General features: G+C 34.6%; 1 protein-coding gene across 5 annotated transcripts; it reads left to right on the plus strand.

Annotated features, from left to right (window-relative positions):
- Positions 1 to 6,351: 6,351 nt before the first annotated feature.
- LOC103502816 (ABC transporter C family member 13) lies at positions 6,352 to 60,260 on the plus strand. 5 transcript variants are annotated; one of them, XM_008466920.3, is made up of 37 exons: positions 6,365 to 6,634; positions 7,866 to 7,906; positions 7,994 to 8,081; positions 8,638 to 8,802; positions 8,908 to 9,039; positions 9,375 to 9,469; positions 13,285 to 13,348; positions 13,721 to 13,975; positions 14,269 to 14,338; positions 14,854 to 14,914; positions 24,084 to 24,171; positions 25,057 to 25,175; positions 26,306 to 26,403; positions 26,526 to 26,592; positions 31,481 to 31,598; positions 31,695 to 31,811; positions 32,002 to 32,082; positions 32,169 to 32,414; positions 34,482 to 34,583; positions 34,653 to 34,720; positions 35,551 to 35,682; positions 35,783 to 35,930; positions 36,801 to 37,084; positions 37,233 to 37,252; positions 37,352 to 37,389; positions 38,143 to 38,318; positions 38,391 to 38,502; positions 38,606 to 38,659; positions 47,128 to 47,250; positions 48,033 to 48,131; positions 48,608 to 48,700; positions 55,609 to 55,719; positions 55,805 to 55,966; positions 56,087 to 56,274; positions 56,462 to 56,651; positions 58,001 to 58,168; positions 59,981 to 60,260. In XM_008466920.3, exons 1-37 carry the CDS (start codon positions 6,590 to 6,592, stop codon positions 60,059 to 60,061), a joined length of 4,299 nt encoding a protein of 1,432 aa, XP_008465142.2. In that variant the 5' UTR covers positions 6,365 to 6,589; the 3' UTR covers positions 60,062 to 60,260. The 5 variants fall into 5 exon arrangements, with proteins under 5 accessions (XP_050939732.1, XP_008465142.2, XP_008465141.2 ...); XM_008466916.3 differs by having other exon boundaries at positions 6,367 to 6,634; positions 37,233 to 37,389; XM_017047852.2 differs by having other exon boundaries at positions 6,367 to 6,634; positions 13,724 to 13,975; positions 37,233 to 37,389.
- Positions 60,261 to 64,982: the final 4,722 nt, after the last annotated feature.

Below are 64,982 nucleotides of genomic sequence, written 5' to 3' on the forward strand. Positions count from 1 at the left end.
ATACGCTCGATGTTAAAAAATATCCATATAGTTATTAAAGAAACACACATATAACCTAAGTGTCCCACAAACAAACATATTTTAAAATGAAACAAATTTGTAACAAATACATTTGATGATAAAACTGCATTAGAAACAGAGATAATAAATAATAGAGGAAATAGGTTATGATGTGTTACATTGCCAAATCTTGAAAAGAAAAAATATTATATATATATATATAATGAAATCCATTTTTTTAGTTTTGAGATTCCATAAATAAAAACGACACATACTAAGTCATGAGATTTATAACCAAATTAAGTTAAAGAAATTGATAAAGAACATAGAACTTTATAGAGGGAATGAACAACTTTTTCAATTTTTATAGCATTCAAGAAAGATCCTGAAAATCATTTGAAAGATTGTAACAATAATGAGCCATTATATAATACCACCACGAAATTTTGATACTCTAATAAAAGAAGCACATGTTTTATATATAATTCTTAAGTTGTCACAAATAATTAGACCAACGTCAAAAGAAAAAAGAAGTTCATGAAAAAAAAAACATCAATATATCAATAGCTCTTTTAAGTGAGATAAGTTTGTATTTTTTATGTAGGCACATTGGTATAGTCTTTTCAAATTTTATGTTTCTTTTTTAATTTTCATACCTTTTAAACAAGTTTACTCATGGAATGTATCCATTTGTGAATGGAATTGGATACATATTTTTGGATGTGTATGTAACCACTCCCACCCAAACAAGTACATTCCACCCACATCAACCGTTTCTCCTTATCAATGAAGTGCGAAATGACTCAAAAGACATACATTCAAACAAATGGTCTATCCTATCAACAAAAGGCAAAATACACATTAATTAATATTATTGCACCAAAAAAAGGAAACAAACTATTCTTCCTTTAGACTATTTTATTTATAGAATAAATTTCCATATTTTTGCTCTTTCATATAATTGCCCTAAGAAAATTTTAAAAAATACAACCTTTGATAAAATATTTATATTTTATAGAAAAATTATGTAGTTTTGTTGTATGTCGTGTAAATAGTTTGTTAATTTTTTTTTTCATTTTTAAAAATCCTAATAAATAATTTATAAATAAGAAAAATTAAAAATTTTGAGCTTATCATCGTTGATGTCCACGGTGATTAAAATTTATCACTAACACTACTAAATTATTTATTAGGATTTTTTAAAAAATAAAAAAAAATTAACAAACTACATAATTTTTCTATAAAATTAGTTAGAATCTCCTTAATTTGTGGGCTATTTGAATACGACTAATTGTGCAGTATTTAAGAAGAAATTGTGTATGGAAAAGGTGTGCTTACCATGAACAAGAATTTAACCTATTTGAAAAGAGAGTTAAGAAAAGTTTAGTGGCGTTCAATAATCTTTCATTTTCAGTTTGAAATCAGAAGATCTCACGAATCGAAAAAGATAGAAGGGGTCTGAAACCAATGATTCAGGGGGAGTACTTCCTCTCATGTTATGTTACGTCATTATTATCTAATTCATTATATCAATTCAAGTTAGACGCAGGGCAACTTGAAGAGTGTCATAACTTAAATCATAATATTTTAACCATTATGTGTTACTAAAGTAATACAAACTCTTCTCATGGGTTCCATACCCCCAGATGTAGATGGTGCTTCATCGAACTGGGTTACCAAAGCTAATTGTGTTGTTTCTTTATACATACTAAGTCTCCGTAGTTAAATCATCAATTTTAACTCGTGGTTCAACAAATTATACACTCAAAACTGTCTGGTGGCACAATGAAATCTTGGCCAAGTGAAGGTCAATTACCAGTTGCTTGTCTCAGCATGAAGTTTGCCATTCTGCACAAGATTGGAATTGCTAACTAGATTCCCTCTACACATGCCTCTGTAGTATTTGCAGCACTTGGTCACTTTATCTACTTGGTTGGCATAGGGGCTCGGTTGAATGTTAGTGAGTTTATTTTTCTGTCATCTACTTCGACATGTTGCACATTTGGGATAAATATTCCCATATGCTTTCTACGGTTGTTGTCTGCCTTTCTTTTATCACAACATGTCTCCCTTCTCACCCCTATGGATGCACCTAGTCACACCCCAAAGACTCACCTTAAGTCCTTCCAAGGTGGTCATGTACCTGACTTGCCTCTGAGTTTTGTCCTACTTCTGGTAGTGGTCCTATACCATCAGTTTCTGCAACTTCAGTTTCGTCTGATGATTTACCTCTTCCACACTCCACTACAGTTCGTTTGCTTCAGGCTTTAACTAAGGAATCACAAGCCATTACGAACACTCTTCATAATCTGAATGCTCGAAAAAATGTTGTTGACTCTGTGTTGCGTGCACTTCTACGCCTATTGCCCTCTTCTTCAACTGCGGGTTCCTCTTCTTAGGATCATTTGACAGCTAGCAAGGGGGAGGATATTGGAAGTTTTGGTTAGGTATTGCTTTAGTCTGAACTTTTTTTTTTCCGGGAATTTTGTTGTTGCTATTTGGGTTTGTTTATTTTTTTTAAGCTTAATCTGCTTTGTTGATAGTTGGTTGGTCTGGTTCTGTTTTGATTAATGGTGCATATGATATGGACTTATGTGTTTTTCTGCTTGAATTTAATGAAGGTTGTTTTGTGATCAGCTGTGTTTGGGATATGATGGATATTTCTCGCTTGCAGTATGTTTCAAATTTAGTATGTTTATATATCATGATTAAACCATGTCTATAAAAAATCTGGTGTTGGAATTTTGGAAATGCTGGTGTGCGCAAATAAAGGAAGATGGTTCCAAGGAGGAGCTTGTTAGTAAAGATATTGTGGCTCCACTTCCTTTAGTTTATTACCATACTTTTAGCATTTGTTAGCAGGGTAAAATTGGTTAGAATCTTCTTAATTTGTGGACTGTTTAGATACGACTAATTGTGCACTATTTAAGGAGATGTTATGTATGGAAAAGGTGTGCTTACCGTGAACAAGAATTCAACCTATTTGAAAAGAGAGGTAAGAAAAGTTTAATGGTGTTCAATAATCTGTCATTTCCAATTTGAAATCATAAGAAGATCTCACAGACTGAAAAAGATAGAAGGGGTTCGAAACCAGTGATACAGGGGAAGTACTTACTCTCATGTTATATTACATTATTATTTGATTCATTATATCAGTTCAAGTTAGACATAGAACAATTTGTAAAGTGTCATAACTTAAGTCATAACATTATAATCATTATGTGTTACTAAAGTAATACAAACTCTTCTCATAGGTTCCATACCCTCCAGATGTAGAGGGTGCTTCATCGAACTGGGTTACCAAAGCTGATTGTGTTGTTTCTTTATACATGCTAAGTTTCCATAGTTAAATCATCTGTTTTAACTCGTGGTTCAACAAATTATACACTCAAAACTGAACATTCATTTCCTCAAGTTTGAAATGTTATGAAATATACTTACAGATGTCATCCGTCAACAAATATAATAAATGAAACTAATTCTTTGAAACCTTATACCATTTGTGTATATGTTGGAAAGAGAACAATATACACTTAGATTAAAACATTTATGGGCATTTATTAATCATTTTCAAGCTCATCTATTGGCATATATATCTTTTGTCTTTCTCTAAATTAATTGCTCGTCTATTTGCCTTGTGATTTAGGCGTAATTGTTACTTTGGATAGCCTCACAGGGAGGTGTGTTATGGTATCCTCTTTCATATTTTATCCTCTTATGGTATTGTTGTTTGAGATATTAAGTAGAATTAGGTCTGTTGCTTAAGTCGAAAGAAGTAGCCTTGCTTGATTATATTTTTTGTACAATTGATAGACTTTTTGGACAAGTAAATTTTGCTATATTTACTAATTATTTGAGAATTTTACTTTTCATGTCTAAAAGGTTGAGTTTATTCATTATAAATCATGCTTTATGAAGTATATTGAAAGAGTTTCTCTCTTACTTTATGCTATGATACAATGAAATGTCTCTCTAAAAAAATCACTTGTAAAATTAGTAATTGATAACAAATATTCTTGACACCAACTACACTCAAGTTAGCGTTACATTGACATAAATGTACTTTTTGTTCTAACATCTTACAACAAAACGTCTATCTCAATAAGCGGCCTTACATGTATATATATATGAATCCATATATGAATGAAATGAGTATATTCATTCTATATGTAACCACCTACTCACAAGAGAATAATCAACGGATATTTAAATTTGAAGAATCATGTTCCAAATATTGAAGTACCATACATCGTAGCTTATCCCATCAACATAAATATAGTAACTAGAGACATAGAGAAATACATAAAAAGTAGTTCAATTAATGTATTAGTAATGGAATTACACGTATGGAATCCACTACTAAGCATTTTCCATGCGCTCCACCAGCACTTTAGGAAAAGCACTAAATTAAAAGCCTCAATTTTTCCTTTGCATGCGTGCCAAACCCAAACCATCCATCTTTTACTTTTCCCATTCCCAGGAATCGCTTTTAATGGATAACTCTCATTACTCAACAAACTTAGATTAGGACACATTGCAAATTCTACCTTTTAAATTATTGCATCTTATTTCTTTAAAAGAAATTTCATTTTAAATAACAAAATCATCTTAAAAATATTTATAAATTATAGTATTCTATCGATGGAATGAATTACAATTTTGTTACAATTAAAATCTTTATTGTTTTGTTATCATTTTAAAAATTAAAATTCTTTGGAAAAAAAAAATACTATAAGTTAATTGTTTTAAATATTTTGATGTAAAAATATATAATAGTGTGAATACGTTATCAAAACTTATAGTAAAAAAGTTAACAAATAACTGGGAGTTTTTTTTTTTCAAAAAATCAACCAACAAATAAAACAATTAAATCTAAATTCAAAATTTGCTATTATAATTGGAACCAAAATAACATTTAAAGAAAATAATGAAAAAAAAACCTATCAACAAATATGATGAAAAATTTAGTAGTGTTAGTGATAAATTTTAATCACTATAGACATCAACGATGATAAGTTCAAAATTTTCACGACCAATCTGTTTACTAAATTTAATGCACTCTCATTTTTAACATATGCTTACAAATGATATTATTATTATTTTTAAATTAAGATGTGTTAGACATGTTTGTTAATGGCACAAAATCACTATAAACATTGAATCTAAATTTCCAAAAGAAAAAGATGAAATTGTCAAAATTTATAAATTTGACAAAATATTTACAACCTATAACAAAATTTTAAATTCTATCAATAATAGATAATGATAGATACTGATATACTTTGATCAATGACATTAATAGCTAGTGATTGAATGATAGAATCCAAAATTTTGCTATAACTTATAAATATTTTAATTTATTTTGCTATTTTAAAAAATATTCCTAATAAAATATAAATAAGACCAATTTTATTACTGTATATATATGGGATGATTTATCATATACTTTCTTTTACTATATAATGTTTTAAAAAATAAAATTAAAATTTTAAAAATTATAAAGACTGCACCTCATTCAATGCTTTTCTCCTTTTAAACATACGAAAAAAAATCAATAACTTTTTAAAAATTTTCACGTGCAATTTTTAATTGGTTGTAGCCTTTTTTTTCTTTTCTAATTAGCTAAGAATTGGTAAAATATGCAAACCAGTGGAAAAAAATGAAAGAAAAATATATTTTTGAAAAAAAAAAGAAAAGAAAAACCACACATTTAAGTAATTTGATAATATTAATATATTCATAACGTCATTGTCAATTTATATGTAACTTTATTTATTACCTAAATATATTTGTACTGGATATTTTACTAAATTGAGATATCAATAGACATGACATTCAAAACTGTTATCAAATACCAACGGAAAGTATTGATAACGTTCTAAATAGATGCACTGTACTCCTAAATATAGGTTTATTTTGAAAGAAGAAAAACAAAACACAAACCAATCTTACCCTACGTTCATCTTTTTTAAATCAAAAAAAGTTTCACAAGTTTAAAAGGAGAGGTTTGGTGTGAGTTCACGTAACTAGTCCTCACTCTCACACACATATTGTTGTCAAGATTCAAATGCTTTTGCCTTTCATTTACCTTTTCTAGGACTACGACCATCGACTTTAATTTTTAGGGATCAATTTTGATGGTTTGGGAGTTTATTTTTTTACTGTTATAATCTGGAGAGCCAAAATTTAAACACTTTTAAAAATGTAAAAGGCCTAAAATAATAATTTCTCTTAAAAAAGAAAAATAAAATAAAATAAAATAAAAGGTCTAATATTAAATGAAAATATCATCAAATGGAATATTTGTTTCCAAGAGGGTGGCAGAGTGCAACTGTCAAGTGCCAAGTGGTGGATGTCAAAGCTTCCTTTTGATCGAAATTCTTTTTTTTGAATGCTTTTCAGTTTCCCGAATCTTTTCGTCAGCGTTGCATTTCCCATTTCCCAATTCAATTCTAACGGAGTTTAATTCCAAACGAACGAAGATTTTGGTTTCAGTAGCGCCAACATCTTGATTCCCTCGCTTGCTTTCCTTTTTTGTTATGGTGATAAACCACTGCAAAATTTGAACTCAGCTGCAACAACGACGACAATGGCGGATTGGTTCTTCCACCATGTTTGCCCCCATTCTCCTTATGTAATTTCAATGACCTTTTCTTTCTCACTATCAATTTTGTTGCCAATAAATGCATTCCTGTTGTCTCTCATTGCATGTCTTTCTATACTTCTGTTTTTTATGGGTCAATTTTTTTTAGTATAAGTTAGGATAGTTATTTGAACCACAAACTTCTTCTCCAATTAAATTAAGTTTTTGTTGGCTTTCGTGAATTGATCAGGTGACCTTGTCCACGTGTTCGGAACATCATTATGCGTTTTCTTTTCTGGTAGAAGTTCTTGTAATGGGACTGTTCTGTTAAGAACGTATATCAAAGTTTAAGGGTTCATTTCTAAGTTCGGTTTAGATACGTGTCTATTTAGTCTGTCTGGTAGGTTTTTAACAAGTTCTTGAATTTTTAATCTAGTGTCTAATAGGTTCTTATTGTTAACTTTATCATCTCAAATGCATCGAAATAATACAAACTAATATGTAGGCATTTAAATGAAAAAGATGAAAGCAAAACTCTATGAGAATTTGAATGAGACTAAATAGACACCAATCTGAAGTTCATAAATTTATTTGAAACCTTGTAAAGTTTAGAATCAATCATACGTGGAGGTAAAACTTCTAATTTAACTAGTAGTTAAGTTGACTTGGGTTTGAATGTCCTATTGATATTAACTGTAGTTGTGTTTTGCAAATCCATAAAGGATTGAATAAGGATTTTCTTTTCGTATCCCTCCACCCATTTAACACCTATGAAGCATGGGATATGAATATGGATGGGAAAGACGGACATGCATGACATCATACATCATTTTTTTTAAAGTGAGAACACGAACATGACAAGGATATATTTACAAAAATATATAATTTTTGTACTAGAAGAAAATTCAAGGTAAATGGGTCGATGCATTTATATGCTTCAAAAATTAGTTTGATGTATTATTTTCGAAATTATTAATATCGTATATGTGTTCTTACCAGTGTTCTATGAATGTAAACATATTTATTGCACTAACAAGTGTGATAAGCAACACTTATCCAACAAGTGTTGGAATATCCAAATATAGTGTCGGACATGGATACGCTAGCCACGCACTAACAAAGTGTCGATGCTTCCTAGGTTAACACATCTGCATGACTAGTTAGCTAATTGACATTTGATTTCTTCCTGTGATTTTGAACTACAACACTTGGATAATATAGTTGACTGAAATCAAGGATATGAAGTTTCTGGTGGCTAAATATCGTTCTTCTCTGTTTGCAGGTTTGGAATGGACATCGGTTTTCTGGGTGTTTTATAAATATATATCCTTTCACGTTTGGTTTTTTGGCGCTCGTTTGTAGTCTTTGGCTCTGTTTGGCCTTGAATTGTTTTGTCTTAACAATCCTTACAACATTTGCTTTTGGAGTAAATGTCTTGACCATCATTGTTACTGCATTGCTTGGACTTACTAGGAAAATTGGTGGAAGAAGACGAAGGGTATGTTTCACTTATCATAGGTTGCCCCTAGTTTTCTACATTCTAAGAAACAAAGGAAAAACAGTGGCCAAATTCTTAATTTCCATAATAACTAATCAAGATATCTTTAATAGTCCTTTTCATCTTAAGATTTTGTGGTTGGTTTTCTTTGTTCGTCATTATTCAATGTCTAATATCTCTAAACTTTAAAGACTTGTAGATTTAAATTTCTATGTTGATGAGTTAGAATCACCCTGTTGTTACACAAATATCCCTAACCTTGGAAAATTGAGCTTCATGCTAGTTTCCATAGTTTGTTTGCCATTTGATGATTTGGACTTCTGTTAAGTATCCGAAACACAAGAAAAACACTAAAATAACTATATTGCAATATCAATGAAGTTGTTAAAATATCAATAGCCTTTCGATTGGACTCTCTCTCTCTGAAAGTTCCATTATGAAGAACCCCACCAAAATGATCGCCTAAGGATTGTTGTAAGTGATGGTATGTTCATATTAATTTCTTGCATTGTTTCCATACTGCATTTATCAGTTTTTCCACACTTTTTTTTTGTAGAATTTTCAGAGAAGTCTTCTAGAGAAAATTTTCTTGCATTTCCTTCCAGCCATTGGACTATGCTTATCACTCTTTGACATGGTGTTTCTTCTGAGGAAATTATTCACTGGTGATGTTGTTGAATACCATGAGTGGTTATCAACAAGTTCACTACTTGCAGTCTGGGTAAGCTATCTAACCTTAGGTTACTTTCATTAGTTGCTTTTCATGATCTATACAACTTTTTTCTTTATTGTTTGTTTTATTAGTTTTTTTTTTGTAAATATGTAGATTTTCACTACAATCTTTGCAAACTGTTCCAACTCTGAACACATATTTAACAACAAAATGCTCTGTTTATGGTGGATTGTGAGAGCAATATTTGGGATTTTCATTTTCGTGTCGACATATGCAGACTTTGAGGTACTAACATTGTCTCCTAACTGTATCATTATATTCTATTATCATCAGGTTTCTTCCTACTTTTTAATATTAACTTAATTTCATCTTGTGATCTCATCCAGATATCTAGGATATTGATCCTCATTTAGTTACTTTTAAATGAACTTACATGTCTCAGCTCTGAAGTTTGATTCTTTTATTTGTTTAATTCTTATTTTGGACTGCTGTAACTTTGTAAGTCTTCAAGAATTTTTCTAGTCATAACTTGTAAAATATTTTCTACATATTGCTGGACTATGAATACTTATTGAATTATGTAAAGTGTGCACTAATGATAATAAGTTTTTCTTGTATAGATATTCAGAACAGTGAACAACAGTTTTGTTGTTTTGTTGGATATTATGTTTTGCACATCAGCATTCATCATCAGTTCAGAGCATGCAAAAAGCAGGTATGTTAAGTTTAATATCAATGGATACATTTCTTTCTTTATGAATTGAGTAACCTCATTCTTTGTCCTCAAACAACTTAGAATTATAAAATGTGTCTTGTGTGGTCAATAAAGAATGATTACATCAACCGTAGCATTGTCCCTCGGCCTGACGACTTTAAGATGATGTTCTCCTCAATTTTCCTCTCCTAAATACAATCTTCTAGTCACTAACAGAATCTTTTGTTTGTATATATATTTTTTTTTATTTTTTTGAGAAACTAAAGCTCATTGAGAAAGAAATGAAAGGATACAAAAAGACAACTCACCAAAAGAAGCCAAAAAACCAAGTGTACAAATAAGGTCTCTAGTTTAATTATAAAAACTCTTGGAAGCTGATGGTTTTAGATTACTGGTTAGTTTAGGAACCTCCTTTTCCTTAGAAGTTGGAACTTGCTTCCACCATGATACTAAACTCCTTGCTTCCAATTATTTCTTCTCTCACATGTCTCTACTTTATCACCTTACCCTTGCCCTCAAACTCTAGAATTACTTTATGACTCCTTTCTCAGTCCAGCCTACGTCTTAAGGCAGTGGTTGACAACCTCAGATTGCACATTCGAAATCCATACAGTACGACATTGTGTCGTGCTTACACAAAACTTCTCCATCTCAATTGAAGAAGCTTTTTCCAAAATAAAGAAACTCAAAACTGCTTATCTGTATCAAATACAATTCGACTTGTACAGTATCCTTTTTCTTGAAACTAATGTTAGTCACTCTCTCCAAGCCAAAACTTGATGCTCCTTCAGTTGAGTCGTGATTTTTGGACAGTTTTTTTGTGGGCGGTATTCAACTCTCAGTCCTCTTTTGTAATTCCTATGGCATCACTCGCGAGTTCTTCCAATTGGTCTCACCATGTTCTCCATCGAGTCTTTTTCTAGTCCCCATGATGAAGTAATATATATTGGAATCTTCAAGTTTATTATTCAGCCTAAACGCTGGGTATTGATTGTACAATTTATGGACATAAAACAACAACAATAATAAAAAAATTACTTCAAATCTAGCATTGACGAATAATGAATACCAACCAAAATGAGCTAGATTCGATGATACTGGTATGATCTTCATTCTAGAGTTTGACAATTCAATCATATACTGCACTTGTTGTACTAAAAAACAAATAATGAATACCTAAATCGAGAATAAAAAAAATATACTGTAAAATTAGAAAAATTTCAAGATAAAAGAGAACCACCGTTAACTAATCCAAACAAATATCTGGCTCTATCTTAAATAGGTGACATGATTTGGATCCATTTTTTCTAGTCATTTCCTTTCACTAATTTGAATGACCACTTGGTCAACCTATAGTAGGTAGTGACATGGAGACATTATAACTTAGAATGAGAACAAATTTCATCATAGTCACTTTCACTTGTGGAATATTGAAATCTCATATGTTTCATTAGGAAAAAGTCCTACATTATTGTAAAGGCAATCAACTATTTTACAAGATGAATTGAAATATGCATTAGTTTACGTTATACAATAGCGATAACAATAGTTATAAAATAAAAACAGTAACAAGAAAGAAGTCTAGGACACTATACATACACTCTGTTCCATGTTCGCTTGATAAAGTTATTGAATAAATATTGTTAATTCAACCTTAGAATATGAGATGTTGATCTATTTAGGACATCAATTGTAAAGATGGAGAACCGAATCTTCGATCTCAAGTAAAAGAGTCAACGTCAACTGTCGTTGAGCTAAACTCGCTTTTGGATGAAATATTGACTTTACAGGCTAATCTTTAAAGATATTGAATGTAGCATGAAAATGTGAGATAATGTGAAGATTGAAGAGGTTTTGAGAGACAAAATTAGAGAATATAGGGAAATGATGAAGCTCCAAATGATGTTGAAAAGGCGGTGAAAAAGTCTATTTTATAGTAGTTGAATGAAAGTCACAAACTCTTTTTTTTTTTTTTTTTTTTAATAAGTTAATTGGAGAAACTTTTTACATTCCAACATTTAAGATTTCTCCACATTAACTATTAATAAATATTAATTAATAAATATAATATATAATTCATGGTTGATGAAATTGTTAGAAAAAGTTGTAACATAGAATGGAAGTATATATATAGATATGGATATAGGTAAAACATGATAACATATTGTGTTTTCTTAAAACAAAAAGTTATTTAATAAATTTCAATACATAAACATGATTTTTATAAATTTAGTTAAGATTTTTAAAGTATATTTAATTTAATATATTAATATTTTTAGACAATTTAACATACTGTTTTAATTTAAAGAAAGTTAGTTGAATGAATAACCACAAGTCTTTAAATATCTTCTAGGCTCTAACTATCCCAAAAGAGACGAAGATAGAAATGTATTGGGCCATATAGTAATGGGTGGTTAGTATGTGGGCTTGGGTGTTGTATTCGGTCCAATCCTACACAGCTCAATTGTTACCTTCAACTTCGTAGCCCGACCCAGTAGAAGTCAGTACCTTCAACACCACTTCGTCTTCCTCCTTCAGGCCGCTGACGAATTTCCTTTCTTTGCATACTCGAAGAACTTCCGTTAACAGTTGTAAAGCCGCAAAGTTTGAGCTTCTTACGACTGCGGGAGCTGAAATGGGTGAAGAATTGTTCTTCTCCTCGCTACTCAGCGCTACAAGCGCATGCTGTTTTTTACTTCAGCTGTCCCGTCATTGGTGTTCTCTTCCCTTGAAAAAATGGTCATCTCTATGATTGTCGGGAGCTCGAGCCTACGTTAAGCATTTTCTTGCTCGGATTGGCTCTCCATTTTCTTCATTCGAAGCTTGTTTCATTCCGTAGACCTCTCATGAAGAATTTCAAAAATATTTGCTGAAGCTTTAGACTTCTCAATAGGAATCCCATTCTGTGCCAGCCATGAGTCCTGGATTATTGAAATGCTATAATACCGAACTTCTTTGCTTTGTGGTCAATGGTTACGTTATTCGCAAGAGGATAATGTTAAACTTCTTATATGATCATAAGGTTGTTTGAGAGTCATGGGCCTCTCTGAACCAAAACGATCAAAACTTTATGATGATATTCTCCAAGATTCTATAATAAGATGGTGTCAAGGGAAAAGAACAACCGGGGAATCCATACAAAGGCGAAACAAGTCGAGACTAAACATTCTCCAGTATTCTTTTTTGTTGAGTTGTCTTAAACAAGCTTCTATTACAAATCGACTTAAAAACAATTACTTCACTAAATAAAAATATAACCTGATATATTATTCTTCCCGAGCATTAAATAATATGTGTGTGTGAAATTATCTCATTTTATGTCAAACTTCTAATTTAATGAAATAGATCATCTTCTGATTAGGAAATTAGTGATATAGATCTTAGTAGTCTTCCATGTGTCTATGACTTTGAACATGTTTATGAAGTTTTCCATCTTCATTGATTTGGTCTGTCAGATTCCAGTTAGGCTATAAGAATTTGATGCAACTTTGGATTAAATCCATATAAAATTTGATGCACAATCACGCTCAACTTTACATCTATGTGCTTGTCCATATGTGAACGTGTTTATCTGCATGCTCTTTTTACACATAAGGATCCCGTTCACTACCTTTGTAATCCATTCTCACTTTTCTTGCTTATTCACGTACAATAATTTCGGATTAAATCGTGGTTTCATATTTTTACAAACATATGGTGATAATAAAACCACCGTTATTATGAGGTTAGAGTGTGCTTAGAAGCTCTTTCATCCTTGCACTTTACGCATCAATTCTTTACTCAGGAAATCTTTGGATTATTTTCACGTTTTGTAGTTCAATGGAAGATTCACTTCTATATGTGAATGTGGACCTAGAGGATTGTCATGTGGGGAATGATGTAAGAAAGACCCGTTATCCTTTTCATTTTCCTGTCAGTTGAAATTGTTCGAGAAAATTTGTTAGAACTAGAAGATTTCTTTAGCCTCAGTTGCTTTTCCGTGTTGTTTGTTTTATGATCATTGATCGACCTTTACCAAAGATATTTGCTAATTATGCTTATCTTTCCTTTTATTAATTCTCTAACTAATTATTTCTTAAATGAGACACTACGAAGTTACTTTTTCTTCTTTCCTTTGTGGCCTTAGTTCAGGAACCATATTATTGTTTAGTAAGTTTGTCTACCATTTGATAAGCATGTCTTTCAATGATTTATACCCTTATTTGTTTGAATGTGAGTTATGATAATTGATTATTATAAGTTTTGGTTCAGAAGGAAGATAAACAAAGCTGTTGGAATCTTTTGACATTCAATTCTGTTACATCAGTTATGGATGATGGTGTCAAAAAGCAGTTGAATTTTGAAGATTTATTGCAGCTTCCATCTGAGATGGATCCTTCTTTCTGCCACAACAAGTTGTTATTCTGCTGGAAAGATCAATATTCCAGAAATTGCTTAAACCCATCATTTTTTTGGGCAATCTGTTGTGCATATGGTTGGTCATATGTTTCTCTTGGTTTATTGAAGGTATTTCCAGATCTTAAAAGTGCCATGTTTTCTCATTTGCTAGATAGTAAAGAGAAAAAGAAAAAGGAATTTTATATTTCAAGGTTTTCATTTCACGGAGATGTAGACGTGATTGAAGCTTCTAATTCCTGCTTCTTTTCTTACATATTATGATATTCTTTGTACCCCAATTTTAGTCCTAACCACCTTGGCATTAGCAACCTGCAATAACATCCTATTTTACCAAGGGGAAAACCATTACTTTGTCCATAGCCCGATCTCATTCATTGACTAGATATATTTACCTTGTCCAGGTGCTTAACGACTGTATTAGTTTTGTTGGACCGATGCTTCTCAATCGGTTGATTCATTATCTTCAGCAAGGTTTTTACATTACATCCGTGATCTTTTCTTTGTCATCAGTTTATGAATATTGATCATATCATATTTCTCTTTATTATTTCTTTCCCCCCTGCTTATTCATGTTATGCGTTCTTCCATTTTCCTTTAGTTGAAACTTTATATTTTGTTTACGCAGATAGTTTTTGTACACTTCTATAAGTCTTTCTATTGTTCCTCTGACAGAGTGTTGCTTTGTATTTTGTTTCCACGTTTTAGTGTTTGCTTCATTAGCAAAGTAGGAAGAGAAATATGGGGGCACTTAAAACAACAAACTCTTTATTACTCAGAAAGACCTTTGGCTTGTGGTGCTTATCTTCATCGTCACTACATAGATAATCACTGGTCTGCGAAAGAGATTTCTAGAAAAGAATAGATGTCATACATAAAACATTGATTTGTTCTAATTTTATGTTCTCAGAACTTAACCACCATTGCATAATCTATATATTGGCAAGATGATATAATGACATTTATCTTTTTTACTTTTATTTAATCAGGCAGTGGCACAACAGATGGCTATGTTCTCGCAATTTCTTTGGGACTCACCTCTATCTTCAAGTAACTTTAAAATTATGGTTGTCATATGCTGTCATTTTCATGATCTCTCATTTGTGATTTAGGTTGTCATTATTTTATTAGTCTGCGACATTTATTTATTACTTATAGAAAAGAAACCAAACTGCTTTTAGGAAGATGAGAAGCTGTGCCATGTTTTGGAAAGTGTCAAGGAAAACATTTAAATTGAAGCATATCCCACTTATTATATCAGGAGAAAAAACAATGCCTACTGCCAACTCTCGTGCTATATATATGTATTGGAAATGGAAACAAGCCTTGTCCCTAAAATGAAATGAGACTAATGTTCAAAGTACAATAGAATTATACAAAAAGCAAATAGGCTTAAGGATCAGGAGGTGCACCTGGACATCTCAACACCCTTTTAGCACTCTTATCGTTTCCAATATCTCTCTCTCTCTCTATATATATATATATATATTTTCGTGATCTTTGTTGGTCGCCCCTTTTTGAGCCGTTGGCTGCCTATGACGAGTTTGGTTGGTGTTTTTAGATCTATTGTGAGACCCGTGCCTAAGAAAGAAGCGTCATTTTGGGAAATAAGAAGCTAAGTGTCTTGGAAAGGGAATCCCAAGCCATCCTTGAGTAATCTCAGGTGAAATGGAAAACAGAGAGCAAGTCTCAGTGCTAAGATAGGAGCATCTCAGTGCTTGTTGACTAAGTTGAAAGACGGTAAGGTTTAAAGAAGTGCTCTTAGACCATCTCGAGGCTGGGGCATACCGAGATGAAAAACAGAAAAGGAAACTATTAAGGATCTCGGGCAATCGTGTGGATTCCATGGCAAGATTGAAGATAGAAGTGTAATCTCGGGGCTATCTCGGTGCTAGTTCGACCGAGATTGGAAGCACAAAGAGCACTCGGGCCATCTCGGGGTAGTGATTAGCTGGGACTGGAAGCAAAAAAAAAAGGGAATTATTAGGGTTCTTGGGCATGTTTGACTGAGAAAAGTGAAAATCTTGAAGGATCTCGAGCCGATCTCGGCTGCGAATTCAGGTGTCTTAAGCATATTCCATGCATTTTGTGGCTAAGTAGGAGCTGGCGAGCTTTGGGAATTTAAGAGATGACTAATCCAACTTAAAATTAGTATAAATAGAGGAAAAAGGATAGTGAAGGAATGTTATACTGAGATTTTACTAAGAGGAGTTAAGTGTTGTGCTGCCGAGAAGATTTTTAGATGAGAAGAAGAATTTGGGTTGCTATGCGTTCTGAGCAAAAAGGAGTACTTCGTACATTGAGTGATTTTTCTAAAGTAAAATAGATTTTAAAGCTTTCTTTCTAATGTTTAAGCATGTGTAACTTTGTTAATGTGAAGAAAGCATGAATGATTTCTATAGAAAGTTTTTTAAGATGAATTCTATGTGTGATGATTGTATTGTATGCTATGATTGAGAGTAAACTATCAACCTTATTCCTATCAAAGTGCTAGCTAATTATGTGCTTATAATGAGTCAAGGCAACCATGAGGTGAGCAAACCACATGGGTAAGAGGTTAATCAATGTGGTGCTAGCGGGTCTGAGCAACGGAAAATGAATTAGTGAAATCTCGGGAGATGTTGATGATGATGCGATCATCACAGTAATTTATGCGTGGGAATGATTCTTGTTCCTGACGGAAAGGAATGTGTAGAGACTGTTAGATTTTTGTATGTATGGAAAACTTACCATAAATATTTATTTTTCTTTTTTCTTTGCCCTATGTATTCTATTTAAGTTCCTCAATTGTACCTTTGTAATTACAAGAAAATAATAAAACCAAATATCGTGGTTTTTCTCCCAGTCTCGGGTTTTCACGTAAACCGGTGTGCTCTTTGTCTTACTTTCAATATGGTATTAGAGAGGGACATTGAACACACCTTAGGAACCCAAGAAAACACAACCAATGATGGAAATCAAAAAAAGGAGACAATCGACAGTTTTATTGCTGCCATTGCTGCCACCGTCGATGCTCGTATGAGTGCTGCCATGGATGAATGGTTCCGCCGCCTTCAGAAAACGTCGAAAAATTCATTCCCGTCAAATCTGCAGTTGTCTGCACGACTGACAACCCCTCATGCGCCGCCACACGCCACCTATGCGTCGGTCCTTCCTACCGCATATCATTTTTCAGGGGACAAGTTGAATGACAATAACTATTTTTCATGGTCTCAGTCAGTGAAGATGGTCCTTAAAGGACGATGTAAATTTGGCTTTCTGACAGAGGAAATACCTCGCCCTCCACCGGTCGACCCATAAGAGTGATACTGGAAGGCAGAGGACTCTACTCTTCAATCCAATTGATCAACAATATGGAACCCTAAATTGACAAGCCTTTACTGTTTGCTGCCAAAGATATTTGGGACACAACCTAGACACTTTACTCCAAACGTCAGAATGCCTCTCGCCTATACACGTTGAGGAAGCAGATTCATGAATGCAAACAAGGAGCCATGGATGTAACATCCTTTTTTAATAAACTTTCTCTTCTTTGGCAAGAGATGGATTTATGCAGAGAACTAGTCTGGAGAGATCCCACTGATGGTTTGCAGGTTTGCAGTATTCTAGAATTGAAGAGGTTGACAAGGTTTATGACTTTCTTGTTGGTCTTAATCCTAAGTTTGATGTAGTTTTAGGGGTATACTAGGCCAGAGACCAATTCCCTCCCTGATGGAAGTATGTTTTGAAATCCGCTTCGAGAAAGATCGTACAAGTGCTATGAATATCTTTGCAACTCCTTTTGTTGACTCAGTTGCTTTTAGTGCGAGGCCCTTTACCAGTGGCAATGACAAGCACAATGGAAAACCAATTTCTGTCTGTGAGCATTGCAAAAAACAATGGCATACCAAAGAACAATGTTGGAAGTTACATGGTCGTCCCCCAGAAGGTAAGAAACACCCTCCCAACGACAAATAGAACATAGGGCGTGCATATGTGAGTGAGTTTGCTAGACCTTCTCAACCACCCGAGTCACACGGGAACCAGATCGATCACGGTCTTGCTACTTTAGGTGCCATTGTCCAATCAGGTATACCTTAGTCCTTCGGTCTTATTAGCGTTGATGGGAATAACCCTTGGATTTTGGATTCTGGTGCCACAAATCATTTGACTAGGTCCTCTGAACATTTTGTGTCTTATATTCCTTATACTGACAACGAAACAATTAGAATTGCAGATGACTCCTTGAGCCCCATTACTGGAAAGGGGAAGATTTCTCTATGTGCAGGACTTTTCTTAAATAATGTTTTGCATATGCCCAGACTGTCTTATAATTTTCTTTCTTAAGCAAGATTACTTATGAGTTAAACTGCAAAGCAATATTCTTACCTAGTTCTGTCTCTTTTTAGGACTTGAGCTCGGGGAAGATGATTGGTACTGCCTGGTATAGTAGGGGACTCTACCTCCTTGATGATGATACCTCTTCTAGTAGCATTTCGAGGACTAGTCTTTTATCTTCTTATTTTACTACTTCTGAGCAAGATTGTATGTTGTGGCATTTTCGTTTACGCCACCCTAATTTCCAATATATGAAACATTTATTTCCTCACCTCTTCTCTAAAATTGATGTCTCTACCTTATCTTATGATGTATGTATTCGGGCCAAACAACATCAGGTTTCTTTTCCATCACAACCATACGAACCAACCCATCCTTTCACTCTTGTTCATAGTGATGTCTGGGGACCATCCAAGATAACAACCTCATCTAGAAAACGGTGGTTCAACACCTTTATTGATGACCATACCCGTCTTACCTGGGTCTTCTTGTCTCCGACAAATCTGAGTTCACTTCTATCTTCCGAGACTTCTATAACAACGTAGAAATGCCTTCCAAAGGTCGAGAGTTCCAAAACCACACCCTTAATGAGTTTTTGTCTTCCAAAGGCATTGTACACCCCCAACAAAATAGCCGAGTGTAAAAGCTGTCACCTTTTGGAAGTCACTCGTTCCCATATGTTGTCTACTTCCCTTCTTTCTTATTTCTAGGGCGATGTTGTTCTAACTGTAGTCCATCTTATCAATCGAATGCCTTCTCGTGTCCTACACCTCCAGACTCCCTTAAAGTGTGTTAAAGAACTATATCCCTATACTCGTCTCATCTTTGATGTTCCTCTTCGGGTTTTCGGGTGCACAACCTATGTTCATAATCATGGCCCTAACCCATCTAAGTTTACTCCTCGGACTCAGACATGTGTTTTTGTTGGTTACCCTCTACATCAACGAAGCTCTAAATGCTTTCACCCGTCTTCTCGTAAATACTTTGTCTCCATGGATGTTACCTTTCTCGAAGATCGTCCTTTCTTTCTCGTTAGCTATCTTCAGGGAAGAGTGAGAGTGAAGAGTCTAACTCTAACTGGGTGATATCCTTAGAGTCTATTAGTCCTACTCTTGTTACCATACCAAGCCTAGATCTTCATTACACAGTCCTACCTACGAATCAAGTTTCTTGGAAAACCTACTATAGAGGGAATCTTAGAAAGGAAGTTGGGTCTCTTGCTAAGCCGACGACTCCAGTCCAAGACTCCGAACCTCCTCAAGATCAAGGTATGGAAAATCCTACTGAATCTTGTACTAATAATATGATGAGTGAGAATGACAGGTCTGATGTTACTATTCTTGAAAATGTGGAAGAAAATAATAGTGGTAATGAGACTGAGAACAGAAACTAGTAACAATGAAGCTAAACAAGGTCATACAGGGAAACTTGATGAGTATGATCCCTCTCTCGACATTCCCATTGCTCTGAGAAAAGTTACCAGGTCCTGTATTAACATCCCATTTGCGACTATGTTTCCTATGATAATCTCTCTCCATAGTTCAGAGCTTTTACAACAATCCTTGACTCTACCATGATACCGAAAAATATCTACATTGCTTTAGAGTGTCTTGAATGGAAGAATGCTGTCATGGAAGAGATGAAAGCTCTTGAAAAAAATAGAACTTGGGAGATTTGTGCTCTACCCAAAGGACACAAAAGTGTGGGATGCAAATGAGTGTTCTCTCTTAAATACAAAGCAGATGGTACTCTTGATAGACACAAGGCAAGGTTAGTTGCAAAGGGATTTACTCAAACCTATGGTATTAACTATTCAGAAACTTTTTCTCCAGTTGCTAAGTTGAATACTGTTAGAGTTCTGCTATTTGTTGCGGTGAATAAAGATTGGCCTCTATACCAGCTGGATGTTAAGAATGCCTTTATGAATGGAGATCGTGTGGAGGAAGTCTACATGAGCCCCCCGCCTGGATTTGAAGCCCAGTTTGGTCAGCATGTGTGAACTCCAAAAATCCCTGTATGGTCTGAAACAGTCTCCCAGAGCTTGGTTTGACAGATTCACTACCTTTGTCAAGTCCCAAGGGTACAGTTAGGGGCATTTTGATCGTACTTTATTTACAAAGGTTTCGAAGACAGGGATGATTGCAGTTCCGATAGTTTACGTGGATGGCATCGTTTTTTCTGGAGATGATTAGACAAAAATCAGTCAACTTAAGTAGAGAATGGGTAATGAATTTGAAATCAAGGATTTGGGAAATCTGAAATATTTCCTTGGAATGTAGGTGGCCATATCTAAAGAAGGCACCTCCGCGTCTCAGAGAAAATACACCCTTGATTTGCTAACCAAGACAGGTATGTTGGATGTCGTCTTGTCGACACTACTATTGAATTCAACTGTAAACTAGAAAACTCTGATGATCAAGTTCCACTTGATAAAGAACAATATCAACGCCTTGTGGGTAAATTGATTTACTTATCCTATACTTGTCCTGATATTTCCTTTGCTTTGAGTGTTGTCAGCTAGTTTATGCAGGCTCCTTATGAGAAACACATGGAAGCTGTCGACAGAATTCTAAGATACTTGAAAACAACACCTGGTAAAGGGCTGATGTTTAGAAAAACAAATAGAAAGACCATTGAGGTATATACTGACTCAGATTGGGCGGGATTTGTTGTTGATAGAAAGTCTACCTCTGGTTATTGTACCTTGTTTGGGGCAATCTTGTAACTTGGAGGAGTAAAAAGCAAAGTGTTGTGGCCAGGAGCAGTGTTGAGACGGAATACAGAGCTATGAATTTGGGAATATGTGAGGAAATTTGGCTCCAGAAAGTTTTGTCTGATCTTCATCAGAAATGTGAGACTCCATTGAAGCTCTTTTGTGATAATAAAGCTGCTATTGGCATTACTAACAACCCAGTTCAACATGATAGAACTAAACATGTTGAGATTTATCGGCATTTCATCAAAGAAAGACTTGACAGTGGGAGCCATTCCTTTTAGCCTACAGGTTACTGATATTCTCATCAAGGGGCTTCTCAGACCAAACTTTGATTTTTGTGTTAGCAAGTTGGGTCTAATTGATATTTACATCCCAACTTAAGGGAGAGTGTTAGATTTTTGTATTTATGGAAAAAATATTTATTGAAAACTTACCATAAATATTTCTTTTCCTTTTTTCTTTGCCTTTTGTATTCTATTTAAGTTCCTCAATTGTACCTCTGTAATTACAAGAAAATAATAAAACAAAATATCGTGGTTTTTCTCTCGGTTTTCGGGTTTCCATGTCATTCAATGTGCTCTTTGTCTTACTTTCAATAGAGACTAATGTGTGTTTTGTGTGATTTTATGAAATGATGCGTTGAAGCCTATTTATGTTATGAAAATGAATTTGATGGTTGAATTGTATTCCCCAAAAGGTTTTCTAAAATCTATCACTCACTAAGTCTTTGACTTACGTTTTAAGTTTTCCTTCCCCAAGTGATCAGGCCTTACGGCCAAGTAAGGAATGGTGAGATAGGTTGCTATGCGAGGAAGCTAAACAAGACGTTCAAGTTTTATTGTTATAGTTCTTGTTTTAAGGATGTAAAGTATAACATGTAGAATGCATGGTTTAAGAAATAAGAAGTGATTTGTGTTATTGAAGTTGTGGTTCCGCCACTCATGTTAGGTTTTTGAATCGCATATTTATTTAAGTTTTAAGTATAAGGACTTAAGTGAGTGTTCTGGCGTTTCAACTTGAGGCGTCAGGGCTGCTTAAGTCGCATCGCGTACCACATAACTAAGTAAAAGACGTGTGTGGGGCAGGGTGTGACATTTGTTCTCTTTGTTTCTGACCTAGGTTGCTTCTGCCATGTCCGGATACTAATTTACCTATAGCTAAAGTCGACAATCATATCCATTCCAATGGCCCCACAAATCACCACGATCCGACTTAATGGAAACTACTTTGTTTGTTGGTAAGTGTTAGGCTGTATATTCGTGGACAAGGAAAAACAAAAAGAAAACACGTATGTAATCCATTGTTCAACCGAATGAGAAAAATGTTAGCCATGAACTGAATCCACATATGTGAACTAATGCTCTATGTGATTGTAGACCACAATAAACTTTTGCGTGGGATTATGAGCTATGGATAGACTAGGGTGGTGACAAGAAATACAAAAAGAACCAAAAGTTGATCAAGATCTTCCTCCGCTTCCAACAAAGCATGCAACAAAAAGGCCCAACAAGCGAAGTTCTCCTCCTAACAAGCCTATCAACGGTATTAATCCAACCAAGAAAGACTTGTCCGATAAAGAACCTAACTTTTTGGGAACCTTAGTCTTTTAGACAACGTCAAAAGCTGCTCCTGGGGTGGGATCCAACAAAAGACTAAACAAGGATTTACATGTATAACTCTGACTAGGATTAGGGTTCCAAACCCTAACCTCCCTTCTCCCCTCCCTAAAATTGCACCCCTTAAGCAAAGAAAGAAGAAAGGTCACCTCTGTCGTTTCCTTATTGGTCTAATTATGAAAGAATACGAAAGAAAAGACAAAACTTTAAGATCCAACCGAAAGATCAAAAATCATATAATTTTTGGAAGAGAATAAATAATAATGATGCGAAAATAATAAACAAAGGGAATTCTCCCCCACCCATTGAAAGTGTTTTTACCATTCCCCGCAAAGCAACGAGTACACTGAGAAAAAGTAGGGAGCTTGAAGGAGATATTCTTCTAAGTACTTCGGTGTGTGCCTTTAACCCCTTTCGTCGTCCAATCAAAGGCATGAGAGTCGCGCTTACACACAATAATTCTATGCCATAAAGAATCAGGTTCAAGAGAAAAGCGCCAGAGCCACTTGGCCAACAAAGCTCTGTTGTAGATTTTAAGATTACCAATCTCTAAATCCCCTTACTATGGGTGCCCCCCACCTCCCAACTTGCCAGATGGGAACCGTGACCCTCGCCCACCCCCTCCCACAAAAAATCTCTTATGTACTTTTCAATGCTTTTAGACATCAAACTAGGGTCCTTGAAAAGCGGTAGGCAATACACCTGTACCTCTAGGCACGAATTTGATAAGAATTAATCTACCATCTTTTGAGAAAAACCCTTTCTTTCACACTACCAACCTCTTGCGGATTTTCTCACAGATAGGATCCCAAAAGGACGAGATTAATCCACAAGGTTGTACACTTTCTCAAATTCAAGTTTTAACAAAACACCCTCCTTTTTCTTCGACCTGTACTCCTCAACTGCTTCAGTAGCTATAAAAGCCTGATCCAAAATCTGCCTTCCAATCAAAAAAGCACCTCGAGCTTTAGATATTGTTGATGGAAGCACTTTCCTTAACCAATTAGCAAGAGCCTTAGCCAAAATCTTATAGACACTAGTAATGAGACTGATAAGCCGAAACTCCTCCACCCTGTTTGCATTTTCCTTTTTAGGAATCAAGCAGATGAAGGTTTCCACTAAGGAGTTGTTCAAAATCCCTCTTTCAAAGAATTCCTTAAAATCCGCCTCTGGATCCCCTTTAATAAGATTCCAATTCTCTTGAAAGAAAGCCATAGAGAACCCATCAATACCTGGAGACTTGTTACCATCACAACTGAAGACAACCTTTTTAATCTCTTCTAAAGTAAACCTGATGCTACATAAGATTCCTATTCACTTGATGCTTCATAATTGTATCTTCTTGTCCAATATTGTGTTTTTTATATACTTCTTCAAATAAAATACTTCTAAAAGCGGTTGCTTTCCCTAAGGTTATCCTTACTCTTTTTGAAGTTTGTACTTTTAGGGCCTCGTCAGTATTGCCTGCATATTACTTGCTAGTTGTAAAGATGTACATTCGTTTTCCGTTCATTGCAGTATACGTATTGCCAGAAGTTGTGAATTAGTAATTGTTAATTCCATTGTGCAGATCGTTTCTTGATACCCAGTACACTTTCCATCTGTCCAAACTGAAGCTGAAGCTACGTTCTAGTATCATGACCATCATCTACCAGAAGGTGAGCATTCTACCTCCTATCATTCAGAATTCTACATTGGCAGTGCACTAAATTAGTAGGATGATCGTATTGTTGAAAACCCAATGCCTTTATTTGATTGGAAAATACTCAAGGTGTAATTTTTTAGGTCCTTATATTCTTAACAGGGTTTCATGTTATTAAATGCAGTTTGTTTGACTTGCTTTGAATTAAAAGCTTGGGGTCCATTTGGTCTCGATTTTTACTATTGTTATTTACTTTTTATTTTTACTTTTCTTAAAATTTTAAAAGAGGAAATAACATCAATGAGATAAATTTATGTTTAAAAAGATTGTTTCCCATAAGACGATTTCTAAAAATAGTATCTGCTTTGTTAGTCAATATTTCAAAACGTCTTTTTCATGTTTTAGTTGGCTTGACAATATGTTCTCTCTCTTTTTCTCTCTAACAAGAAACTATTTATCATAGATGGGATGATTCTTTTAAAATGAACTCTTGGATTTTAGCTAAAAACCTGCCTATGATTTTTCCAAAGGAAGACTACTTTTACAGTTGGATCTATTTGAATTGTTCGAAACTTTTTACTGATGAATCTTGTTAAGTATAAAGCATTTATGGCTCTCTTCCTGTAAAAGGCAATGCTACTTAAGTCTCGTATTCTAATTAGATTAGCTTTATGACTTGTGTGTAAGACCAAGATTCTGATTTACGGGCTTAAGTAATTTCTTGTTAGATACTATTTCTCAATACCAATTCTCCTTCATCACTAGTAGAGATAAAAGTTATTCATCACTTATATTTCTTGTCAGGACCGCGTATTGATTTTTAAAACAATACACAATTTGTGACTGAATATATTTATATCTTATCAAATTTGGCTTGAAGCTTGAAATATTTTTGCTACAGTGTCTATCCATTAGCATTGCAGAGCGATCACAATTTTCATCAGGAGAGATCCAGACCTTTATGTCTGTTGATACTGATAGAACTGTCAACTTGTGCAACAGTTTCCATGATATGTGGAGGTAGTGACACTAAGATTTTCCAATCTGTGACAAATTGGTAGAGCACATTCATCAAAAAGTAGAAAAATTAATTCGATCCCAAAGATCTTCAACTAGTGTTTCATTCTAGTCAGTGTTTTTACTAATGGCTCAAATAATAACCCCACATAACGGAAAACACAAATCTATTGGAAAGTGTTACTATCTGAAGCAAATGGGGATGTTAGTTTAAATTGAATTGGTGTGCTTTATCATTTATAAGTCATTGTTTACCTATAGCTTAATTTTAATTATGAAATTGATTAAAAGTTTATAGCCGGCCCAGTGATTCGATTTTTATTTCCTGTGCTTATCTTTTCTTTTGAACTAGCGCTTTTCTAATAAATATTGTTGAAGAAGATTTGTTTCTATTCATGGTAACATTTGGATAAGCTTATGCACGACTTTTTTCATAGATTATTGAAGATACTTTTGATTTTCTTATACTTCTAGCCTTTTGATTTTTCTTTTATCTATAAAAGCTAAGGAGCAAGCTATCCTTCTCTTCCTTCTAGATGATTTGGCTGGTTTGAACTTTAGAAGTTTCTGTTTGGTTGGTTTGATTTCTAGTGAAGGCTTTTGACTAAGCATCATGCAAGTTAGTCCTGTTTTGGTTTCATTCTCAAGCCTCTTTTGCAATCAAAGCTCTAGTTTATTCGAGTTTCAAGTTTTACCCTATGTCAGATGACTCTTCGGTTGGAAAGATATTTTGTTCTATGGATTTTTGTGGTAAAGTTAGTCTCATTTAGTTTTTCAAGGTGCGATCTCTCTTTTCTATTTTGTATTGTTCTTGTTCTCTTTATTGTCCTTTGTATTTTTATTTTTTTAAAACTTTTGTTTCCTTGTAATTAGAGCATTAGTCTCTTTTTCATTGAATTCATTTCTTCGAAAAGTTTCATTTTTGTTTCAAGAAAAGGTAACATTTGGATAATTTCAGCCTGCCTTTGTTGTTTCATTTTTCTACTGTTTTGATTAGGGTTTCGTTTGTGTTGTCCAATTCGTCTGTACTTTTGTTTGTGATCACTCTTTTTGCTCTTAGTATAATTCTCAGCATTAGTCTTTTTTATTAATACATTTAATAAAGAGGCTCTTATCCGTTAAAAAAATTTCAGCCTGCCTTTGCAAATAGGAGTCGCATTGTATTTGTTATACACTCAAGTCAAGTTTGCCTTTCTTTCTGGAATTGCCATAACCATACTACTCATTCCAGGTATAGCTCCACCTTGCTTCTGTAGTATACCATCTGAACTCATTTTAATCTTTCCTTTCCTTTCTAGTCTGTCAATGTTTTTTCTGTATATCTATACTGACCAGTTCATATATATTGACTAGTGAATAAATGGATATCTGAATTGATTGCAAGGGCTACCGAGGAAATGATGAAGCAAAAAGATGAAAGGTATATAACTTATCCTGTGTTGGCCAAGTTCGGAGAAAATTTTGTTGAATAAAAAGATGATCAAAATACAGAAGCTGGCCTTACTAACAAAACTAACTAATCCTAACAATCATTGTACATATATGTATGCATATGTATATATATTATACATATGTAGACGTGTGTATATATTATACATATGTAGACATGTGTGTATATATTATACATATGTAGACATGTGTGTATATATATACGTTATACATGTGTGTATGCATATACATATACATACATGGGAGAGAAAACAGCCAATTGGATGAAGAGGAAGTGTTATAGTATAGTGAGTGCCCAAGATCAAACGAAAATGTGAACATTGAGCAAATGAATCAAAAAACACGCATGGGTGGCCCAACGCATCGCCAATCCACATCAAGCTGACATTGACCACTCTGTATGCCGAGAGTTGGCATCTTTCTCAAGAGGTTTAGAGCACTCTAGGTTCCGTCTTTCTCTAATGCATGTTTTTTTGTTTCACCATATACTTGTTGCTCTTTTTATGGATAACCGTTGTGAAGGGATAAAAGTCCTTTGCAGCATAAGAATTTAAACAGAACCATTAACTTAAAATTAACTCAAATTTAATTAGGAACTTAAAAATACCCATACATTGAAAAAAAATATAACTAATTTATTATGGCTAAGCATGCTTTTACCAAAAAAAAAAAAAAAATATTATAGAAAAAAACTTACTTTTGTTGAAGTCTTTGTATCTACTAAAATACAAAAAGGTTGGGGCATCATCACTTGAAAACCTCTTTAATCTCTGAGCTTGAGATTTTAGTTTCTGGGTACCAAAATTGGAACGTGAATATTGCAGAGAGAAATTTTTTTTTTGTAAGAGAATACGTAGAGTTTTAGAGAGAATTTAAGCATCTAACTCTCATCTAGCGCACCCTTACGTCTCTAATCTTCAGACCGAAGAGGAGGGAGTTAGAAGAATTTGGGATAGGTGGGAAAACAATCCACGTTCCCTAAATAACCCCCTTCCTTAAGGGAGTTATTAATTTAATTTAATTTAAAATAAAATAAAAGAAAAGAAAATAAATTTAATTAAATTGATATTACGATAATTAATTAATCTAAATTAAATTAAAATTGATTAAATCATATTTAATCAATATTCATTTAAATCATATTTAATCAATATTCATTTAAATCTTATTTAAATTAATATCTCTTACGTAGCTTATAGTTTTAATTTAATTAATTCAATCAAGTCAAATTTAATTAAATAAAATTAAACTAGTCTATGAATTAATTCTCCAATTAATCAATTGCTAAATTAAATATCTTATATTTAATTTAATCCAAATTTAAGTCATATTCAAATATAAATTTATCTGATATCCTATAGTTTTAATGTGAATCTAATTCACATTAAATCAATATTTGAACTCATTCTAATATTTTATTCTCACATAGATTAATTTTGAATCATATCCAAAATTAAATTTATATAATAAAGTTAATTAAAATATAACTTTATATTATAATGTATCACCATACATTATATTAATTCCCAAAGTAAATTTGAACATTTCAAATCATAACAAATATATATAAACCTTTACGAATTAGGAAAGAGACCCAATGGACCAACATATTGGAAGCTACAACGATATAAGATTAACTTGCTAAACTCATTAACCACATTAATCAATATTCATTAACTATGTGTACATTCTACTAAAGACTCACAACTGAACTATTCTCGCTGTAGATAAATTTCTATGTCCATGGATATAGACCAATAACAGTAAGTTAGCCCTTCACAAGTATTCGTAAATCAGCTGAGTCAAATTACTGTTTTACCCCTTGGTTACTTCTATTCCTTAAATATCAGTGCTCCTCTAATGAACAACCTGTTTATAGTCTAACCAATAAACAAAAACGCGTGTCGTGCCGTGGAGAGGGTAGGGCATTTGTTCAAGTATTGAAATGCTCAACTACTTACCCTTAAGTTGGAAACGAGTGAATTCCATCTTGTGTGATTATGTTCTCAGCTCCCCACTCGGTTTTGTCCCTAAAATGATAAGCATATTGAGTCGGAATCTGGCCACTCTTATCCGTACAAATCAAAGGACAATCCCTCGTGAACAGAAGCTCATAAGACACTCAGGATTAATACTAAGTTACCTAGGTCATCTTATTGAAATAGAAACCTAAGTAGTTAACGGAGTTACATCTAGTGATTACTATTTCATAGTCCGGTCTTATGCAAACTCATTGCATAGAATACTCTCACTCGCATATCACCTACACGAATGCGTTGGATCATTACATTTGTATCAAATACAAAGTGAGCTATATTCATAGTGTTACTAGGACAAGGTATCCAACCTTATCCCTATACTATAGTCCCTTTAAGCTGTATCTCGAACATTGATCTCTATATGTCTCTACATACAATTTAGAACTCACAAACAACTTAGGATGTTAGTTTGTTGAATTTAGGTTATTTTGACAAAACTAATAATATAATAAATAACACTTTATTGAAATTATAATAAGCATTTTATTAATAACGGTCAACATATTACATTTACTATCTACGAGTTTTAAGGCCTACAACTCAACATGTTATACAAAGCTTGTTGTCTCTTGACCAAAGAGCCAATATAAACAGATGTGGCATTAGATGACCATTATACAAAAGCTTATAAGTCGGTGGAGGAATGAAATCAATCTGTTGAGCTTTAAAAGGATCATAAATAACTGGAATGCACTTAATGCTTCTTTGAATATTTAAATCTTCGCTTAGTTTTATGGTTCTAGTCTTTATTGGCAAGTTCTATTTTTGTTTGCTCTCATGTACTTTAAACATTAAACAGCAGACTCATTTTAATTCAATGAAAAGTCTTGTTTTTGTTTTTTATCCACTAGGTAGTATCTTAGTTGGAAATTCTTTCTTTAGAGGAGTTTTGTGGGCATACTTTTTGTTGCTCTTGTATTCTTTTACTTTTCTCCATGAATGCAGTTGTTTCTAAAAAAAACTTCAGTCTATGACCAAACACCTTACCAAGGATTTTGTGAATGGAAGAAGTAAGAGTGATGGCCTAAAAATTCTTAATAAGCATATAAAATTCCCTTTAATACAAAGTCTTTCCCGTTTTAATCCAAAAATTGACTTTCACATTTAGGCGCTCACTCTTTTTTTTTTTTTTTTTTTTTTTTTTTATTTATTTAAGTGGAGACGAACTTCTTTATTACCCTACCCAAATAACCCAATCCAAATTTTATTATTGTTTTTTAAATTACTATAATCATAACCTTTTCCCCAAACACATATTACTATAACACTACTATCATAATCCCTCTCCCAAACACATACCATCATAACATTATCTTTTATATTCCTTCCCCCAAACACAACCATAATACTACCAATAATAACCTTTCTCCCAAACACATATTATTATAACACTAGGATTATCATAATCCTTTTTCCCATAACTCTTTCCCTCCCCCAAACGCAACCTCAAGTACAAGAGAGATACAATGAGTGTAATAAAGAAGCCTAAAGAGCAAAAAGTACGTGGGATCAGGAGGTGCACTCAGGCATCTCAACTAGGTTGACACCCCCTTAGCACCAAAGCATCATATCCCAATTAAAACACGAAGCAAACAAACGAAGTACTAGATAATAATCAACAGCGTCCAGCTTAAATACTGAGGGCCGAGAGAGAGGAAAAAATGGAGAGAAATAGAGACAAAACAGAACCAAAACCAGTACTGAAAAACTGAGCCTAACAAAACAGCTACTGTGAAAACAAAACCAAATGAAAAAACTAAGCTCCAAAGAAGGCCTGTCGTAGAGGAGGGAACCCTGACCGAGAGATGCAGGTGACGACACCAAAACGAAGGCTAAAGGATTGGTTGGGAGAGGAAGACAGCCCAATTGAAACATATGTCTTGAATGGATTAATTCACAAACTCTTGTTTAAAGAACACCAAGCTGCCGCATTAAACGCTCCTTGGAAAGCAAAATTTCTGGTCTTGGTCTTTCCTTATCGTGAAAAAATCTGCTGGTTTCTCTCAACCACAATTCAGCAAGAAGAGGTTAGGACAGATTTGACCATCTTAGTCGAGACTTCTTTGGTAGCGATGGACCCTCTAGAAGCTGAAGAACCGAGGAACAAAGGGATCCATAAAAAACCCAAGCAATATTGAGAATGGAAAAGAGTCTATTCCAGCAAAAGGATGAAAAGGGACATAGCAAAAAGAGATGGAGTAGTCTCATTGGCCTTCAAACAAAGAGGGCAAACCGAAGGCAGTAGGCACTTGTTAGGGGAATTCTTTTGCAGAATATCAGCATTGTTAAGAGACCCAAAAACATGACGTGAATCAGAATATTATCAAGTATATATGTTTCAATCTAAGCCCATTCTCACTATTTTCTCATGGGTTGATGCTTCCAACTGACCAGTAACCTACTATTCTCCAATCCCCTTCCTCACACCACTTGTGCACATGCTGAATTGGTGGTCAATCACTTCACTATTTCTGTCACTTACCAACATCAGAAACTTGGAAAAGATATCTCTTATTCTAAATGAATAACTTTCAAATGAGAAGAAATATCAACGACAAAATATTTGCAAAGGTCTGCACACCAAGAAGTTGCAGAGAATTTAAATGATCTAGTCTTTCATCCTCTGATGTCTTTTTGCCTAAAAAAATAGAAAATTTCTTTCACATACTGTAACTGACAATATATGTTTATACCTACACATTATGGATAATAATCTAGCTAAATAATGAGAAGCTATTTAAGCGAAGAATTATGAGAGAGCTTCAAGTTTTATACGTTGTATAGAGTTTACTTTTAATGATTTATGTTACTCTTTAATAGAATAAGGAGGACGGGAGAAATTTTGACTCACATTTACACTTTGAAGACACATGGGTGGGAGGTGCTTTTTTGTGATTGGTTGAAGAAGACAAGATCTCAAGAAGTCAGCTATTTGAGTGTATGACTAGATAAATTTTTCATTGTTGACCTGGGTTCAAGATTTATGCACAATGCCTGTATATCATATGACAGACATTTTAATTTACATTGCCAGACGCGAAAGTACTTAGATGCATGGTGCGTATTCTTTTGGGCTACTACTCCAACCCTGTTTTCTTTGTTCACATTTGGACTCTTCACATTGATGGGATATCAACTTGATGCTGCAACGGTATCTCTTCTTCTTTTTATTAATATTTTATATCTTCTTTTTCGAGTAAATGATATCCTATGTATTTGTTGAATATTTTTTGTATTTCATAGAATAATTCCTGATTACTCTTTTTATGCACTCTCCCTAATAGTTGATTTTTCCAGGAATATGCATTTATTGTCTTTTTTTTACCAACCTTAATGTGCAGGTTTTCACCTGTCTTGCCCTATTTAACACTTTAATTTCTCCTCTAAATTCCTTTCCTTGGGTCATTAATGGAATGATTGATGTAAGTTTTAGTGCTCCTTGATTTTAATTTTGAGTTGATGAGTTCTTATTATATGTATCTAATTGGGGTTTCAAATATATGGCCAGGCTGTTATTTCTCTCAGACGATTGACGAGATTTCTATCTTGCATTGAGAACAACATTGAACCAGATAGAGCAAATATTTCTCCTTCCCCAACCATAAATAATGACCAGGAAGTTCAAGATACCGCAGTTTTCATGTCTAATGCATGTTGTTCTTGGTCCAGCAGCAAGGAGGTAGAACCCAATATTTTATTAAATAATCTGACTCTGGAGATTTACAAAGGTTCCTTTGTTGCCGTGATTGGAGAGGTAAGCTTTATGAAAAGTTCATGATAAGTTTGGTGTAGGGTTCTTTTTGTAACTATTTTTATTGTTTGTTTATTTAGTCTTTGAGTGTAGTTAGAAAGTTTTTTGCTATCTTTTTCTCTTGCCCGTTTAAAGACTCCGCTAAAGAAATTCTACTGATCAAGTATTTTGATGTCTTCTTTACCCATGTAGTCTAGCCTATATCTAAAGGCAAGGACTCCCCTTTGGTAGACATTGTTTCGAAGGCCAGTAGAATCACCCAACTTTCCCTTGCCTCAGTCACCAAGATTTGTCTTAGAGCCTTGAAGTTTTTGCCTCTTGATAAAATGACAACATCCAAGATTTTGGCAGTTGAAAACTAAGGGGCGTACACCAGTGAGCCTCATGTGGTGGCACAGGCACTCAACACCAGACAGTCGCCCATGAGAATCCTTATCCACTCAAATAACTAATGTTTTTGTCGAATCCTAACTAACCTTAAAGCTTAAGTTGATAGGTCAAGAACGTACGTCGTATGATACATCAATACTTTAACATTCTCCCTTGACTGTAAACGTGGAAAATTGTATAAGGCTGAATGAAGAAGCGAAAAATATTATTAATTGAGGAGGAAACGACATTACAAGGTTTTTAACACGTGAACTCTTGCTCTAAAATGATATAAAATTTTGATCAACTAAAAAATAAGCGGATAGGTTGCGATTACTTTTTTTAATTTTGTTTTTTTTTTCCTTTTTGTAAAGGAAATAAAACTTTAATTGAATAGATGAAAAGAGACTAGTGCTCAAAGTATAATGTAAACGAAAGAGACAACAGCCAAAACTTTTCATTGATAAAATTCTGATCTCTTTGTTTTCTTGGAAGTAATCATAATAAATCTCTTTATTTTCTCTAAATAGGAACCCTCCCCGAAGTGCTCTCTCCTCTCTCCTATCACCTACTTATTCTCAAGCACTTCCTTTTCTCCTCCTTCTTTGTTCACCTTTTGTACCTCTTGCTATCATCTCCTTCATTGTTCTTTCTGTCCACCTCTTCCTCTATTGCCAAGTTCAATTTAAATCAAAAGTTGTAGAATCAACACCCTACGTGGAGGACATGAACAAGAATAAAAAAGTCCTCTTTTCTTGTCAAATGATGATATGGATAGAGGATAGTTTGAACAAACTATGTGAAAGTCAGATTCACAGATTTTTCTTGGAAGAAGTGAAAGTTGAGCATGGAGACATTTGTTTGTTAAAGTTTCGTTCCTTGGTAGGGTTATTTGTCGTTGAATGTACGTTTTGGCCAGCTTCCGGAGGAAGAAAGAACATCACATTCCAGTTTGGGAGAATAAATATGGTTGGAAACCCCTCAATGTTATGACTAGTGAAAGTTTGAAGTTTCCAGACCTCCCTCAGAATACGCCAGCATTCAATTTTGTCGCCAATGGGATCTGAGATAATCTGTGCTGAAAATGACGCTGAATGGGCAGGGCATTACTGGACGTGGTTGACGGATAGATTTGAGTTGTGTGGATCTGGGCACATAGACTTGGGAGCACGTGGACGTTCGACTCTAGTGTGGTTGACGACGACGGCAACTAGGGTTCGGATTTTTGAATTTCTAGGGTTTTATTTTGTATGCTCTGGTACCATGTTGACTTTGAAAAAATATTCAATTTTCTCTAATTTTTCAAAAAAGACCCGATAAATATAATACAAAAGAAATTTTGACTAAGAACCATCATGGGTCGGCTTAGTAGTAAAAAAAGAGACATAGTCTCAATAAATAACAGAGAGGTCATTGGTTCAATCCATGGTGACCACCTATCTAGTAATTAATTTCCTATGAGTTACCTTGATACCCAAATGTTGTAGGGTTAGGTGGGTTGTCCCGTGAGATAAGTCGAGGTGCGTGTAAGTTGGCCCGGACACTCACAAAAATTAAAAAGAAAAGGAGAAATTCTAACTAAGGGAAATATACTATACACAAATCTACACATCAGTTTAGTTATTTGTTTATCAAATCTACGATGTTATGTGTACTGCATGGCTTGCATCACACAATCTATTCTAAAGGTATGTGATTCAGGTTGGTTCAGGAAAAACATCCTTATTGAGTGCAATCTTGGGAGAAATGCAGCTTCTACATGGTTCTGTACATGCAAACAGATCGATTGCATATGTGTCCCAGGTTTTTTTCTGACCTACTATGCCTATGTTTTGTAACAGGATTCTTATTAATTCCATTTTGTCTCTGTAGGTCCCATGGATACTTTCTGGAACAATTCGTGATAACATTTTATTCGGGAAGGGTTATGATTCTCAAAGGTGAATCTGTGCAGGAATTTAGAAAATTGTCTGCTTCTATTCTCTTGTGAAGCCTGCTTTTTTTCTTCTTCTTCTTCTTATTAATGGCTCTCTCTCTTCTGTTATCTTGAAAGTTATGCTATTTCTTTCATTCCATAAGCACCACAAGAGGGAGAGAGTAGCACATTTCCATAAGATTCTGCCTTTACCACCATAGATAGGACAATCTAAGCCTTCCAACCAGTCATCAATCTTGTTAGGAAGGCAGCGAGTCAACCCTAAAATCTCAAAAAAAAAAAAAAAAAAAAAAAAAGAAAAGAAGAGACCATCCCCTTCTGATGGCTTTGGCATTGCATCCCCTACAACGTGGTTACGTTGTCCTTATTTGTCTTGAATGCTTCTAAGAGTGAGTTATCCCCACAAACCAACATGGGTCCTTTTATGATACTTTGTTCTCACTCACATGTTTCCTAGGAAATTATTGAGAATGTCACCCAACATAGAATTGCTCCAAGCTAAGCATGCTTAACGTTGGAGTTTGTTTAATTGAACGACCAAAAAGGAAGGTGGACCTTGTTGGTATAGGTAGTAACTTTTAATTCTTTTAACCCATTCTTAACTATACTTTCATATTCTCAGGATCTCTCTCATTTGGATGTGATCTCAATTCATTTATGTCCCCGTCTTAAACTCGGGGCGTTACACAAATTTTCTTTTCTAATAGCAAATTAGAAACATCTTTTGAATTCCCTTTGAATGAGATCATTTTGGATATCTTTAGTTATTTCATTCAATTGAAAACATATCTATAAGCTTTTGATTCATAAACTTGTTGAACTCATTTTGAGCAGATATCAAGATACTTTATGGGCTTGTGCGCTAGATATTGATATTTCATTAATGCCTGGAGGGGACATGGCTCATATTGGGGAAAGAGGGGTCAACTTATCTGGGGGCCAGAGGGCCCGATTAGCGATGGCAAGGTTCTGGCGTGTCTACATGCTCCAATTTAAAGTTTATCTGTAATAAAGTGACTTTTTTATTACTATTATAAAACGTTATTTACACATTTGCAATTCACAGGGCCCTTTATCATGGATTGGATATTATTATGCTCGATGATGTTCTTAGTGCCGTGGATGCACAAGTTGCAGATTGGATACTGCACCATGCCATTTTGGGTTCTTTGGCACAGAAAAGAACGCGCATACTTAGCACCCATAATCATCAGGTTGTTCCCTTAATTGTTCACTGTTTACTTGAAAACCAGCTCATATAATTTATTTTGGACAAGGATAAGCTATAAGTAAATGAAATACACTTGAAATTGGGGAAAATTCTTGTCATATTATTATTCTATATTATGAATCAAATACAAAGTCTTCTAAGACCAACTACCAATAAGGAAAAATCTATTATTCTTATTCAAATTAAGTTTAAAAGTTGAAAGTGGTATGCTTTAAATTAAATGAAATATCTGTAAGACCTCCCATATTGCATACATATAAGAGGAGGGACAGAAAGGTAATTCAGCTGGACAAGAATGAGGAAAAAGAGAAAATGTGAGGGATCGTGCGTGTGGGGCCCAGGGAGAGAGAATGTGGGAAAAAGCCTATATATATAGCACCTTTTGGGATGGGGTAGGTAGGTTTTATTTTGGATAAGAAAACTTGGTGAGGGCGGCTGCTGCAGCCGAGGGTACCCTAGAGCAGGCTACTGTTGGTATGTTATTTGTTTGTTATTTCCTATCTTTGAATGTTCTTTCATATTTAAAGCTTATGACTGTATTTTGGCAATATAAATAAATAAACATATAGAGAACACTCTGTTTTTCTTGCCATTTAAGTTGGGTTCTTAGTGTTATTTGTGGGCAACCTAACAATATCCTCGCTCATGGTGCTGGATAAGAGGCATGTTTCGATTTCAATTTTTGCTGGCATAAAACCAAAAAGGTTGTATAATTTCATCATAAAAGTTGCTACAACTATTTGAAAATTTTAATCTGGAACGTGTAGAACACAACACATTCTCAGGATTGCACATCAACACATACAAATCTATTGCCTAGATTACCTCAGGAACTTTTCCCCATCTTCCACAGGCAATCTATTCTGCTGATATGGTTATTGTAATGGATAGAGGAAAGGTTAAGTGGATTGGAAATCCAGCCAACTTGTCAGGTTCATCTTATGTTACATTTACCCCGTTGAATGAACTTGATAGTACCCAATGTATTCAAAGACAAGACTGCCAAGTAATTGAGAGAACTGAAACTTGTAAACCTTTCCTTGACGAAAAAGAGGACACAAATGCTCCAAATGAAGTAACTGAGACTGTTGATGGTGAGATGCGGAATGAGGGCAGAGTTCAACTTAGTGTATACAAGTGAGTAAGCATTGACAGCATATTCAACTTCAGTGAACAGAAAGCAATTGTTAAAGTTGTTTTTTAGGATAACTTTTTTATTAATCATTAATTAATTAATTATTGTTAGTCTCAGTAGTTTTTGAAATATTTGGTGGAATAATTCCAGGAATTATGCAGCATTTTGTGGTTGGTTCATTGCAATCATTATATGCATTTCTGCATTTTTAATGCAAGCTTCACGCAATGGGAATGATCTTTGGCTTTCTTTTTGGGTTGATACTACAGGAAGAAGTCAGATGGACAGTTCAACAACCTTTTACCTAGTAATCCACTTATATTTCTCTGTTATTGCTCGTACATCACTTTATGTGGATGTCATAGATTATATATTTTAATTTGATCAAATAATATTCTAACGTAGAATTGTTGTTAATTACTGAAATTGAAGAAATGTCAAGCTGTAGTTCCTCCACAATTGATATAAGGGCGCATTTGCTTTCCAGTAATCGTAATCAAGGAATGGGCATCCATAATTGTGGGGCCCACCTCATTACTTATGACTGATGTTTGCCAAAATATATGGTGGGAATGAGCAAATCAATAGCCGACTTCTGCCCCGTGACAGAATGCATTGTGGGTCCCACCATATTTTATTACTTCAAACTCTATATCCAATCCTCCCAAATTAGGTGGTCTTTGATTACAATTACTTGATTATGTGCCCTATTTTTCGTATAAATATGTGGAACTTCACACAAACTCACATTTAAATATGATTTACATATAAGGCTACCCTGTTAACACATGGTTAAGGCTACCCACCTCTTCAAGGTGGATCTAACCCAATTTTTAAGTTGATTAGATTGTATATAATTGAACCAACCATTATATTATATAAATATTTGGAATGTCACACAAACTCACATTAAAGTACGCTTACATATAAGTTGATTAGAATGTACTTCTGTCTCATTATTAATATATTAATAAAGAGGCTGTTTCCTTTTTTTTAAAAAAAAAAAGTTTGGTCCTTTGACATTTAATTTTTCTTTTTGATGCCTTGCAAATTTTTGCAGGTTACACTTTGCATCTTTTGCATCATAAATTCATTCTTTACTTTGCTGAGGGCATTCTCATTTGCATTTGGTGGCTTACAAGCTGCAGTTAAGGTGCATGATACTTTATTGAATAAGCTTATTCACGCACGTATCCAGTTTTTTTATCAAACACCCGGTGGGCGAATCCTGAATAGGTTAGTTGAGGAAATTGAGAAACATAGAACTCCTTTCTTCTCCCCATCCCTTACATAATTTTCTTATTGCAGGCTGTCTTCTGATCTCTATACCATTGACGATTCTCTTCCATTCATCCTCAACATCCTCCTTGCAAATTTTGTTGGCTTGTTGGGAATTGCAGTAGTCCTATCATATGTACAGGTGCCTTTCAAATTTGTTTAGATTCCTTATAACTTGCTATTTTGACCTTTTCGCTAAAAATTTATTATTAGGTAAAAATTGTTTGAACACTATATTTGTTCAGGTATTCTTCCTGTTGTTGTTACTGCCATTCTGGTATGTCTACAGTAAGCTTCAGGTATGCATGAAATACTATTGCAGCTTCATATTTACTGTGTACACCAGGATTCAGATACTAATTTTGATGGCTGTCTTTAATTTTTTAAAATGCCTTATTCTAATAGAAGTGTCTGCATTGACTAGTAAAACAGATAGTGCTATTTTTTGGGATACAGAAATAGCTATAGTACGGACAAGTGAAAAATAAACAGCCAAAGCACAGTAGCCTCAGTTGAAATTTAGAATAGGGGCCGACTCCAATTGTTAAGAATAAATAAAATAAATGATAGCTGTGAAGAAATGGAAGTGGTCATATAGCCACACTTACTCTCTCAACATCCTTCTGCTGCTTTGAAATTCTTCTTTTTCTCTAATTAGATTCTTCAAATAATAGCAAAGCAAGGTACTTACTAGCCAAAGAAAGAGTACTGAGTGCACCTGGTGTAAACTACCAAAGGGATTTTTTTGAAATGCGTATGGATAGCTCATGGAAAGGAAGGGCTAAGGACACATCGTCCATTATTTCTCAACAATTTCAATTTGATGTTGGACTATTGCCCATTGGAGAAACTACCCAAATTTTCATGTCAAGTTGAATCTTCCCGCCCACTTTCTTACAAGACAACACACTCATGGGGACCTAAAACTATGGACAAGGGTCTTTGGACAATGTGATGGAACTCCACCCTTGGTATGAAATTGACCATATTTTAGTATAGAATTGTTACAATCTCTGTTGTTCTTCTCTAGAATCAACAGTCATTTCTTAGAACTTCCCAATCCCCCTTACTATTTTTTTGGCATTTCACAGCCTCTTCGGCTGAGCTTGCCATTCCAAATTCTCATTGATAAATTGAATAGTTGGATGTACCCCAGCTTTGTCTCCCACAAATTTCTTTAGTTGCGAAACATGAAAAACAGGGTGTATCGAAGTAGTAGCTGGTAAGTTCAACTTGTATGCCACTGTTCCCACCCTATCGACAATCTCAAAGGGGCCAAAGAACTTGGGGGATAACTTTTCATTTCGTTTCTTTCTCAAAGAAAGTTGTCTATATGGCCTTATCTTCAAAAAGACCCAATCACCTATATCGTATTCCACCTGTCTTCTTTTCATATCAGCATACTGTTTCATTTTTTGCTGTGCCAACAACAAATGATCTCGAAGGGTAGCTAAAACAGTATCTCTTTCACTTAGTTGTTTGGCCAAAGTTGAATTAGATGTAGCTCCGATCCCATATGATATCAATGATGGAGGTTTCCGACCATATAACGCTTGAAAAGGTGACACACCTAACGAGCGTTGAAAGGTAGTATTGTACCAATAATTAGTCCACGGTAACCACCATACCCATTCCTTTGGCTTCTCATTACAAAAACAGTGCAAATGGGTCTCAAGCCCTCTGTTTACCACTTCCGTTTGGCCATCCGAGGATGGTATGCGGTACTCTTATTCAACTTTGTTCCTGCTAGTCTAAACATCTCCTTCCAAAAATTGCTGAGAAAAACTCTATCTCTATCTCTATCTGAGACAATTAATGAGGGGAATCCATGCAGCCAAACAATTTCTTTAACAAATGCTTCTGCCACTGTTTTGGCTGTATAGGGGTGTTTGAGCGGTACAAAGTGATTGTATTTACTTAGCCGATCAACCACTACTAACACCACTTCAAATCCCTTAGTCTTAGGTAATCCTTCAACAAAGTCCATAGAGATGTCGCTCCAAACTTGCTGGGGAATTTCTAGAGGAGTTAGGAGGCCAGCTGGAGATAAAGCCACGGTTTTGTTTCGTTGACAAACTACACATTGTTCACAGTATTTCTGAACATCTTTCTTCATCCCCGGCCAATATAATTCACTTGCTAATCTCTTGTAAGTTCGTAAAAATCCTAAATGTCCTCTCACTACTAAGTCGTGAAAGGTATGTAGCATAGTTGGGATTAATTTCGAAGTCTTCGACAAAACCAAGCGATCCTTATAATGCCACATACCTTTTTTTTTTTAGAATTTAATACTCTTCTTAGTTGTATCGGTTTGCTCCGTTGTAATAGTCTTCTGTAACATTTCATCCTTTTGTACTTCTTTTTTGATAGTAGTCAGATCCACCAGGGTAGGGGCCGACATTCCACAATTCATTATCTCCATAGGTTTCCTTGACAATGCGTCAGCTGCCTTGTTTTCTAAACCGGCTTTATATACCACTTCAAACGAATATCCGAGCAACTTAGCTACCCATTTCTGATATTGTGGCTGAATTGTTCTCTGTTCTAAGAGGAACTTCAATGATTTCTTATCAGTTTTAACCACAAATTTCGTTCCCAAGAGATTTGGATGCCAACGTTGGACTGCAAGCACTACAGCCATGAGCTCTCTTTCATAAACTGGTTTTGCCCTATCCCTCATAGCCAATGTATGACTATAAAATGCAATAGGCTTGTTCATCTGTGTCAACACCGCGCCTATTCTAACTCCCGAAGCATCTGTTTCTATTTCAAATGGTTGTTCAAAGTTTGGGAGAGCTAATATCGGCAATGAGATCATGGCACCCTTTAATTGTTCAAATGCCTCCTCGGCCTCTTTATTCCATGCAAAACCTCCTTTCTTGAGCAACTGGGTCAATGGTGCCGGTATAGAACCATAATGTTTAACAAAGCGCCTATAATAGCCGATTAATCCAAGAAACCCTCGGGTTTCTCTAACATTCGTCGGTGTTGGCCAATCAGCAATAGAACGAATCTTTTTAGGATCTACCTCAACTCCTTTTCCTGATATGATATGTCCGAGATACTCAACCTTCAGTTGTGCAAAGCTGCACTTCTTCTTATTGGCATGTAATGAATGTTCCCTTAAGGAAGAAAGGACTTTCCCCAAATGAACTACATGATCATCTTCGTTCTTGCTGTAGACTAATATGTCATCGAAAAACACCAAAACAAACTTCCTCAAATAAGGTTTGAAAACAGTATTCATTAAAGCTTGGAAGGTGGCTGGTGCATTAGTCAACCCAAACGGCATGACAAGGAACTCATAGTGTCCCTCATGAGTTCTAAATGCTATTTTCGGAATATCCTTCTCCACCATTCTTATTTGATGATACCCTGATTTAAGGTCTATTTTGGAGAATAAGCTAGCTCCATTCAATTCATCAAAAAGTTCTTCCACAATTGGTATTGGAAATTTGTCCGGAATTGTGACATTATTGATTGCTCTGTAGTCTACACAAAATCTCCAACTACCATCCTTTTTTTTAACAAGCAATACCGGGCTGGAGAATGGACTTTTACTTGGGCGGATTACCCCTAACATCAGCATTTCTTTCACTAATTTCTCCATTTCTGTCTTTTGGTGGAAACTATATCTGTACGGTCTAACATTAATGGGGTCAGTACCCTTTTTGAGGTGAATTTGATGCTCAATTTCCCTCCTTGGTGGCAGTTTTTCCGGCCAAGTAAACACATCATCAAACCCTTTGAGTACGTTTTGTATTGAGTTAGTTGCCCAGGGTGATTCTTGTTTCTCAACAATCTGTTGTTTTCTGTCTCTTTTTACCTCAATGGCTCTACATTCGATCAAATACCCTTCATCTTGATTATCCCAAGTTTTGAACATGCTTTTGAGACTAATCCGGGTTTTGGTTAAGCTGGGATCACCCTTGATACAAACACTTTTACCATTGCAAGTGAAAGAAAAAAATTCTTCCAATCTACAGTAGTCACTCCTAGGGAGTGCAACCATTACATTCCCAAAATGACATCTACTCCTAATTCAAGAGGCAAAAAGTCTTCCCATACCTTCAAATCAGCCAGTTGAATTTCCACTGATTCGCAAACACCCTTCCCTTGTATTGTTGTACCGGAACCAAGGATTACCCCATAGTGAGCCGTTTTCTTGATGGTTATTGGGAGAGATTTAACCAGTTTTTTTGAGATGAAGTTATGCGTCGCTCCACAATCGATCATCACTATTATCTCCTTATTATTGATTCTTCCTTTTACCTTCATTGTGTCCGGATCGTTTAACCCAACCACTGAATTGATTGACAGTTCTATTACAGTTTGATTACTCTCCTTCACCTCCAATGATGTTAACTCTTTTACAGCTGGTTCCTTTTCTTCGATTATTTCATATTCCTCATTTTCTCCAGCCACTACAAACATCCTCAATTCACGTAATTCTTTCATCTTTCACTTATAATTTGCTAAGTACTTTTCGTTACAACGGAAACAGAGTCCTTTTTCTTTTCTCGCCTGGAATTCCGCATCGGGAAGTCTTCGATAATTCGTCTCTTTTTTAACTTCATTAGCGTTAGAGCTTTGTAGAGTTACTGTTCGAATGGGAAAGGTAGTATTCTCTTTGTTTCCTGTTCGAGTGTTTGCTACCGCATTTTTATTTACGGCTGGATATTGAGAAGAATTTTTCACGCCAAAAGTATTATTCAATTTCGCTTCGTTTTGAATGATCTCTCTGTTCTCGACTAATTGAGCTACTTGCATCATTTCTGATAATCCTTTCGGACGACAGAATGCAACCTCTGCTCTAATCCAAGGCAGCAGCCCATTCATGAAGGTGTCTTCAACTACGTCTTTTTGTACCTCAGATAGCGACGCCACCAGCTTATCAAATAGATTTCGGTATTCTTCGACAATTGTTTCTTGCTTAATTCGGAGAAATTTACCTAACAGAGTTCCATCTCTGCTCGATCTGAAGCGGATTTTCAACCTTTCCTCCAAATTAGCCCAACTAAGAAACTTATCCCTTTCTTCTTGCGATTGGTACCAATTTAGGGCCGGGCCATCGAAACTTATAGTAGAAACGAGCATTTTTTCGGATTCAGTGAGTTTGTGAATTTGAAAGTACCTCTCAACTCGGAATAGCCATGAATCGGGATCTTCGCCTGAGAAAACCGACATTTCAACTTTTTAAAATTTTCTCCGGTATGTCGTAATGTCATCGTTCTCGAATTTTCTTTCATTTCGGCCATTTTCGGCGATTCCTTCAGTATCGGTCGATTTGCTGGTCGACGCTTCTTTCTCTTTTCCTTTCGTAGATACGGATTCGTGCGTCACCGATTCCATAACTAATAACAACATCTGTTGTTGTTTATCGGATTGCAGTCGCATCAACTCCAAATTTCTTGATATTTCGTTTAGGCTTGATTCGATCGCCGACAACAGATTAATTTTGAGCTTCTTTCATTATCGTTAATGAGTTCACGCAATATTCTTTGCGCCTTTCTTTCTCCTAATTTGTAAACTCGAAATCTTCTTTTTTGTCAATCAAATTCTTTGATACCTGTCCCCTTATAATTACCGTATTAACCTACATTCAAACTCTATATTTTGAGGGTCCAGGGGACCAGGGAAGAAGAACGAAAATCAGCAGTGACTGGTCGAGAACGAGAAGCAAGGGTCTGGGAAGAGGCCGTTCCTGCTTAAAGGGATCGATATTCAGCGAGAAAGAGTCCACTAGACCTGATCAAGAGTGGAAGGTATGAAGAATGAAGGAGAAGCGAAGAAGGACTGTCCCCACGGAATCGGAGAGAGAGACATCCCGGGAAGCCGGAATGAGGCCAAGGCTGGATTCAAGCCTTTTTATCTTTTATCAAGCCTCGAAAATTTTGATCTTTTAGAAAAACTATCACGGGCGGAGGGAGATTTGACGGAATAGAAGAAGAGCAAGAAACTTCTCGTTCACTCGCTTCATACCACTCTTGGGAACTCTTCTCTTGTGCTGAATGAAAGCGCTCAAGCGGACATTATTTCTTTCTTCATTGCGAGAATTTCTTGATCGATCTGCTCCAGCCTCTATTCAATCCTTGTTTGCACCATTTTGCTTCCCAGATTTCGAAGGCTCTGATACCAAAACGATGGAACTCCACCCTTGGTATGAAATTGACTATATTTCAGTATAGAATTGTTACAATCTCTGTCGTTCTTCTCTAGAATCAACAGTCATTTCTTACTCAATTTTCTCGTCCTCATTCCCACCTTTCTAACCGTATTTATACTAACCCCATTATCGATTGATTCTAACAAACTCCTAACTGCCTAACCTACTAACAGTATTTTATTTTTTATTTCTTCTCTTACATACAAACTTAATAGGAGGAGGTCTAACACAATGTCCATGTTGTCCAACCTACCTCGGATGACTAATTAAGAGAAATCTAATCCTCTTGGAGATTTGGCCTTCTAAAGCTTGCAAAGGAGAAAAAAGTAGGATGGGCAATATGGTTAATAAAAAGAGACTTACAAGGGTCTAGCCTCCAAAGGATCTAGGGTCCACATACTAATTCATTCAAATTTGGGAAAAGCATCAAGGAGGAAAGATATGATAAATCTACGTTTTATTTATTTATATTATGATTTTTAATTTTAATTTTTTTATTTAGGGAATCTTCAGAAATGCGAATTGTGAGAGGGAAGAGTTTTTTTTATTTTATTTTTATTTTAAATGGAGACGAACTTTTCATTCATAAAATGAAAAGAAAAAATGTTCAAATTAACAGAAACAGAACGGACAACCCCAAAAGTAACCACACCATTTCCAGAAGAAGCATACAAGACCAAACAACGAAGTAATCAGAAAAGTAAGAACAATACAGCTTCAAACTGTTCCCAAAGCACTTTGTTAGAAGAAAGAGAGCAAAGGAAATTTCAAAAAAGAAAATCTCCAAGGCCAAGTTAATTTCAGATTTGAACCCCGACTTCTTGGAAGTTAGTTGTGCCCAAATACAAGTTCCAGCCCTTTCTTCCAAGTCAGATTCACATTCTTATCAACCTGCACAGTTTAAGCACTCGTTTTTTCTTGAGGGGTTCTCCGAGCAATACCCCAATCATTCCCTCTAGAAAGAAGGGCGAGTCTACATTCGATTCTCCTTTCAGCGTAAGTAGTGAGGAAGCGGAGCATTTTGGTACTGAGCTTGATAGGTAGAGACAATTTGAGCCTCTAGAGATCTTAATGGCCTGCTTCATTGTGAGGAAGAACTGAAAGTTGAAAATTTGACCTCTGCTACTCACCCTCGAGTCTTGCAAAATTCCAGATCATCTAAGGTCAATAGTTGCTGATTGTGAAATTATTCTAGTTTGATTCTTCAGCTGCTGAATGCAATCTTCCCTAGCTGGCGAAACAAATTTTACTTTTCCAAGAATTTTCTTCACGTGAGTGAGGGAGCAAAGTGTCACCAATTGCTGTCACTAGTTTAAAAGTTAATTTTGTGTATTTGGTCCTCGACTTCATGCCTGCAAATCAAGAGCAACTGCTGGGGTTACCTTTTGGGGATGGGCAAATTTTTTGCTGATTATTGGGTCCTATGGCTATTTCTTCCCTGAACCATTGCTGCCGAAGCTTTGTTATCAAAACTGTGGATTGGAAGACTTCATCGCGATCCTTCGGGCAAAGGTTTGCATTGGCAAGATAATCTTGAAGCAGCTCGTTGCTCTTCTTGGTGTTGGCTTTCTCCTTTCATTTTGAAGATTTTGGTGTGCAAGACTTCAGCTTCAAGTGGGCTCTTTTTGAGAAAGCATTTGAGTTTGGTTATGTAACTAGCATTCTTCGAATTTCATTTTCTTTGATCAGCTCGTTGTTTTTATGTTTGTGGTTGTTTTAGGTTGTCATCATTTTATGTTGCCTGGGTATACCTTGTTTTTATGTTTGTGGTTGTTTCAGTTTTAGCCTGTATTTTCCCTTCGTCCTTTTGCTCTTAGTATAATACTTTTGTACTTTAGCATTCTCTTTTATTATTATTAATAAAGGCGCTCGTTTCTGTTTCAAAAAATATAGATAACAATACAATACAGATTACAGTTGAAAACAAAACTATGAACTTAAGACAGCATCCCAAAGCATCCAACGTTAATCTTCCAAGATGGACTTGATCAAGCTTTTGAGGACAGCAGCCCGGAAGAAAATCACCAACCAACAAGACCTTTGAACTTAAACTCAAGATGAAATAAGAGAGCTTGGATAACCGGACCAAACCAATCCACAAACTTGAACTTTCCATGAGTTCTCGGACTGCTTCAAGCCAAAATAAAATAAACTTCTAACCAACAAAATTGTGGAGCATAGTAAGGAGCACGATAGAATTAAACCACAATCTTTGACAATCAATCTCAAATTTACTGTTAAATTACAATATCGAGTTAAGAAAGGCATATTGCAAAAGAGAGAGGTTAAAGAGGTTAGATAATTAATTACACAAGAAATCAGAATAAATTGATTGACACAGATTTTATTTTTGTTAAGTACAATGCTTTAATGGAAAAAAAATCAATTGGAATGCTCATTGGAATTTATGTTCTCTATACTTTCAAAGGCACTTGCAAAAGTGGCAAAACATCAGTAGAAATTTGCAAATGAATGTTGATATCATTGGTATATTGGATGTTCGTTATTAATATATCAACAGTAGTAGAAATTGCAAGTTTATGTTCTCTATATTCTTAAAGCTATATTTCTACTAATGTTTTGCTATTAATATCTTTGCAGTTCTTTTACAGGGCCACAGCTCGGGAGTTGAGGCGGCTCGATAGTGTTTCACGATCTCCCATATATTCCTCTTTCACTGAGACTCTTGATGGGTCTGCAACTATTAGAGCGTTCAAGTGTGAGGTGGTATTTTGTATCCTATATTTGTTATAAAGTTTCTTAGAACCATTGTTCAAATTGTTAGATAATATAATATTAAATCTATCTCCACTCATAAGTATAAGCTAAATTTTTTGTATCAATCAATGATTTAACATGGTATCAAAGTAGGTGGTCCAAGAGATTTTGTGTTCATACCCCTACGATGTCATTTTATCCCTAATTAACATTGATTTCCACTTGTTTGGTTTTAGACATATTTCAAACCCAAAGTGAAAGGGAGTGTTAGATGATATAATTTTACAGATGATATAAGTTTACATTTACCTTCGCCCATAAACTTAAACTTTTTAGACAAGTGGTGATTTGATACAAATGAAATATAGTATAGCATTGGTAGGGGTCTCAAGTCTCCTATGCATTCAGAGCTTTTTGGCCGTCAAGTTTCGATGTCTTGCTCTAATCTTGTTTTTTGAGCATTATTTGTATTAGATTGGTCTATTTTATCGTTCTTTTTGGTTGTATTTTGTTCTTGCTGTTCCGTTTTCTATGTTGTTTTCTTCCGTTGCTTGTTTCTTTGTTCTTTGAGCATTAGACTCATTTCATTAATTCAATGAGATAGTCTTGTTTCTGTTTTGAAAAGAAAAAAGAGTTGAAGATGTGTAAAATAAGCAGTTTTAGGTGGGAAGTTAGTTGCAATCTCATTATTCTATAAAGAAATGGAGCTCCTCTGTTCAAGCCAAAAGAGTTGCAAATAATTGCTATTGGCTTTAGTATTTTTTACTTATAGAATTTGATGAATACAGGATTTCTTTTTCACAAGATTCACAAAGCATATCATATTGTATCAACAAACCAGTTACTCAGAAATAACAGCAAGTTTATGGCTATCCCTCCGGCTTCAGGTATATTTAAATGAAAAGTTTTGTGTTTATCACCTAATTTTTGAATGCATAATCAATCAATTACATTTCTTACTACATATTACTAAATCTGAGCTCAAAACAAAAGAATTTGTTATTATTTTATAATTAATCAAACTGAATGCTAAAATAAAGTAATAGACATATATGGAATTAACTGAAAGTAATAGAAAAAAATTCTGAGCTCAAAACAAAAGAATTAGTTATTATTTTATAATTAATCAAACTGAATGCTAAAATAGAGTAATAGATATATATATGGAAATACGGAATCCAAGCTTCTGGACTACACAACCTTTCTGTACATTTAGATTTTTTTTACTTATATTTTTTCTCTATTGTTGATTTCAATTTCAGTGTTTCTTTTCTTTTCTAATTTTTAGCGTATATATTTGACTCAGTTTTGAAGGAAATAATAGGGATCCTTTTTTATTGTTTTAATTAGCTTTTATTTTCAGTTATTAGCAGGCTTGATAATCTCATTTATTGCGGTGATGGCTGTTATTGGATCTCTTGGACATCTCCCACTAAACATTGGTACTCCAGGGCTGGTAAGATCTGACTTTCATATTTATTAAAGATTCTGCTAAATGGTCCCAAAATTTGATCAATGGGCAATACGATGTTGACTTGTAGTGCTGTGTCAAGCGTCTTATTCAAAATCTTGAAGGTTGAACAGGTTGTTTCTGGGCTCAAGATTAATAAGAACAAGAACAAAACTTTGAAGAGGCTGGGGGTTCTCATCTAGTTTGGGGCGTTGTATCGCAATTGTGACCAATTGAGTTGCGTGCTTTGGGCATACACAACTTGAGTCAATAATGTGGCTGATGTAAAAAGACTAAGGGTTAATTGGGTAATTAGGTAATATTCTAGGTTAATTCCCTTTTTACCTCCAACTGTAATAGAACTCTATAAATAGGAGTTTTCTCCTCTTGTATGAAGCCCATTATTCATTCTAATAAAAGATCCACAATCTTGGTTCTGGGAGGATTTCTCCTTGAGGTTACTTAGACTACATCAAATTGGTATCAGAGCAAACTGTCTGGGCCAACGTTGACTGTTGTTGGTGGAAGACTGGGAAACTCTTGTTGACGCCGATCACAAGAGGGAGTTTTCAATGTTGTGTTTGTTTCCAAACAACACATCTAATTAGGGGGAACCCTTGAAATTCCAAGAAAGAAAGAAGAGACCAAAGATTTATCAAGATTGATTAAGATTTTTCAAGAATGGACTTCTATTGATCAAAGATGTCCAAGAAAAAAACCAGCAGTAGGTATAGACAAGAAAATTAATTTTACTTCCATAAACAATGTTGGAGTTCTGATTCAAGTGATTTGGAAGAATTTCAACATTCCAATTTTGGCCATGCTCCATTTTCTCAAAGAACCTATCATTATCCAAATTGGAAATTTGATTCTAGTGATTCTAGTAACTCCGATGATTTTTTCTAAGGCAATTTGGGATGGAATAAGAAGGCAACAATACCGAAAAATGGCTCAACGATCCAATCAAACCCATTTTTCAAGAAATCAATGTAAAGATTGGAAGTTGGATGAATTAAAGAATCGTTAAGAATCATCAAGAATGGATTTTTACCATCCAAGAACATCCAAGACTCAAAATTAATCTTTTGGTTATGAAACATGATCAAGAAAGATTGATTCAAGAAAATCAATGGATGAGTCTTTTACCCGCTATGAGATTGCAACATATTCAAGAATCCAACAAAATGACTACTTCGATCCCCAGACATTGGAGGAAATAAAGAAAACAACCAAAGAAATCTTCTCCTTCTCCTCTTATATGAAGCACAATATTCATTCTAATAAAAGATCCACAATCTTAGTTCTCGAGGATTTCTCCTTGAGGTTACTTAGGCTAAATCAGTGCCCCATCTAGCTAAGTGGTTGGGCTAGATATGTAAAAGATTGTGCATTTCTCATCTTCATTTTCTCCCGTTTGTTTATATGAAAATATTGATAAAAATTTCATTTTTTTAGAGAAACATAAAATTTCATTGATAAAATGAAAAGAGACCCGCTAAAATTACAGGGAAACAAACCATCAATATTTTAGTTCAATAATAATTTAACCTAGTATAAAGCATTCAAGCCTTTAATATCATCCCCTTCCCAATTAATACATTTTTCCGGGAGGAAACAAGTCTCAATATTATTAATGATACAAGAGGGTTATACAATGAGCAAAGAAAGAGAGAGAGTTGGATCAACAGGCACACCCGAGCATCTCAACTAGGTTGACACCCCCTTCCCAATTAATATTGATAACCACTTGATGGGCTTTGTAATAATTTCGAACTCACTAGTGGAGGGTTAAGGGGAGTGTTGAAGTCTAGGACTGTAAATACATAAAATCAAATTTTCCTTATCAATTTGGCTTAAGTGTCTAGGTTTTGTTCGTTATTTCCTTTCTTGTATTATGTTTTATTGTATTGGTTGTATTACATTTGTCAAAATTATTTTTTTCTTCTTTGAAATGAGTTGATCTTCTATTTAAGAAAACTTTTCTCTCCTTGCGAAACAGACAGATAATTATATTAGTTTTGCATGGTACAAAGAAGGTTTTTTGAAAACCCTAACTTTTTGGAAAACTTAAAAAAAACCCTAAATCTCTTACAGCCTGCTGCCACCACCGCCCATGTATGCCCTCTGCCTTGAAGGTTGTCGCCGCTGATTGTCTTCTTTGACCAGTCACCATTGCCACCATAGCTCTCCGAACATTGCCGACAACAGTTCTTTTCTTGCGTTTTTTTACTGTAAGTTGGTGGCTTTTTGTGGGTTTTTGGTCTTCGCCGGTCTCTCCTCTTTGAGACGTCCACTACTGATTTCGCCATCGTTCTGCCGCCAGTGATGAGTTTGGTTTGCTTTTTCAGACCTGTTCTGTTCGTTTTTTTTATCTTTGTTGCTCCAACCATGTCAGATAATAAGTCAACTATGGCTAAAGTCAACAATCATATCCATTTCAATGACCCTACTATCCAAGTCACCATAATCTGACAAAATGGAGACAGCTTTTTTCATTGGTCATAAAGTGTTAGGCTGTATGTTCGTGGACAGTGGAAAACCATGTTACTAGAGAGAAAAGTGCCCTAAAACTAGATGATCCTTGTTTGCTACTTGGGATGCTGAAAACTCTATGGTTATGACTTGGCTTGTAAATTCCATGGATGAAGACATCAGTTGTAATTACTTGTGCTATTCTACAGCCAAAGAATTGTGGGATAGTGTGACACAGGTACTCTGATTTGTGGCCATCAATCACAGGTATTTGTGTTGAATCTCAAATTAGGAGATATATGACAAGGAGGTAACTCGGTGACACAATACTTTCGCTCCCTAAAAAGGATTGGGAAGACTTACATCACTTTGATTCATACTAGTGGAAGTCTGCTGATGATTTAAAGCACTGCAGGAAAACTATAGAAGACGGTTTGTATTTACAAGTTTCTTGCTAGCCTCAAAATTGAATTTGATGAGGTTAGAGGTTGAATACTTAGTAAAACTTCTCTTCCATCTATTAAGACACATGGAATGCTTTAAATCAATTTTGAGAAGAAAGTTGCAGGAATGTTATGATTGGAAAAAAGTCTATTGATTCAGTAGAAAGTTCAGCGTTGGTGACCAAACAGACAACCATGAAGGCCTCTGATCACCTCAGCAAGACACATGGAAAGCCTGGATTCTGGTGTGACCATTGCAATAAACCTTGACATACACGTGAAATCTATTGGAAGCATCATGGAAAACCTCCGAGTTGGAAAAGTTGTAAGCAAGGGGAGAGAAATTCCCTCCTACCCACCTCAAATGCAAATGTTGGTGATTCCAACCTGTTTAACAAGGGAGCAGATTGATCAAATCCTAAAACGACTAAAGACTACTTCATATGGTAATCCTAGTGTTTCTTTGACAGAATTTGGTAATTATCCTCAAGCACTCTCTTGCATAAATACTCTTAAATCACCAGTTCACCAAAAAGCTTAAGCTAGTAGGTTAAGGTAAATTTAATGTGATCTCTAACATTTTTCCTCACTCATGGGCTTGAAATATCAAGAAAGACCCAATAAGTGGAAATCATCAAATATTGCATGGGGAGGAAATAATGTTGCAGACCATCTGGTCTGATACCTACGGTACAATTTGTATTTCACTTTTATGACAATAGAGGATTGATCTGTCAACCCTTCCTACCGGAAGTTTTGTCGAACATCATCGATCCACTTATTTGCCCAAACCATACAAGGCTTCTTCACCTTTTTTCTTAATTCACACTGATGTTTGAGGTTCGTCTAAAGTTTTAACTCATGGTGGGAACATTGGTTCATTACCTTTATAGATGATCATACTTGTTTAATTTGGATTTATTTATTAACTAACAAGTCAGAGGTAAAAGACATTTTTGTTAAATTTTACAATATGATTGAGTCTCAGCTTCAAACTAAAATCTGCATCTTTTACTTTGATAGTGGTACTTAATATTTCAACGAACAATTAACCAATTTCTTACATGAAAAGGGTATTTTTCATCAAGACTCCTCATCAAAATGGAATTGTTGAGCAAAAGAATAGACATTTACTTGGTTGATCGTGCTCTTATGTTCTCTACGAATGTCTCAAAACATTTGTGGGGTAACGTAGTTCTTACAGCTACATACTTGATCGATTGATTGCCAACTAAGGTTTTGAATTTTGAAACTCCCCCGTATCGCTTAAAAACTCTCTTCCTACTTTTAAGTTGTTCTTTGACTTACCAATCAAATTATTTGGTTGTCTTGCTTAGGCATCATGCCAATCCTACTCGCACTAAACTCGACCCTCGAGCTGTTAAATGCATTTTTATAGGTTGTCTCCCATAAGAAGGCTTACTAGTGTTTTGACCCTTTGACCAAAAAGTATTTTCATGGTATGAATGTGTCTTTTTTGGAAAATCAACATTTTTTAGCTAAAATTCTCTTCGGGGGAAGCCACCTGACCTTGAAGATAATTTTTGGGATACTTCACCTATCCCATGCATCATTGCTTCTCAAATTATGGGTTCTAATTCTTCGATGCCAAGTGTGAAGAGTTCTTTTTCAAGGGGAGAAACCCTATAGACTAACTTGACAAGTCAAAAACCTGAACTACGGGTTTATACTTGAACAAATGGTTTATCTATCCTAGAACCAATCTAATACCTCGATAAATGAATCTAAAAATCCAGGTAACATACATTCACCTTTTACTTCTTCTAATTCTCTCAGTTCTTCTTCTCATAATTCCTTGCTTTGATGTCTCTGATTTTGATATTCCAATTGCCCATAGGAAAGGTACCCGAAAATGTGTCAAATGTCCCATTGCAGATTATCTTTCTTATCATATATTGTCTGACAGTATAAAGCCTTCACGTCCAAAATAACCGACATGTTTGTTCCAAGGAATATACATGAGGCCTTGAAATATTTTGAATTGAAAATTAGCAGTTATGGAATAGATGAATGTGGTGAAACAAAACTGCATATGACACATAGTTGAACTACCCAAAGAAAAGAAAACAGTTAGATGCAAGTGGGTGTTTACGGTAAATGCAAAACTGATGGTCGTGTCGAAAAGTACAAGGCCAGATTGGTTGCTAAGGGATTTACTCAGACTTATGGAGTTGATTGTCAAGAAACATTTACTCTAGTTGCTAAAATCAATTTTATTATAATTTTGTTGTCTATTGCAGTCAACTCTGATTGGCTTTTTTATCAACTGCATATTAAGAACGTCTCTCTCAATGGGGAACTTGAAGAAGAGGTATTTATGGACTTGCCACCTGGTTTTGAGGCAGATCTCAAGATTAACTTGTTAGCGTTTGTTTCTATGTTTCTTATTGAGATGCATTGGTCGTGGTTAGCCCTCACCTGGACTTTAATTGTTGTTTGGTCCTTTATTATGTTTGGATATGATGAGGGTGCTAAGGGGTATCAACCTAGTTGAGATGCCTGAATGCACCTCTTAATCCTTGTTCGTTTTTGTTTTGTTTGTTCATTGTATAATCCTCTTGTACTATGAGCTTTTGTCTCATTGTTTATTAATAAATGAGGTTTTCTTCTTCTCGAAAGAAAAAAAACAAAGTGTGCAAGTTTAGGAGATCACAATACGGTCTTGAATAGTCTTCCAAAGCCTGGTTTGAACACTTCGAAAAAGCAATCACGAGCTATGGATTCAGTCAAAGTCAAGTCGAACATACGATGTTCTATAAACATACAGGAAATGACAAGGTTGTGGTTTGATAGCTTATGTTGATGATATTATTCTAAAAGGCATTGATGAGACAAGACTGACTTTCGTGAAGAAAAAATTAGTAGTTGCTTTCCAAATCAAAGACCTAGGAACTTTAAAGTACTTCTTAGGCATGAAGTTTGCCAGTCCAAAAGTGACATTCTTGTCAACTAGAGGAAGTGTGTTCTTGATCTGCTAATATAGATAGTTTTACTTGGTTGCAAGGTAGCAAAAACTTCCACAGAGCAGAATCTGAAATTGGAAGCTGCAACAGAAAAATGAGATAAAGGAAAGAGAGTACTAGAGACTTGTGGGGAGACTCATCTATCTTCCTCGCACATGTTCTGACATCGTTTTTGCAGATAGTATGGGAAGTTAGTTCATGCATGCTCCTGGACCAGCTCACTTTGATGCAGTTTACAGAATCATAAGATATTTGAAAGGTACTCTAGGAAAAGGCATATTGTTTCAAAGACATGACCATTTTAATGTTGAAGTTTACACGGATGTCGATTGCAAGAAGTAGTGCAGAAGCAAAATTCAAAGCTTTAGTTCATGGTATTTGTGAGGGTATATGGATAAGAAGATTGTTGGAAGAATTGAGATTCACTCCGACAATGCCCACCTACATTTACTGTAATAACAAGGCAGCAATTTCCAGTGTCCACAATCTAGTCCTTCTTGACAGGACGAAACATATTGAAGTCAATAAACACTTTACAAAGGAAAAGATCGATGCAGGAGTAACATGCATATCCTACCTTCCGACAACAGAACAAATTGCAGATGTGTTAATAACTGAAGGCCATTCATAAAATCAAAATAAAAACCCCATATTAGTTTCTTCTCCAAAAATAACTAAAGACCTTTTAAAGTGGCAATTCAACAAATTGATTGACAAGCTGAGAATGACTGATACCTTCAAACTAACTTAGGGGAAGTGTTTGTTATTTCCTTTCTTGTATTATATTTTATTGTATTTGTTGTATTATATTAGTCAAAATTATTTTTTCCTTCATTGGAATGAGTTCTTCTATCTAAGAAAACCCTTCTAGACAAAAAAATTATATTATTTTGGCAGGTTCCACTGTGATTTTACTGTACTTATGAACCGTACAATTCTATTTTCAATAAGCAATGGAAATTTTCAATGTTACGAAATAGAGTGATTAATGAGACTTTACACTTTTGCTCGATAGGTTGGGCTGGCACTCTCTTATGCTGCTCCAATCGTTTCTTTGTTGGGAAACTTTTTGACAAGTTTTACCGAAACAGAGAAAGAGATGGTTTCTGTGGAAAGAGCGCTTCAGGTATGAATGAAAATCTTCTATTTTGTGCAAATTCAAGAAAATTTATTTCAGTTATTTATGTTTTTATTTACGTCCACTTTTTTAGTATATGGACATTCCTCAAGAAGATTTGCATGGGTGCCGATCTTTAGATTCAAAGTGGCCATATCGAGGAAGAATTGAATTTCAAAATGTTACTTTGAGATACAAACCATCTTTGCCAGCAGCACTTCGTGATATTTCTTTTACAATCTTGGGAGGAGCACAGGTGTGAAAAAATTAAGACCGTAGAAAGGATGGATACTTCCTTGCTGCGTGGTTTATATTCTTACAGTATGACATCATGTTTCGTTCATGTTTATTGACATGGTCTCTTCATTTCTAATAGGTAGGCATAATTGGTAGAACAGGTGCTGGAAAATCTAGTATCCTCAATTCCCTATTACGCCTTACACCAGTATGTGCCGGGCGTATATTGGTAGATGGGATAGATATTGCTGAAGTCCCTGTTAGAGATCTACGCATGCACTTTGCTGTTGTTCCTCAAACTCCATTTTTATTTGAAGGATCATTAAGGTGCTTACATGAAATGCTTTCTTCCAAATATTGTTTATGTTTATTTCTTCAATTTAATTTAGTCAGGAATCAATTATTCCTATATGAAATAGTTTGTCATGAAGTTTGTGTTTATTTAATCTTCAAACCTGAAATTTTCAAAATTATTTAGTTCAATTTCCTTATATCTCTTACTAATAATACACAGAGAAAATCTGGATCCATTCCACTTACACGACGATCAAAAAATTTTGGAAGTTCTTGAAAGATGTTATATCAGGAGGGAAATTGAAGCAGCTGGAGGATTAGATTTTCATGTAAAGGAATCTGGGTTATCATTTTCTGTTGGGCAACGGCAGCTTCTTTGCCTTGCACGTGCACTTCTTAAGTCCTCTAAGGTGAAGGGGACAAACTTGCGTCTATCATAATTTTTTTTTTATTATTATTATTATATTACTATCATCACTGTATGGTAGTGATAAAATAAATGTTAAACTTTTTATCATATGCAACTCTATGAGCTCTTCTGTTTCATTCTTTTTTCAATGTCATTAATGATGAGTGTTCTAACTTATATGCACACACACATCATTAATGACATTGAAAAAATGTGTGTGTATATATAAGTAGAAAAATTGTTGTAAATGGCAAAACGGTTGAAGGTGTTTACAAGTCTATTCGATGTCTATCACTGAAATTTTACTATATTTTTTGTTCATTTTGCTATATTTTAAAATGCTCCAAATAATTATGTCAAACACAAGTATGATTTCCCCAGCTTATTGATCAGACTAATTGGATAAAGATAGAATCCCTAACCTCTATAAGTTGTTTACTTAGTGGAACACTTCAAATAAACTAAGAAAATACCCCCTTCAACTTACTTATATTAATACCTCATTTTGGATGGAAACCCCGTTCAGTCTTCTTTCTATTTTTTCTGTGATAATTGCCATCTAGTATCATTTAAATGCTTGTATCCAATTTCTGGTTCTAATACTAAATCCAAAGAACTAGGCTTCGAGGAAAACAGAGCAAAACAGAGTCAATGAAGGACTTTGTAAATTGTAGATTGGAACAAAGCTACAATAAGAAGAGATTGTTTCCTCTTGCATGTATGCTAATTATTATGGATACAATTCTCGTTTGTAAATTTATTTGGACTACTATATATTTCCTTGTACAATGTTTATGCCATAGAATTTTTCATATGAATGTAGTTAGGTTAGGCTGCAACTATTACTAATAATAATATCAGAAGGCTGTATTTTTTTTTTTCCAGTACTTTTTGCCCTTAGTATTATTTTCTTGTACTTTGAGCATTAGTTTCATTTATTATTATTAATAAAAGGCTCGTTTCCATTCCAAAAAAAATGTCAGAAGTGTGTTTCCCTCTTCTATCAACCTCTGTAAGTGTCATGTCAATCTAACTTCTCTCAATGCCTTCGTCAGAATTACTGTCTTTCAACAAAAACACTATGTACACATCTTTGGAACCTTGTTGGGAAGTTGGGAATGGAAGATTTTAGTTATTTATTTCCTCATTTTCGCTGTTTCACTAGAATTATGGTTTAGTTCCTTCTTTTGAATTTTTCTTTCCTCTAAATCATGGCCTATAGCTACCTTCACTATTAGTTCAAGTACTATAATTTCTTTGAGTTTAAATATGAGAAATGTAATGGATTTGTTTTGTGCTTGTGTATGTGGATGCTAAACTGTGAGAAGATGCTGACACAAATTTTTTCAGGTGCTTTGTTTGGATGAATGCACAGCGAACATTGATACTCAGACAGCAGCATTGCTGCAAAACACCATATCCAACGAATGCAGAGGGATGACAGTGATCACGATTGCCCATCGTATTTCCACAGTTTTAAACATGGATGATATTCTGATTCTTGACTATGGGATCCTGGTAAACAAACTCGTCTGTTAGTATCTCGCTGAAGGAATTTGCAATTACCAGAAATAATAAGTTTGTATGTGTATATCTTTGAATGAATATGCATGTCTTTTTGTTTCTAGTTGTTGCTGGTTGGAATTTTAAATATGCTTAAGGACTCATTTGATAATGTTTCCATTTCTTGTTTTTAGAGAAACTACAAAGGATTGAACAACACAAACGAAACCCTGTGGGAACAGTAGAAAGCTAAGAACAAAGCAAAATTAAAAATATTTCAACAAGAATCCCAAAAACAGCTGAAGATTGCAGACTAAAAACTTCAAAATTGATGGGAGGAAAACACCAAGGGAGAGCAAACAGTCGTGCAGCTTCAAGTTGAAAATTGTTGGGAAAATATGCCACCTAAGTAGTCCTTAGATTTGGAGTGAGTGACTAGAACCAGAATATTTCAGAAGAACCTTAGAGGGGCAAAATAATGGAAGAATCCATCAAACCTCTCGTGATCCACTAAAACGGTCTTAAAAAATAATTGGCTATAAAAAACAAGATGAAGTCTAAATTCTGTACTCAAACCAAAATAATTTCACTTTTCTCAACAATGGGCTCAAGTGATCTGGAATTTTACAGTGCTGAGCTTGTGAAGGAAATAAAGAGGCTTGTTTTTCAGTAATAAAATCCTCCTTTGTCTGAAATGGGGTATTTGAAAGATGTTTGGATTATATAAACAATCTTTCATCCACATTTTTCCTATTTTCGGATTGGGTGATAACCAGAACTGGTAAATGGAAAATTGTTAGGAATCGTCTTCTAAATCTTAGAGAAGTGTTCTTGGAAGAAATTTAAAAGATGTTGAACTTACTTTTTTAGCGAGCTTCTGCTGCTTCTCAACATTCTTCAGTCAAAAGTTTCTCCAGATTTTAAATTTTGATTACTTGTTTCTTAGTGGGTCATCCTTGGTAAAACCTCTTTTTGATAAATTGGTTGACCATCCTCCTTTGCCTTCATATTTATTTATCTCTCTCTGGAAATCTAAAAAGTCCAAGTTAAGTTAATTGGTTAATGTGGATTTTACTTTATGGAGGTGTCAATAGACTTGATGCAACAGAATCTCTTCAAAGGAAGCTTCCTTTAGTGGCTTTATTTTCATCCATCTGTCCTGAAGACCATTATCATCTGTTCTTCAAGTGTTCTTATTCGAGACTTTCCTGGTCCTACCTCTCCTCCATCCTTAATTCCCTCAGCTCATTAGATGCTTCTTAGTTATTCTCATTATTTGTTGATCAGTTGCTCTTTGGTTTGGTTAATGGTTAGCAGTACAGTTGTAAAGTACATCTTTAAATAGATACCAGCATCTATAGGTAGAAACTGACAGTGAACTGTCAGAATGAATCTGTTATAAGATAGTAATGATGATAACAGACTTTTTTCATTGAACTTTACACAAACAGTACCATGCCATTCACCCTAACCAAATTTTGCTAATGCACGAGAGCAGTAAATTTATTTTACCGGTATATCTATTTAGGGTTTGATCTTAAGGATCTTTCAACCTAAAATTGAATCCAGGCCCAGATCACCAGAAAAATAATTGGAAATTCCATTTAACTGCAAAAAAAACGAGTCTTGGCGTGTTAATTATTAGCATGAAAAGCATACTTTTCGAAGTTGATTGTTTCCTGTCTTACAGATAGATGTTTGCTGATAACAAACAGGAAAATAATGCACTGATTAATCGTCTACAGAATATAGTTAATATTTCATGTTATTAACTGAGTTTCAAGATTTTGCTCGTTTGTAACTAATCCTTTTCCTTCTTTCTGACAGGTAGAACAAGGAAACCCCCAGGATCTCCTGCTAAACGAATCCTCCAAATTTTCGAACTTTGTCAAGGCATCTAAGATGTGACTGTTCAGCAAGTTCTGCTTTATATATGCCTGGATCATGCTTTTCTGAACGTCAAAGGAGCACTCCTCCCAACTGTTCGTCTTAATTTGACCATGCATTTTATTCATCAACATGCTGCCCATTATTAAATACGATCTATAGTCATCTGAGAGCTTAATATATTCCGATTTGGTGCTTTGGTCATCAATATCTTATTTTATTCCTCACTTCGCATATCAAGTATTGAAGTTTTTTTCAACGTGTTTGCTAGCTTACGATTTTAAATATGTAACCTTTTCTGTTAATGATTCTTAGTCAGAGTTTCATCTTCTATAACCTGGAACTTGCTTTGCCAGCTTCAGTTGCAGCAGAAGTTTGCTTCTAGCAAAATGTTTCAAGTTTTCAAAATTTGTCAAATTATGTTTTTACCAATATTACGAGTTTTCAATTCCAATAAGAGTTCACTATCACAATGTTGTGAGATAAACTTATCTGCAGTGGTCTAATGGTGAAGCAGGAGTTATTGTCTAACCCATCACTGAACTTCGTTAATTTGGTAGGTTTTACTATAGCAAAAAATGGCTAAAGATAAAACTTCTGTTAACATTTTTATTTTTTACCACGAGAAATAAAACAATTATGCTAGAACCCCATGTTCAATATCATTTAATTTATCCTGATTACGAGCAAACAAGATTAAAACCCACTAATTTAAGATATAGAATTTATATGTCGATATTTTCTGATGCTTTATTTCTCTTAGAAGATACTTTTTGTTGTACCGAGACAAAAGTATTTATCAGCATAACTTGAACACGGTTTTGCTTTAGGATTTCATTCCTTTTGGTTTCTTGGATTTCTTATAGTTGGTTATTAAGTTAAACCGATATGATTGAACTGTTGGTGTGGGGGTCTATATGCAAAGGTGGTCCTACTTCTCTGAGGTCCGAAGGCAGAAGGCAGCGACATTTGTCAGGTAAAGAATTAATATTAGATCTAAAATCATTATTGGAATCTATGCTATTTGTTATTTGTTCGTTCGTGGAGGCATTTAAATTAGTTTTTACGTTATGATGGCAGTAGATCTGGGTATGAGATATTGTTCCCCAAGTATATATATGTAACTGGTTTTGTGTGTGTTTTGTGGAGGGGACCAACCGCACACTGATTCCTATTATTTGCATGTTTATAGCAGTCAATTAGTTAAGGATGCCTGTACTATAAAAGCCTATTCTCTAGACTGTTATAAGCTTCTGATTCTGTCACTTTTTTCTGATGAGTCCGGCGGATGGTCCATTTTTTGATTCGTCTGACTCAATTGCGCCACTTGCCAATTCCCCCTCTTTTAGTTGAGTTTATCAGCTTAGTGGGTCTTAAACCAACTTTTCAAATTGTTCTATGTGGGGGCACTTTTAGAAGTGTAAAGGGCGATCGATTCTATTGCAAGAACCTCGAGAAATTAATGCTTTTAAATAGAGCTTAGCTACTTGGTGACTCATTGCAAATCTGATATACCAATTAACGAGAGTGGATCAATATTTACGAGTGACTGTTTACTTTTCCAAATTTAGATGGCGTCTTTAGATTTAGATTTATGTATGTTGTCCAAGATGAAATTACAGTGTGACCTCAAACATCGATGAGTTACATTTTATATAAACTTTACATGTAGCTATTAGAAAGTTCTTTTTATTGTTTTTTTTTTTCTCGAAACGGGTAGCCATTAGAAAGTTCTCAAATATATTTTATATTTTCAATGAAATTGTTGAAACATCAGTTCCTTTTCTTTCCTCTCTCTTACTTTGTGAGAGACATCATTGGAGGGGACGTCTCTTTAGATCTTCTAGTTGGAATAGTTAGGGATGCATTTCTAAATATCATGCCCCTTAGATTGCTCGCTCCTCTTGATAGATGGGAAATGGGGATAATAATGAAGTTCTAAAGAATACGTTTTTGTTGTATTACTTATGTGAGAAGATATGCATGCATATACTTTGAGAAGTGTAGTGAACGGATTAAATGACTAAATGATCTTAGCCAAATAGCTTAAGATTTTGGATTGGTGGTGGTTTAGCATAGAGTATCAAATAAGGAAATCTTATATTCAAATCTCAAGAAGCTTTTTTTTTTTTTTTTTATTTCATACTAATAATTTACATGTTAGTTCTCACCTTAACAAATTAATAACCGATCCCACTAGAAGAGATGTTGAGAATATATTGAATACTTAAATCTACTTTATCCCAAAATGCTTGGGACTAATGGTGACTTAACGTACGTCATTCATGAATCGTCTTTTTCTTTCTTTTTTTTTTTTTTTGTTTTTCCCTCTCCCTCCGGTACAATTTGTATTTCACCTTTATGACAATAGAGGATTGATCTGTCAACCATTCTTGTCGGAAGTCTTCTCTTTTTCCTCTCTTTTTTTAAAAAGAAGCATTTTCTTATTTGAACTTGCCAGACATTATCCAAACAAGCAAATAGTAGTAGTAGTAGCAGCTTTGGTTTGAAGCACGAAGTTTTTTCAAGGTCCTAATTATGCATCTTGTTAATGTGAAATGAAATCTAGGAACAAGAAAAAGCATAAAAACGAATGGAAAAATAACATAAAATTGGAAAGAAAGAAAAACCAATAATAAGAGAAGCCACGGAAGTCGTCGTGGGTCGTGGGTCTAGAAGTTTAGTCCTCGCCTTCGATAAAGTTAGAAAGAAGAATGGGGTATTGTAGTGGGTTTTTTTCTTTTCCTTTTACTTTCAACAGATCGTGGATTAAGTGACTTGAGACTTGAGAATGAGGTCTTTTAGTATGAAAAGCACAAAGCTAACTAGACAAATAGCATTTCCAAACTTCCATTATGGAAAATGGCAAGATGTATTTAGATGAGGAGAAATAGCAAAACTGATTTGAATTTAATTAATTACTGATTAGATTACAAAAATAAAGGTATTAGTATCTACAATTAATTTATTCCAAAAATAAATTGGTTAATACCGACATAGTTCATATAATTTTTTGGGTTGATGTAAGGGATAGGTATGAAACCTAATAAAAAAAAAAATAAAAAAAAATCTCTGCAGGTGGTTTCAAGACTCGTAACTAAAGTGGTTAATACCAACACAATCTATATGTTATGGATGTGAGAAGTTTGGACCCAGCTCTTTCACAATTGTTTGAGAGTGATCACTTTGGAAGAAATAAGATTTGGCAATTACTTGAACTCTTAGTCAGCTCTTTTTTTTTTTTTTTTTTTTTGCGTCATCAACAAAATCCCCAATTTAAGAACCTATTTGTTTTAGTGGAGAAAGCAAAGTTGTTTGAGAAATCCAACAAACCATAAAAGAATTGAAACACAAAGAAAAGTAAAAGAACGATGAAAATTGAAAATTTAGATAAAGTAAGGTTTGAAATTAAAGCTTTGATACAAATCTAAAATTTGGAAAGAAAAATTTCTATTTGTTTTTTTTTTTTTTTTTTTTTTTTTTTTGAAAAAAAAATCAAAACTTGTAGGAAGATAAATCAATATTTATGCTAAAAAATATGCATTAGCTGAGTTTAATCGAGGGCTCTTTAGGTTAATCAAATTCCAAAACACGTGGAATGGAGCATGTTAGCTAAAACTTCAGGTTTATTATTCTATCAAATCATAGTTTAATTACTACTATATATTTGAATATAAAAATAAATAAATAAATAAATAAATAAATAAAAAGGCTTAAGAGTTAATTTTAATGGGCTTAATTAAAATGGCTCTCAAATGGGTTGCCAATAGTGGCTGTTGTTTCTTTTCTTCCAGATGGTGTGTCCTAGAAATGCATCTAGACGATTCCAAAATTTAGAAAATAGATCAAACCAATTGCCAAATCGAAATATGTCAGTTGTCTAACATACACACTTAGAGTGCCTGCCCTTTATAATGACAATAATGTAGTTCCATTAGGGGTATATTCATTTTCTTTTTAATGGTTAGAAATACTGAATTAAAAGTTTCTTAATGATGAGTTTGGAGTGATTTTTTGTCAATAGAAGCTGTATTTATCATTGTAGCTTCAAGTCCTGTTGATGTTGTATTCACCAAGTTCATTACAGTCCCATCCACAAAGATGCAAAGGCACTTTGCTTTAGGGTGATCTTTTCAAATAAATTCATTATATATGTGGCAGTATGATGTAATTGTCAATCGACAATAAAGGCTTCTCATGCCATGTACCTCAATGGAGAGAGACTTCTTAAAATTAGGGTTCTAAAAAGCTTGTCTTAATATATGATTTTTTAAATTCTCCACTTGTATTATATCCGGTCATTTCAAGCTAGCATGCAACCTTTTTTTTTTTATTGTTGATTTATTCATTCGTATAATGTTTCCCCTTGGTGTATTTAAAACTCTTAAGATGCAGGTTTGTCGACAATGATCCAATATAATCTTATCCAAAAATGCATGCTTAAAATTTGTGACTCCATCAGGTTATGAGGATCTTATATGAAAATATTCTAACTCAGTATTAATATACTTTTCTATGTGTTATTTCTCAATAAAGGGGGAAAATCTAAAGAAGGGTACAGGAAGAAGAAACTGAAAGAGGGTATAAAAATCTGTAACTTATGGTAGGTGTAATTGAGGTATCTACTTTCTAGTGTCGGTGGATAAAGAAACTTGTTATATTTGTGAGTGTTCAGGTCAGAGATAGAGAAGTTTGTTTAAAGAAAAACCTAAAGGGTTAACCTAAAAAAAGACTGCACACGTTGTAGCCATAAATAGCTCATAAGTATTTAAGTGTCAGGTCACTTTTATATTAATGTTCCTAATTTAAACTGGCTCAAAAAATCATATCTATTTTGTAGTACAAGTACGTACTAGTGTGTGTCTGAGGTTACCATTTGTACTGTCACATGTTTAGTGGGTATTTTGTGGATTTAAAATTTTAAAACTACCCGTTCATCTTC

Source organism: Cucumis melo, chromosome 4 (assembly GCF_025177605.1).
Source record: "Cucumis melo cultivar AY chromosome 4, USDA_Cmelo_AY_1.0, whole genome shotgun sequence".
NCBI lineage: Eukaryota > Viridiplantae > Streptophyta > Magnoliopsida > Cucurbitales > Cucurbitaceae > Cucumis > Cucumis melo.

Coding starts and splice junctions, on each gene's coding strand:
- LOC103502816 (XM_008466916.3), top strand. CDS start 6,590: ATGGCGGATTGGTTCTTCCACCATGTTTGCCCCCATTCTCCTTAT. Junction 13,976..14,268: donor TTTCTCTTGGTTTATTGAAG/GTATTTCCAGAT, acceptor TACCTTGTCCAG/GTGCTTAACGACTGTATTAG. Junction 14,915..24,083: donor GGACTCACCTCTATCTTCAA/GTAACTTTAAAA, acceptor TCCATTGTGCAG/ATCGTTTCTTGATACCCAGT.